At 37.0% G+C, this 72,089-nt stretch overlaps 1 long non-coding RNA gene across 1 annotated transcript; it reads left to right on the top strand.

The window, feature by feature from the left end:
- Positions 1 to 21,469: 21,469 nt before the first annotated feature.
- On the top strand, positions 21,470 to 54,630 carry LOC138066720 (uncharacterized). The gene is made up of 3 exons (XR_011140139.1): positions 21,470 to 21,589; positions 45,175 to 45,216; positions 54,558 to 54,630. It is a non-coding gene; the product is annotated as an uncharacterized lncRNA (long non-coding RNA).
- Positions 54,631 to 72,089: the final 17,459 nt, after the last annotated feature.

The following is a 72,089-nucleotide window of genomic DNA, read 5'->3' as shown; positions in this document are numbered from 1 at the left end:
AGTTCTTTTGGAGAGTTTTTCCAAGCGAGTGTCCTTCTAGACTTTTCTGCTCTGTGCATTATTTTGTAGACGTTGATCAAGGAGCCTTCTAATCTTCCAGTTAGTGACCCCCACTTCAAATCCTGCATCCAAAACGGAAAAAAAAAGTGTAAGTATGTATTTCAGAAGATATGAAAAAATGCAGGGCTTTGGCTTTCAAGAAATGGAACTAAATCTCCCAAGAATTTAAAGTCAACCTTTCAAAACTCTTATCTGGTTAGCTATTGCTCATTGACACTACAGCACACTGAAGTCACCTGCTTTCCAATCTCCTTTGGGATGAAAAAAGAAAAGTAGTCAGCTAATACTCCTTTACAGAAAGCAAGGGGATGTGGAAGAAGACCATATGGTTTGAAAGGATTAATGAAAATGTTATCATTCAACACAGATATCCTCAAGCAAGCTCCAGAGCAATAAATTATTAAATAAAAAAATATAGCACCTGCTGCAGCAAAGCTAATGGTGCAAATCTTTTAAAAAACAAGAGCTAGCCTGGGGCATAAACCATTAATATATTATGCATTTAGAATTTTTAGTTTTATTCTTTAGAAACCACAGAGTGGGCAACAAATGCTTTCATTAAAGCGTGGAATACTTTTACTGGTATAAGGGGTAGGCCTCATTGTGCTTCTGCAATGTTGCTAGTCCTCTGTTTATCTTTCTTCTGGCTGTGAGGCTCTAAATCAAGATAAAAAGTAACTCAACATGAAGGAAAAATAAAAAGAAAGTCATTTAATCACCCCGTTAGCTTAAAATGATTATTGATTCCTGGAGGTGATGTCTAATTCTGCCAGAAAATCCATTTCAGTAATGATTACTGCCCTCTGCTTTATCTATTATCCTGGAGGTTATTAAAAGTGGGAGTCTCCAGGGAAGTATATAGCTTTAGACCACTAATATCATATTTAATATGTTTTTAACAGAGCAGAGTTTCAGATTGTACCCTTTAACCTACAAGCGAATCAGGAGCAGACAGTTAGGAAAGCGCTTTTCACTGTAGGTCTAATTATTATATACACTCCACTGGTATCTAGTCACACATTGCAATACATGATAGACAAATATCAGCTGCGACAAGGGGGTATTGAAATCTTCATTGCTCTTTATTACCAAGTATACATAGCTCTAGAAATAACATACCCAGAAAACTTACAGTACCCCCTCGAAATAGTTCATTTGACCTGCCATTGCGCTTTCCCAAATAGTGTTCAAATCTTATGAAACATGCTCCATGCTTTCCTCCTGCTTCCTCTTTCAAAATCACAATGATGTGAACTAACTTCTGTGGGAATAAAGAATCACCTAGATACCAAAATATCTCTACTGCAATTATATACACAAAGATATCTCCAAAGTGGCCTAACTAGATTACATGAATAATTGAACTCATAATAGGTGTAACTCATGAAATTCAAAGACCTGTGGCATTCAGAAAATCAAACTAGAGCACCTCACTTGGTCATCCTTTCTCATATTAATTTTACCCTATACCTGAATCTCCCACTGTGAAAACATAAAATATTATAAAAATTCAAATATTAATATTAACGTTTTTGTATTCTTCTATGAACCACATGACAAGGTATCATTATGCATAGACCAGTTCACATTGAGTTCCCAAACTTTTTTGAACCGAAGGACGAGTACGAAACCCGACTATTTTTCATAGACTACAATGCACTTTTCTCATCAATTTTAAAAATGGAAATGTGGAAATTCCATGGATCATCTACAGATTTTTTCCATGCAGTTATCAATCACCATTGATCTGGAGATTACAAACTGGGACTCAGTCACGGACTATTGAAAATAAAATGAAATAAAAATAATTCTATTCTTTTTTTCTAGGCATATGCAAAATTTTAAAATAGTTAGAGAAAAACATTTGAAGAAGTAAGTTATTGAACCTGATTTCTGAAATTGATTATTCTGATATATTTTATAATATAAATATAACTTAAGAATAATAGTACCTAAAACTATATAATAAAAATCATGACTGCTTCCTTATTCTTACCATGGTTATCACTACATTTACATTATGTAAGCATCTTCACAATGAAAAGGATAAATCATTGCTTTATGATCTGCTGTGACTGAGAGATACTATAGATTTGCACTTCCCAGGAGCAATATTTAACTCACTCCTTTACTCCAAAGGGATAATAAGCTATGAAAGAGCTATCGTTTCAATGTTGCACAGCATTTGATATGATGCTGCGTCCAGAATCACTGAATGGAGCGAAGAGGTGAGGAATAGACCAAAGTACCTTTTAGACCCTGGTCTGCTGTTCCCCACCCTGTGTGGTGAATGCATAATGATTCTGAGATTACAATTTCTCTCCAACATTGCAACATAGTAGGGTTATTCTTTGAAAGAGACTTCCTCCCTTTTGCATATTTTTGTGTGTTGGTATGCATACACATATGCAGAGATGCATATTTATATGTGGAGGGGTGTATGTGCAAATATACATAAAATTAAAGATATTCTAGACCTCATTTTACTTCTACAAGCAATCTGTATACCTTAAGCTTCTTTCCTGTTTCCCATTGCCACGCTACTATAAAATCTGAGGTCATATTACGGTTGAGATCTTAATTAGGGGAACATAGATATTGTCTTACAAATGTATGGTAGTAGTCTTTGGTGTAAAAGGATCAAGAAGATCCGTAAGTTTTCAGAGAGGCTGTGACAATACATGTGTAGGCCCGGCCTGCTGTGGATATTTTAGGCTTTATAGAGCTTGGGACACAACTGCTTTTCATTCTTTGGTAAGCACTCCCTATAGTCTTGTCTGAATAATAAAAATAACTAGCCGTTATATATCTTCCATCGTTCTGTGAAGGCAAGTATCTTTATTTTATCTAGTTAAAATACCTGAAAGATTATGTGAACCTGCCTTTGATCCCCTGCCATTTCCTACAGGAAAGAGAAACTTGAATTAGTTAAATCCTGTATGAATGTAGGCAAACAATAAACAAATAAGTGCAAGTAGACCTTCCCCCAAGACCTCCTTCAGGTGAGGTGTCACACAGATAATTTCCCAAATTTCTTCTCGCATAATTAACCAGCCCAAATAGTTATGCAAGTGCAAATAATTGTACAAATTTCAAATGGTTTGTAAACAGGGTTATTGTATATGTGCAATTATACTGCTTCTAGGAACTTAGCAAATAATAAGTTAAATTAATATTTTTCAGAAAAAAATATTTTCTATTTTTTTTCCCCATTGATCTTCTTTTTTCTCTCTCTACTTCTATTATTATTTCAGGTAACTGATGAAAACTCAGAGAAGTTACTGGAAAGATTATCATTGATTTTAACAAACTTTTGTATCAGGCCAACAATTTATTAGACCCTAGCAAAGGCAAAGAAAGTCTGACAGTTGCATTCTGATATGCAGTATTCAAATTATTGGTAGGCCAGGGCACATGTTAATAACTATTAAAAACAGCATGGAATTTTATTTTAAAGTTTTTACTTCATTCCAATTGTTTTCCACATTACACACCGTTGATAGACTTGATCTATACTTTATAAATATAGTGTGTGAAATACTGGTACTATTGATGTCAACGGGTGTTCTATCATTAACTTTAATGGGAAAAAGGTTTCACACTACATTGTAAAATTAAAAAGGCATGTATGCTTTTTAACACACTGTGACTCACCATTTTCAATGGTTAAGTATTTCATTCTCGAATTACTGTTCACTTTGAAGTATCTGTGGCCCAGTAAATTGTTTACTTCAATTGTGTCTATGGATGCTTTGGTCTCTTTATGAAATTAGTGTAATTCTCTTTATATAGTTTTAATAATTCGCTATAATACACAGAGAGCATCAGCTATGCTACCTTCAGGATAACACTGTAATTCCCTGCTATATCGAAAGATAGCCGGTTTATTTATTTATTTTGAGCTTTTATAAATGAACTTGTATTGCTTACCATTGAGCAATGATTTAGCAGAAAACCTGCCTATAACAGAGACCTCTAGAAGAATAAATATTTCTATACTAATGGCTTTAATGTGTCTCCATTAGAGAAGTCAGCCAAATCACAATATATTTTTTGATGGAAGAAATATCAGCTATTTTCTCTTCAAAATATAGATATAAACATAATCACAATAAGAAAAAAACATTGAACAAAGCTGGGGTCTGATTCTGAGCTGGTGTGAATTTCCATGCTCCCTTAATATTAACTGGGCTTATATTCCTAGAAGCCCAGATGTCCTGTGTCTGTCTCAGTACAACTCTTTTAGAAAACCTGGGTGGTTTTTTTATTTTAGTGTTTTTGTTTGCTTGTTTGTTTATTGACTGCATATCATCATATTCGTTCTACTCAGTCTTCTGCCATATTTAAACTTTAACATGGTTTAGACAATTGATGATCAGATTGCAGACTCAGGTTTACTCGATCAAAAATTTGGACCCACACCATTTTTAGTTAACCAGTTCCTCCAGACAAACTTCTGTGTGTGTTTATCATATTAGTTTATTTATGTTTGTATTTATTCATTTATTATATTTTCATCACCTCTGAGAGTAAATAAATAAGATTTTAACCTTCACTGATAGTTTTGACAATATTCCTCCCTCCTTCCACCTCTACTAATATCTTTATTCCCCACAGGAATTATATTTGTTTGAATGCCATAACAAATGATGACAAAATTATATGGAGTATGTCATTTTCATTCCATGTCTCAGTGTGAAGATGGTGTATAAATACTGGTCGAATGTTGTAATTTAACTGTGCTTCAAACAACTGCACTGCAGACAAAAATAGGAAAAAAAAAGGTGATAACTAAGTACTGCTAGAAGCTACTAAAAAGTGGAAAGATTATGAAGAAATATGTTCCAATAGAACCCACAAACTGATTCCAGTCATATATTTAAAACAACTGCTTCCCGTAAAGTGTTGTATAATATCTAACGTAGTCAACAATGATTGTCAATGTTTTTTGCCTAAGATGAGGACTGAATTAAAACAAATAAAGAAGTAAACTATTGCATCTTCTTAGTCCAGCACCTAGGTTGAATTTTCATTACTTCATACTGAACTGATATTGTCAATCAGTTGTTTCCGTGTTTGTTTAAAAACTTGCCATGAGTGATCTTTATTCATTTAAAGCTCATTAATCAGAAGAAGCTAGTAAAATTTCAGCCCTCCGTCCACTTTTCTATAGACCTATGGAAGGAAAAGAGTGAATTTTTCTGTAAGATTTACTGTGCTTGTTATTTGTTAAAGTTAATGAATTATCATTTTTAAACACCACAATAACTGTATTTTATGTCAACTGTACTGAGACTTCTGCTGAGTTAAAGAGGAAAAAGGACTGTATTTTCATGTGGAAATCTTAAGAAACTTGGTGTGAAACTGGAGATGGTGTCTAATGAATGTCATATGAAGAAGATAGAGCAGATATACAAATCTGGAGGAAGAATTAGCACCAATAGTTTAATAAATTAACAAGACTTTATTATGTAATGCTAACTTTATTACACGTAAGACTACAGGTTCCTGTCTAACATGAAAGCATTACAGGAATGGGCTGGTTATTACGGCTTTCTTGTTCTCCTTCATCATTTCCTAATGTCCTTTAGTGTCTAGTCTCTCCTCTTCCAGCCCAATTTCCTTTTTACCACAGTATCGCAGTTGAAGATAGGTGGTGAGAGTTACTTATAGTTCCCTTCTTGCATTCAGTTTACTTTTAGGATGTCCATACATTATCAGCTACAAATATAGAATAAATTTGTTTTTCCATAGTTCCTGACTGCTGACAAAAGACCTAGCAAATGTTCATTGACTGGCTCTCGGAGGAGCAGATATGTCAGATAATAGCTCCTTTTCCTTCTTGTCACTTCCAAATATCACTAGACTAGAAAAACCCAGATACGATGGGAAACCTGATGCCTGTTGAATTATGAAAAAAACTGCCATTAAGCAGCATGGCAGTTTCTGGTAGATCAGCAAAGTTTGAAAAAAATTCCCATTATGCAGCTTATAACTACATACCTCTTCTTTTTCCTTCCCTCTCTCCTCCCCCTCCAAGCTTTGGATAGCGAACAATTCTGCTTGCTGGCAGGCACCGTGGCCTTTCTCAGAGTACAATTCACAATGTTTATAACTGTCATCTTTTCAGTATCTGTACTTTACATTTTTCCATCTCATAATCTTTCTCTTTTCCAGGTCCTCCTTACCCTGGAAAATCACCAGTGTTTATAACCTCTCTGGCTACTTTGACTGACTTTGTCATCAGAGGTTTTTGTAGCATCCTTAATGACATGTTAGGAAGAATCTTCAAAATATTCTGTCACAGTAAGTGTTATGTTGAAAATCTTCTCTTATCTTAACTTGTATGCTCAGAATATTGGCATATTAAGTGCTTGGCCACTGACTGATGCAATGGCCTCAATTTAGTAAACTCTTGAAATATATATATTATTTTCTCTGCAATATTTCTTTTTGCTAGGAAATGGTCATATTAATCAAAGAATGGGTGTATTTCTTTGGCTATGAATTGTTGGGAACTTCTGGGAACTTCTGTGCTAAATATTTATAGCTAAAACTTTTCTCCAAAACCTACAACATTCATATAAACTAAGCAAAAGTGATTGTCAAAAATTTTTTAAAATTTTGAGCAATATACTAAATTAGAGGTATGGTAAATTACAAGTATTCATATTCTCTTTGTATTGCATTTATTTTTATTGGTAGGATGGTGTGGGGAAGCCCCAAAGCACCCTACTATCTCAACATTAAGAAGTGTCCGAGGCACCCAGAAAGCTTAGCAGAAAGTCGTGTTGTCTGCCAGTTCAGATTGACTGTTAGGTGTTTTATAACCAGTTGCGCTGGTCTTGCAATAACTCCTTTGGAATAGATTTCTAGCAAAACCGCCTCCGTTATAGTTGAGAACTAGGTTTTGTGGAACTCAAAAATGCAGTAGAAAATGTGTGTGCATGCATGTGTGTGTGTGTGTGTGTGTATGTGTGTGTGTATGTGAAAGGGGGTCTGGAGTGGGGCTGCAGACCTCAGGGGCTCATATATCCAGGTGCTCGTATGTCCAGGTGCCAGCCACTGGGAAGACCAGGGACCCAGGGACAGCTGCTAGGTGGGCTGAGTGTCCGAGCTTAGCTGCTGGAGGCATCCATCTTGTACCTATGTATATATATGTCCCTCCTGATCAGCCAGGATGAGACTGTTCATGCTATTTGTGTTTATGAGAGTGCTGAGAGTGTCCAGGGTACTCTGTGGGGCTGTGTATGTGTGCATGCGTGCATGCACGCATGCGTGCGTGTGTGTGTGAGCGCTCGCGCGTGTGTGTTGTATATGTGTGTTTCTATGGGTGCCTATTGAGAATATATTCTCATCCTTGCTTCTGGTTGGACCTGGAGCATGGAGCTGTGGCAGCCTCACCCCTTCAGGCTACGGGGTTCACACCCTTACCTAACACTAAAAATTTATAATTTCTATTTGGGGGATCGGAAAGAATATTTGAATTGAAATAGAAAGCCAGATACTATGAAAGAAAGGCAGACCTCTAGATACAGTGTCTCCAAAGCGTCACAATCTACATATTCCTATCATCTGTATCATATAGTATACATATGTATAAAAGTATACACTTGATGTGCTGTGAAGTAATGGTTATAATACAAGGAAAATACCTTCAGTTAACAATAGGTTAGACTTACGTATCCTTTTGTAGAAGTATAGAGTTTTATCAAGAAAGTAGGTTAAAGAAAGTCCCAAGGACATCCCAAGGATCATGTCCCAAGGAAGCACTAAGTCACCTGTATGCTGTAAATATACATAATGTTCTTTTCAAAGAGCAGGAAACCTCAGCTATTATTTTTGCAGAAATTAGGAGGCAAACCAAATAAATTAACTAATTCTCTTCACTTATATTGATTTATATCTCCCATGGAGTTGCAGCTTAGGAATACAAGTATGGAATCTGGCACATGTTCTTCTTTCCTTTGGAATGAAGTGAAGGACTCACTGCAAACTGACCTGTACCAAGCTTTTCTAATTCATTGCTACCAAAAGCACTGGCTGTGCACATCAGATCAAACAGGAAAGTCTTTGATTTTTTTTTTTCTTTTAAGAAAATAAATTAGGATTTTTTTTGAAAGAAATTGTAAGTGTGTGAGTACTAATGACATTGAAAATCTCAATTATCTGGAAAGAAAAACTGGAAACTAGGAAATAAGTATCACTACTTTTTCCAACTCTTTTCACCAAGCTGAGAGATGGGAAAGTATATTCCTCTGCTTTGCAGGGATCAAACAACACTTATGGATAGCATCACAATCATGATCTTCACTTCAAACAATACAAGTACAGAAATACTTGAAGACCAGGAAAAGCAGAAAAACACATTGAATGTTGGAATACATCCTGGAAAATGTTGAATAGCAGTAGCCAAAAAATTCTCAGTTTTATTCAAGGAACCACTCCGTGCTTATCAACAAGAACGCAGAAGTCTATCACAGAGGTCAGATGAACGAACCACTAGCGGGACAAAGCAATCTGAAATCACTAAATTCTGCAGATAATTCATAAAGTGTAGCTGAATGGGTAGTACTGTAATAGTATGCCTTGGTCTCAGTGAGTTCTGTACTCCTACACATAAAAGACTTTTTAAGATGATCACAGCCCAGAAATTTCCTCAATCATCTTCTTTCCGGTCCTTAATCTCACTGAAACAGATGAAAATTTTCATTTCCTTCATGATAGTGTTCATGAAAATTTTTTTTTTGCCCATATTCTTTCTTTTAAGCATTTCTAATAAAAACCTTTAAAATAAGAGTTTGAATTGTTATTGCCCAAAATAAAATATTTGTAAGGACTTTTAAGACTTTATTCAAGCTGTGAAAAAAATCAACTTATTTATGAAGTTTCTGTTTACAGAAAAAAAAAGCTAAACATTTTCCATTGGGGAAAAAATCTGACAAGAGGAGGGTAAATTTGAGACCTGCTGCTTTGATTTTCAGACATTAGTATTCAGCCATAGCATGGGCAGAAATATAATCTGGATAGACCAAACACCTGAGAATTGATCATTTGTATGTGGTTTCTTTTTTGACTGTCAGTGATACAATCAACCTTCTGGCTGGAAGAGAAGGTCATATATACCCCCAGCATCAGTAGGAAGATCAGCTGATAGCAGAGCTAGTAATGACATTTTTGAATTTGAGATGTGAAGAGAGATACATTTTTTTTAATAAAAATGATATAAGCATGAATCAATCAAAAAAGAGTATGTTTGTGCTAACCCAGTGTGGAATAGCTCTGGAGTTAAGACACTGTTAGACGTTGAAAGTTCAGTAATACATCCAAACTGGTAAAGGGACTGGTGCAAGAATACTGATAGAAGAAGAGAGATTCAATCACTCTCACTTTAGTGATAAATTAGGCATTTGATCCAGATTAGTCATCTAGTATTTTCCAGTCAGTGGATAGAGATTGGGACTTTGAAAGGGCTTCTTGCTCCATCTTAAGTGGAATTCTATCACACGCCTGAGGTACCGTTATTGCCTGCTCATTGCAGTGGCTGACTATAGACGAACAGTTTAGATGACTAGTACAGATTAGATGTATAATTTTTTTTCAGCTTAAACATGGTGAAGCTGAGCCAAATCCTAATTATGCTCTATTTTTATTTTTAAAATCATAGCATCATTGTATAATTTAGGTTGGAAGAGCTCTTCGGAGATCACGGGGTCCAACCCCTTGTCTAAAGTAGGGTAAAATTACTTCAGGTCACTCAGGGCTGTGTCTGGTCAAGCTCGGAATATCTCCAAGGATGGAGACTGCATAACCTCTCTGGGCGCTTGCTGCAGTGTGTGACCACCCTTACTGTTACACCTTCTGATCTTTGCCTCTTATCTTATCTATGTGCACCTTGGAGAAGAGTCTGGCTCTGTCATCTCTATACCCATCCACTAGGCAGCTGAAGACAACATTTAGTTCTCCCTTCCACTTTTTTTTTTTTTCCTTTTGGCCGAAGAAACCCCGCCTCAGTCTCTTCTTCTACGTCGTGTGCTCCAGACCCTGACCATCTTGGTGGTCGTTTTTCGGACTCACTTAAGTATGTCCCTATTTCTACTGTATTGGAAGCCCCAGACTGGTCACAGTACTCCGGAACCTTTTGAAGATGGTAGACAACGGCTTCTCATCGATATTAGTCAGCTCCCTCATGCATCCCACCTGCTTCCTTGAACTTGTGAATGCACAGTTTTCTGAACTGTTCCCTAACTTGACCTTCCTTTAATGTAATGTTTTGTTCCTTCAGAGTATGCTATAAGGTTCAGAAGCCTGATCAGACTGAAGACAGACCTTACTAGCAAAAACTAGTAGATGCAAAGAAAGCATCGAGTATCTCAGCCTTTTCCATGTCCTTTGTTACTAGGCCATCTGCCTCACTGAGCAGAAGAACAATAGTTTCCTTAGCCTTCCTTTTACTGAACTTTGGCTTTTCTAACTCCATCTCTTTATACTCAGACAACGTTTTTATATTCCTTGCAAATAGCCCATCCTCTTTCCAGCTTCTGTGTACTTCGCTTTTGCATCTGACCTCAATCAGGACCGCCCTGTTCATCCTACATGTTGCACTCAAAGTCGTCTATTGGCAAAAGAGACCACTCATCATTTGTGTAGCTAAGATTTTGTTATTTATCTAATTTATCTATTGTTTATTTTATTGTTTATTGTTTATCTAATTAATATTTTAGCAGTCTAACAGAAATGCGAAATGCAAAAAAAAAAGAGAGAGAGAGAGTTTTTATTAGTCCTATTACAATGGACAATTGTAATTGGGATCATTACTAATAGTCATAGCTCAAATTAAGAAAATAATACAGAAAGGGCATTGATAACAGTTAAATTTGTTATACGTTACCTATCCATCATCTACTCCCCTCCTCCCCTTCTCGTAGTATCTATCTACAGTGGTGCTGTGCTCACCCTTCCAGTGTCTCTCTCTCTGGTTAATGAAGCCAGCCCAGCCGTTAAGCAGAATGAGGGTGTGTGCTGGGGGTGGGGGGAGAGGCAGGGAGGAGGTTTACAATGGCTTATCAGCATCTTCAGTGCTTGATACACAATTCATGGGACGGGAAGGCGGGGTTGTATTCCTACATCTTGGGCTCCACTCAGGGTTGTTTTTGTATTTATTCCCTTATTTGGATCTGCTGTCTTTTCGCTGGTTCCCACCTCAAGTTTCAAAGTTGTGCGATAGCCTCCTCCAGTCTCATTTATTAAGGACAGTTTATAGATATAGAAATATCTATATATATATTGATATCCTTACTTATTTAATGTAATACATTTTCAAGAGAACTCTCCCCAGTTCTTGTTAGAATTGATCATGAATATCATAACCAAGCATTGAGATTTTTTTCCCTTTCAAACTGTTCTTTAATGATAGCCCAATGGAGAATTCAAAAAAGTCAGAGTTATGCATATGTATGTATGTGCACACATATTCATAGTGCAGCTACTTGAATACAGATGTTTATAGGGTACTGGAAAACCAAGAAAATTTCTAAAGACCGACTGAAACATAACTATCTCACTTTAAGGTAAAAGTACTTTTCTCAACATGCTGGATTACTGTCATGCAAAGCTAAAGTAAAAGGAAAGAAAATAAGTGTCTTGGTGTGATTTCTATGTGATCATTTTCTATGATCTATATGATTATGCTTCTCATTTATATATATTTTGCATGAGAGGGTTAGAGGTATGTATTGACTGCACAGCAGACATTTCTAACCCATCAGATAACCTCAGTCATTTTGTTGCTCAGGAATGAATTTTATGACATTCCTTCAATTCAGCATACAGGAAAAGGGCAAATTTTCTTTCACTATTAAGGCTTTAAAGATGTGGAGAATCCTTTTTTCATTTTTATCAAAAAGTATTTAATAAGCCTGATGAAATAAAATTACCAAAATAAAATAAAAAAAAGATCAGTGGTATCATCAGTATAAGCCTGTTCCGCAAACTTCAAAAAGCCTTAACACTTTCTGTTAGATGAGGATTTAGCAGAGTTTTTCCTAGTGATCCAAAAGAAGTAACATAAGAGGACAATGAATGAAGCCTATTTTCCCTTTTTATTGTTATTTTATCCACATTAAAAATGTTCTACATATCTCTTTAGCATAATTACAACTTGCAACAGTTGCATATGGAGCAGCAGTATAAAACTATGTGATGAAATTCCACCAACGAATAATTAGAATACGAAGCATTTAAATTTAGTTTTTATCCCTGATTATTCATTAATGCTGACACTCTTTAAATACTTTCACTGAATGTGATGAAAAATGGTTAGGATAGGAAAATAAATGAGGTCACTTGAATTCAGGAAGTCAGTGATTCTGTTGGGAAGACTTTTTTGAAAATCTCATTCATAAAATCTCTCCTTCTTCAGGATGTACTATAGCATTACACTCACTCATTTGCGTTCCAGTATCCCTCCCCCAGGAAAATATCTCTTCTTTAACTTTCTTCCAATGATCTCCCATTCAACCTTTCCTCTCTTGTTACATCTTGGCCTCTAACTGCCATGTTATTCCTGTTTTCTACCATGTTCTTCCGACTTCTTCTGTCTCTGAGAGCTGCTGAACGGTCTCTCATGTAGCCTTGCATGACTGACAGAGGAAAGAAAATGACACCCCTCCATCCTCCCATGCTCATATCCCTCTCCCCAAAAACAAAACAAAAAAAATCCAAAAAAAAGATTACAGAAAACAGTTATATTCTGACAAAGTGGATGGAAGTATAGTTAATCAAAATAACTAAAAAAAACCCAAAATGAATATTGATATATAAAATTAATAATAGAATGATTCCTAAGTAGGAAATAAACACTATATGTATCAGATGAATTGTTCACTACAAATAGTTTATTTCATGATCAGTAGTTCCTGAATGATTCCAAACTATTTGGCACCTCATTCAGAAATGCAAAGTGCTTCCTTCTCCACACGCATTTTTTTTAAGAGAGCATGGTGCATGTGTGATGGTGAGCAGAGGCCAGAGTACCTGAAAAATAAAAAAAATAGGTAGACTTTTCAGTAAAAGACATGAAGCTTGTAGCTGAGGGAACACAATGCTAGCCAGGTATAAAATGACTTTTTGTGCTGGGAAAGAAATTTTCAGTGATGATTTGTGTAGCAAATAGCTGTAAAAGAAGTGATTGTTTGCATTTATTAACAGTGACTTTGAAAATGTCATGTTCACTTAAAAATAGTTTTCTGGCTAAGAGTGCAGCAGTAGCTCTAAGGCTCTTTCAACTCTTCTTGAAAGCATTGTTCTGATTTTAGCGGCCACACACTGCTAAATGACTGACTTCATCAGCAATGGAGGGCACTCTTAATTCAGTCTGTATATTAAAGTAAGAATAAATTACTTTTTGTTTTCCTACTGAGAAAAATAGATACTTTCTGGTTTGTGTACTGTATGCAGGAAAAAAAAAAAACCCTTCTATTTTTCTATTCTTTTTATATATAAAAAAATAATAATTTTATAGCAGCACTCAAATCATTCATTTCAAAAGACTTTTTTATGACTGGTCAGTTAGCATATTATTTTTAGTACATGTAAACAATTGCACTCTTTTCTTTATCTTTTTACAGGAAGAATGAAGTAAAAAATTATATTTTCAGAATTAATATTTCTATTCAACTAAATCGATTCCTACCTTTAAAAATCAATTTCTAAAACTAGCAGTATGAACTGAAACCCAAAAAGCAAGCTAGCCTTTTTTATGCCGTGAGTTTGTACTACACAGCAGAAGCGTCCCTGACTTCACCATTAAGACTGAATCTTTCCAGCTTGTCCATGTTTTGAATTGGTCAGGCCACAAGGCCTTTAGGGCTGTGCACTTTCTTCCAGAATGCTCCTTTTGGCACTTTCAACTGTCTACACCCAAGAACAACCTAAATGGAAAAGCCCCAGCTGCCAATACCTATCTGACAAGGCCACATAACACAGTCTCTGTTGTCATATTCTTTGCCCTCACTCGTGGCACCTTCTTTTAATTTAATTCTGTGGCAAAAATGGATCAGTAATAATCTTCACGCTACTCTTTCATGAGATGAAAGGATTTGTTGATGTAAGCAGATGAGCACATAAAAATCTTAGGCTGTAACAAAGCATCTCTGTTATTAAAATGCAAAAATCACATTTAAAAAAAGCACTAGATAATATCAAAACGTATTTATTAACCAGATTAGGACTACAACCTGAGCTTTGTCACTAAAAGTAATGACAATGAGAAATCAACATGCAACGGGGGCATCATGAAACTATTGATGTTCTTGAAACTATTGACAACTGTCTGGAAAAGTAGAATAGTTGCAGTTTAAATTTGTGAAAGATCATCAGTGCAGAAAATAATGGAAACTGGGCAGTCATAGAACATAGAAATCGATTTTCTTGGTAAGCTGGACCAATATTCCAAATATTTTCACACAGCTAAATGTAAGATTATAACAATAGCATATACAGACCTGCTGACAGAGGCAACTTTTATACGAGCAATTCAGCATGAGCTGCTGTTCAAATGCAGCAATAAAAGTGGTTTGTTCAGTTTTTGGAGGTACAAACCAAAGACTAAGAGTGAGAAATTGATTTCACCTCTTCACAACTCTGATGACGCTGATACTAAATGCTGAATGTAGTTCTGTTGTCTAAACTTGGAAACTGGAGCAAGAAAAGAAAGAACTGCAGAAATAGCTCAAGTGCTGGAAAAAAATCCTTTATACTAAGACATTCAAGAGTTCAATATATTTAGTTCTTCCAAAGAGAGATGAATTAGAGTGTGTAAGTGTCTTTATGGTGGGTGTGGATACTAGGTGTAGGAGGATTCTTTACATTAACACAGAAAACCACAAAAATAACAAATGGTGAGGAAACTGAAGAAAAAGAGAAATGATAGAAATCGACCATAGGGTTTTGCTTCTGTATTTTAAAATGACTGTTAGCTACATTTCAGTAGTGCCTAGGAATCTTTGTCATGGAACAGAACAAAAATATTTTAATTTTGCCTTAAGGAGCTTAAAATTATAGTATTAAACAAATGCCAGCAACTAAATATAGGCAACTTTGTAAAATGTAATGGCTGACAACATATTAAAGGCCATCTTAGATCGTATGAGATCCCTTCTGATTTAAAAACATGTGAACCTCACCTTATCATTTTGCAATGCCCAGAAAGTAGTTGACACACCACAAAGGAAGAAGTGTAAATAATAGTATGTGGGAATAGGGGGGCAGAGTTCTTGGGGGTTATCTCAAAAGAATCAGTTAAGTTCAGTGAATTCCTCCCAGCATGTGATCTATAAGCTAGTGGTTACATTTATGTTGGCTTTGTAGGGTTTTACTAAAAAGGAACCAAACCTAATGATCAATAGGTCACTGTCATCCCTTCCCTTCTTATTCTTTTCCTAAATCCTTTTTTAAAGCCACATCTCTTGCTGATTGGTTAGGCTATAGATCTCCCATAACACTTGTGAAGGTGCTAAGAGAATGCAAATATCTCTACAGTTAGTTATCTCCATATCTGACCTCTGACTATTGGTGAATGTTAAAAATACAAATGAACAGGGGAAATGAGCATTCTACTCCTGCATGCTCTTCCTTTCTTTACAAGTCAGCATTACTCAGATGGTTTTCATAAGCAATATTTTTACAGAATAAAATTGCAAAGTCTGCAGAGTTCAAAATAGAAATGATTTTTGCAAACTCACACACACACACATATATATTTATAAATGCACATTTGAAAAACAACATCAGGAACAATTTAGTCCTGGAAAATCAGAAGAAAACTCTAAGTAGTCAGAAAATATGACATTAGGAATTCTTAGGGGAACATTTTAGAGGACTGCCGCCAGCATTGGGTCAGGACCTAAGCTTGAAAATACACGTTTTGAAAGGCGAGGGTCTCACGCCAACGTCATAGCAGTTTGAATAGCTAAAGAGGTGAAGCTGATTTAAGCTGACTGCTGTGTAAAACGGTCTCAATAACCAACATAACCAACCTGAGAACCCCACACAGAGATCAAAACATTGCATTGTAAAATGTAGACTGCAGGTACTGTATAAAAAAAGACTGGTCCTTCTTCGAAAAACTTGCAACCTATGATTTCAGCAACATCTGTACAGTAAAAACGACTGTGTGACCTGAGGGTTTACAAGCAGAAAGGCTAGGTAAAAGAGTTGGGTCTGACTGACATATCAATGGTCCAAACGGCCTTAGTAATTGCACGTGGTTGCCAGACTAACCAAGCCTATGGTGAAAAATACGTTTACCTTAATCTTATAATGTGTTTCTGTGTTGACCATTGCTCTAGGTGACCCCATGGTACTATTTTTATAGTGACAACCATACTGATGCCTCAGACTTTCTGTTTGAGGTATGACTGATGTAATTTAATTAAGTGTCCTTCTATGCATACAGTTGAGATGGATCCAAATTCAAACAAATAACTCATAATAATCTATATTTCAATCTTATCATAATATGAGTTTCTGTTTTTAAAGATATGATCTAATATTGTCCACTGATTTTCAATATCTTCTTGTAAGATTTAGTCAGTCTGAACTAGCGCTACTACACTTTTGAATTTTTCCTTTTGTTATGTTTAACTGTAGATATCCTTATATTTCTGAATTCTCATCACTGAATATCTTTTTAGGTAAAGTAGTTTAACTTTATATAAACTTCATATAACAAATTAAAAAACACTTTTCGAATAGACTATAATGAAACATCAGAACTGATATGAAATATGACTTCAGCTGAAGGCTCAATTTGATTTGTATTATAAAATATATGACTGACATTTTTAGAGATATAAGTCTCGCCTTCACTTCATGCCATAAGAGCTATTCTGTACTGTTATCACCACCATATTCACTATTTTAAAGTTAGCTTAATCATAACTGTTTGAACTACAAGAACACCTCTTTAGAGTAAACTTGAGCTCAGCTTCAGTGTAGGATGGAGGGAGATGTCTGGAAAATGCCATATTATATGGTTACACCTATTTCTATTTGATTCTATTTTTTCCACTTGTATGTAAAGCTGAGATACCAAATTATCAAATGGCAAGAGATATCATCCTATTTTCAGGCTTAAATAAAGCAAAAGTATGAATCTGACGTAATGTTCAGTATTGTAAAATTTCTGCCTAATGAAAGATAAAGATCTCAGTTAAAATTTTTCTTATCCCAAAATGATCCTTCGTAATGGTTAAGAAGCATAATCAGACTGGACACTTTGCTCACCAGTGATTACAGTAAAAGCGAAATCACATCCTTATATCTGTTCTTCGGCTTACCTCCAAAGAATTTCATAGAACTCCTTTGAGCTGCAAGGACAGCTCACGTTGAATTGTTTCTGCATACTCATCTCTGGAAGAGGCTTAAGGTCTCCCAAGATTCAGCATTCTCTAATAATAAGTTGGATGAAGAGAGGACATAGCTGGAAAGAGTTAAGCTCTGGTGACTTTTTGCTGGTGCCAATGCCAGACGATTTTATTGAAAAGACATACTTAAGGTCTACTGGAAGCAATTCAGAACTTTGCCAAAGCCAGCTAAGAACTAACTGTCCCTCAGAGTCCGACAGGGAGACTGTTCCCTGCATACAGTCTTGTTTCTAACAGACTTAATGGTGTTCTGCTGCCATAAACTACCCATATAGTCTGTACATGCCAACATATGGCTAGGGCAGGTGTTCTCTTTACCACTGCTGAACACTATGGTATGCCAGGTTGGGGTGAAGGAAATACACTATTTCTACTTCCCAAGTACTAATCTGACAGAGGCAGAATGATTAATCATATTCTGTGGAAGTGATGTCAGGGATCATGATATTGACACTGAATACTTGTTCAGCAGCTCCTAAACTATTGTAACCAGATAGGAATGAACTACATATTGGAATACTATCAGTATCAGAAGTAAGAAATAAAAATGGAAAAGAACTTCATTGGCTGAAACACAAAAATTAGCATGCATTAATTCAGAAGTGGTGTCATCATCCCATTTGTAGTTGAGTGATGGCTCTTGAAAGCAGAATAGCTTTATATTGAGATGTTCTCAGTTTGTGAGGTCTTCTTCAGTGAAAATGACTGAGGCCCTTAAGTATTGTCTTATTAGCATAAGTCTTTTCCTTAAGGCATACCACATGAACTTGAAGGCAGCATTTCTGCTATGGAGAGCATGTGAACATAAACATTTCTGAAGGTTCTTTTAAATCATCTGGAATATTCCTGATATAACCTAGATAAAACTGGCAGACAGCTGAACATCTAGATAGATATCATATAACCCATGCCAAAACCCAACTTTCTTTAAAAGCAGTCATACTTGAAAGTAGGCCTTTGGATACCTTTAACTCTGAGCTAGGCAATATAGACTTAGAGGTGGATGAAAGTGAAATTTGAAACAAGCTGTGAAGTGTAAAGGCAGCTGGAGAGGTGCAGATTCATAGGTAAGAGATTCACTGGAGGAGTGGAAAGAGGCTATGAGATTTCAGATGCATTGGGTTAGAGAGGAAAAATGGTCTTTAGAAAAAAATAGAATCATAAGATTTTTGTTTTGCTTCTGTCAGCAGGCACATGAGCGATAATCATGAAAATTAGTTATTACATTCAATTAAAATTATTCTGATACTTTGCTATGCATGCATATTGTCAGAGGTAATGCAGTTATTATCTAAATGAACTCTATATGCAGTTGAGATGATGCTGGCGTGTGCAGGCAGTGCCTATGGAGGAGCTGGGAAGAACAGAGCTTCTTAGGGTGTATTTGCAATTACAAAAAGGTATGAAAAATAATGATAGATTAATCTAAAATTATTGCTTTTTACTTTTTTAATAAAGAGAGATAAAATAGTTTGAAACTTGTTTCTTTTGCAATATATTTGTATATTCAATACTAAAACTCACATAGGTTAACCAAACCATTGTTTCAAGTAATAAAAATAAAATTTATCTAAAAACTGTTAAGAAATTTTGATTTAACATTATTTGTAATCAAAATAGCTATGAGAAATTAGCAGAGAATTGTTTAAGTCACTATAAACTTGTCCTTGTCCTAATCTAGGCATTTCTCCACATTTTCTTTATATTTTAAACAGCTGATTTCTTCCCCTCACATGATTTATTCACTTATCAGCTTGACAGGTTCTAGGCATTTTTAGAGGACAAATGTGATTTTTCTCTGTTTCCAATGGAGAAGAAATCCCTAAATAATGTTTTCACTGATTTTTATTCTATGAATATGCAATAGTGACTATTAAGCATTGCAAAATATTTATACTTAAAGAAATATATTTAAAAAGTCACATTGCTGGTGTAAAATGGGTACTCATAGATAACATTAGGTAATTGCATATACAATTAAACAAAGAGCTATAAAATAAACTTCATGAACCTGCAGGACAGGAAAATTAAGACCTGGAGATGGCAATTTAGCTAATAATTCAAATAGCAAGGTTGGATAAGGGAGGAATTAGTAATGGTTGTCCACCCCCTATTCCTATGCTATTATCACAGCTGGGTGTTCTAGTCAGTGAATGGTGTGACATCTACATAAAAGCAGCCTTGCAGCCTTTTACCATTGGGTACTAAAAGAAAGAACACAGTGAAGGTACATCTCCTCTGGCCTCTTGACTCCCTGCAGGTAATTTGCTTTTTGCCCTCTGACAGAGTTCAATCCTTTAATAATACAGGCAAACATTTGGTGAACACCTCAAGTGGTGCAAAGATGGGAAGAATTGCTCTAAACTTAAAAGCCGCCCTGACACTAATGGCCAATTCAACAGTGCAGAAGGAGATGCCCTTCCTCCTTCTAATCACACCCAAGCTACTTGGCTTCATTGTTTTATTCATGCACTTGCCTTCAGATTTCCATCCTCTGTTATTTGATTGCGTTTGTGCACAGTGCCTGGCTCAGCAAATACAGTTAGCCTTGGAACAGGAAGAAAATCCTTTCACTATTTCCTGGGGTAGGATCTTGTCTCTGCCTAAATCAATCACAAAATGCCATTGACTTGAGTGTAGTCAGGAGTCTACCTTAGTGTGGGGTGCGTATGGGTACGTGTATGTTCAAACCACAGAGATAAAAGAGGTCCTACTTTGTAGTCAAAGAACTGCAGGTTTTTCCATAGAAACAAGGATTAGAGAATTCAGCCGAGAGCAGAACGGTGGAAGGAAAATGTACTCGAAGTTTTTAAATGACAGGTGTCTGCTACCAGCTGACACCCATTAGAGCATCGTTTCTGAGACACCCAACCTCATCATTCATTCTTTCCTTTTCATGATGCTCTTTCAGAGTACACTCCACAGCATATAACTACCATACTTCAGCTTCTAAGTGCTATTTTCTACCTCTTACGCCACATCATAGTATTTTCAACAACGGCTTTCAGCTGTTTTCTTCCTGAGGGGGCTGTGCAAGAGGGTACAGTATAATTTTCAATCTGTTTTCAGGGAACCTGTTTTTTAACTGTATGTGTATCTATATGTTTAGCATGTGCTTGTGTCCTTATACAATACAGCATTACAGATTTTCTGTGCCGTTGGGTTAAAACTGAGACCTATGTGACGGTATATCACCAAGCCCTATTATTATAGTTCTATCCTGAATCAGGCCCTCATAGAAGAGGAAAATCACGTTATTGGCACAGGTGCAGTTAAAAAAGAAAGAAAGAAGAAGAAAAAAAGGAGTGGAATCCAGAGGCATAGTTGTGTAAGGTGCTTACTACCAAAATTGGTGCTATCTTTTCTGATTTATTTATAAAAGTAAGGACTTAATTTTTCTGTAACTCTCCAAAAATTAATGAAAGAATGGATGAAAATTGCATGGCTTTTCTGGGCAACATGTTTCCAAAAGTTCCTAGAACTCTGTAAGTGCATTGCTTGTCAGTTCATGCTGTACTTAATTGTTTCGGGCTTGTAAAATGTGAAAAGTCTCTCTTGTCTCCTTTGAAATCTTTGCAGATTTTTAAGAAATAGAGTTTTTCAGACTGGTGGAGCAGCCTGAGCTGGTATTTTTTTGCTCTGAAGTAGCTGGCAGATGTCTGGAACAATGTCATATAATACCAGGCAGCTTGAGTATTCAGAGACACCTTATAAAACTGCTGTCCAATGCAGAAGACAAACGCTTCCCGATGTTTCTAAAATTAGGCAAAAGGATGGTTTCCTTTCAGGTGGAGGGTGGGGGTGGTGGAGGTGATGAAAAAAATGGCTCACCACTAGGTGGCAGTGCTGAAATAGGTGAAGATTTGGAATTCGGGGTTTTTGGTTTTCAGATTTTTTTTAAAGAATCTTTGCAAAAAGAACAACATCTTTTTTCTTTTTTTTTTCCCTCCACTAAAGTTATGTTTGTTTCAGCTTTCACAGATGAAAAGAGACACACATCTATGCAAATATTACCTTGGAGACATCCAGCTACGTATATATAGGGAAAAAAATTCTAGAGGAGAGACAGAATAATGGGAAAGCTTTTAAATTCGAAATTTGAGGTAAGTTTACTTGCATCCTTTTTATAATTATTTATTTAAGGCCTATTGCCATTCACCCTAAATCACAAATGAGTTAAAAAAGTTATTGGCACTGAATAAATCCTTTATATAAAACTACCTTCAGAGACATTACAATCTCAGAGGACAGAGGAAGGCGGAAGTAAAGGACAAAATGCCCCATTTTATAGATAAGAAATTAAATCAAAGTGCTCATTTGCTTGTTCTTTCACAACAGGTCTCAGATCTGAGTCTTGTTTCATTGCTAAATCTCAGCCCTGTATCTTCAATGTATCACTGTGGACTACCATTCATTATGAAACATTTCCAACCTTCTCTACCCTCTAAATGTAAAATATGTGTTGAAAACTGGAAAACATTCTACTTTATTAAAGATGACTTACTTAGTTTCATTAAAGCAGGAAGAAACTGGTATGTATCTTACATAGCATTAGGCTTCAATAAAATGTCCCTAATCCTAATGAAGTGTTAATACTATGTGGTTTGGTATTGCTCAGAGGAGACTGATTTCTGGATGTAACTAATCTGTCATTTAACATTGAAGTGAATCATGAGAATGATAATTACCGACTTTCAGAATAACACAAACTGGGAAATAAATTCCCACATCTTGTTCTCAGTAAAAAGAGATCCTGTGTTTGTGAATACTAGTTGCCTACTAGACCTGCGCTAGCAGATGCTTATTCGTGTATCCAAGCAGTACTCAATCACTTTTTTAAAAAGTTCAGAAAAGTTGTTGTGGTTTATTTGGAGATATCTCACACTTTGCTGAAGTCTCCAGGGAAGTGCTGACATTCCTGACTCTTTGTGAATGAGGCCTTTTTTTATTTTCTCTTCATTTGTTTAGCTCTTTACCTAATTGATTTTCTGTGCTAATACACTAAAGGTCTAAAGAAGGCAGAGCCTCAGGTGTGACAGATGAAATAAGGTGCTTTTAGTCATTGCTTTTATCTTCCATGTCTAATGTGTTGGTTACAGCTGTGCAGTTTAACAGCAAAATCAATACATCATTTGCTGCCGGTACCTGAAAGAATTTGAAAGTCTGTTGGTATTTTAACTATTAGGTTTCCCCTGAAAAGCCTTCCTTTCCCTGCCCCCATCCCGAAATCAGCTGTTACGGAAACACAGGATCTCTTTCTGTGTCCTGGAGTCTATGTGTGTATGTGAATTTATTCACCCTTTACCATACTGCCAGCTACCTAAGTTACCTCTCGGAACTTACATCTTACAGTTGATTTATTAACTTTATATTTTCCTCTAATATAAATGCCATTCAGGGCATATTTACTGTTAAGATATTGAGAACACAGTTCACAAGCATGGAAAATATGAAGGGCAAATACAGAAATCATTTGCACAACAATGACAATGAAAGAATAAAACTAATGGCAATGTATGCAGTCCTGGTTTGCTGGTGCAATCACAAAAGTAGGACTATCTCATTACTGCTTGTCCCCTTTTTTCACATAAGCACCTTTTGACCTTGAAAATAACATAAAATGCCAAGAAAATAGGGCTGGGCGAAAGAAAAGGCAAAGTGGTGGCTTTTAAATAGCCTGTTGAATCTCAAGTGGTTTAATTCCTTGTCATGTGGTCTACACTGTAATATTTTCTCCTCTTCTCCTGATTATGCATTAATTTTCATGAACTCGGTCCTTGTCACATTGTGCACTGTTATTTATGTCTCAGTGTTTTCCTCTGGCTAACTTTATTGTTTCTGTGATCTTTCACACCACCATGCTTATTGCCATTTGTTAGGGAAACACTCAAACACAAAAATTTCCCGTTAAATAACGTGATTACCTTATTATTGATTTATTTCATAATTTGCTGTAAGCATTCTCAATGATATACACTGAAAGATCGGTGCCAAACAAATTACAGGTTCTCTGCCCTGAAAGGATGATTAGAACAGCACAGTCCTGCAAAGAGCTCAGTAATTCCTTTGAAATGCTATGCACTTTTACTTGCTATGAATTTTGACCCTGACTGCTTTGATCACATTCTGCACCATGCCTGATCAAGCACAATGCTAACATTAGTCTGCTTATTGGAATAACACTATGATGCATTGATTTTAGTTCAATTTTTTAATTATTTATCTGAAAAAAATCTTCATCGGAGAAGGATTCGGCAGCTGAAAAGATAATAAGCTGCTATTATAATTATTATTAGTCTTGACCAAGTCCTTATGGAGAACATCAGTACCAACCTGAGTGCTTCCCCAGTAACCAAACAGGTGACACACATTTCCAAGGTTCAGAATAACATAAGTTTCCTATAATTTTTCTCTCTACGTGTATTTTCTATTCATGATCCGAATTGCCATAATCATGTATTAAAAGTAACCATTTAAATGGTATTTCCAACATAGCTGAATCCAGCAAAATCATTTCTCTTATTACTGTTCAGGTAAAATCAACAATATACTTGGCAATCTCCAACAATACATAATGAGAGGACACTTTACTGCAGAGACATTTTCAGCTTTTAAAGATGTAACAGAACTATTGTAAAAGAGCATTTTCTTATTCAATATGTGTTTAATTCATGAGACCGAAGTTTCATAGTAAATCAAATTGTTAGGACATTATTAGTGGTAACCCATTACTAGAATAGCCCTCAAATTTAGTGTGAGGGCAAATTTAGTCTGACTGTCTCTAATTATGGTTGATATTTACACCAATATTCATTGAGACAGGTCTTTATCTTCAGTGTAGCTGAGAGATCTCCTGATAGATTTTTAAGACCAAAGGAGATTATCATGATCAACTTGACTGTTTGAGCCATAAAACACAATTCACGTAATTTAACCAGCTGATCCCTGAGTCAAGATCACAACCTCTTGCTGAGTTAGAACATAACTCTTTAGAAAGGCACTCTGTCTCGATATAATGATTAGCACATTGGACAGTTACAACCTTCAGAAATTGTGCCAACTCTTAATTACCCTCAGAGTTAAAAACGTGCATGTGGATGGTATTGGCTTCCAGTAATTAGAGTTTATTACGCCTTTGTTTGCTACTTTAAACAGCACTCTTATCTAATTTCTGTGCCTCCTGAAAGTATTTAAGGGCAATGATCAAGTCATTTTTTCTTTTAGACAAAAAATAGACTCCAGGCCTTAAAACAATTTTACACAGGGTGAGAATCCTTTTCAAAATACTAATGTCTTTGTAACCTGTAGGCACCAGAATTGGGTGTAGTGTCAAATTGATAGTATCACCAATTAATAGCCTCATTCAAACTGACAATACCACCTTTCATTTTCCTCCTTAGTCCTCCAAGGATTTGACTTTCTTTCTTTTCCTACTTACCACACCAGCTTGGGAAATAATGTCTATTTTCATATTCACTGTGATACCCAAGGCCTGTCAAAAATCATGGTTTTCTAAGAGTCCATAACAAAGTCTATCACATATTAAATGTAATGAACATATTTTGATTGTTGATCAATGAGTTTGGATCGGTTATACTAATTTCAGCACTGAGATGCCAGGCATCCTTTAAAAATATCTTTTTAAAATGCAGTAACTTCATTAGAAGATTTCGAGTTTTGCCTTACTTTTAAACCTACCATGGAAGTTTTCAAAGCTAAGATGCCCTTAGGAAGGTCCAGCACACCCTTTCCAATTGGTGAGTAGGCATTGGAGAGATCAGAGTTCACTGTAGCCCATCGTTGAGTCAGGGCATTTCCTGATGCCTTAATAATGCTTTTCGGTAAAGTCCATTATGTCTTATTTTTCAGGCTTTGCTGCTCAGCTAAAGATCCTTGCCATACGGATGTTTGGGGTACTTTTGCACCGTAATGGTCTTTTCCTCTCAGAGTCTATTATTTCACTGTTAGTGACCCTTCACTGTTTTAAAGGAGGAAAGTTGCTGACAATGATAACAGAAAATAGAAATTTGGTGCCTCGAAGCCACACACAAAGGGGGGGAAAAAATAATCTTTCACTTCAGAGACTACCTTTGGATTATACAAAAACTGATGTTATCTGTACTGGGGTACCTTTTAAATAAGGTGCACCATGTGAGATTCTGATAATGTGAAGTAATATATGCATAAATATTCTTCAGACAATGCAGTCTTGTTCATTTTAGATATAGACTGCTCTGCTATAAAGTTGAGCCTCAGCTACTTGCATTGCAATTGTCGTTTCATCTGATACATGCCCAAATAATATTTTTTAAATATTAATATGAAGAACTTTATAGCATGTTTAAACCTGCTTGTCAGGGTGTTACGGGGCAGGGGGGTCCCAGTGCTGGTGCTGGGGAGGGGGGACATTCATCCCCCCACCCCAAGGGCGCAGGGTCTGAGGGACAGCCAGAGTCACCCCAGCCCCGTGTGGGGGGCCAGTGTCGGGCACCACTGTGGGGCCGGGGCTGGGGCCAGGCCTTGGAGGAACAGATAGACGAGGTCAGTAGAGAGAAGAGTTGCTCCAGTGCAGTGTTGCTGGGGAAAGTGAATGCTACGGACACAGGGACACCGTGACCTCGATGGAGGTGGGGAGGGAGCCAAGCACCAAGAGTGCCCTGGAAGCAGATTATATGAAGGTGCCGTATCAGCAGATGACAAGCTCCCCCTGCGCAGCTTGCAGGGGCTTTTGCTCTCAGGGCTTGAACTCCTTAATGCAGACTCTGTTCATTCGTGTCTCATGCCTGTAAATACAAACTAAGCAAACGTGTGGGCTGCAGCATTCGTTCACTGGTTTACAGTGAGTGTTGAGAGGGAAGAGTTGACAGGCAGACATTTTGGCTATAATTCGTTAGAAAAATGTACATTTTGAAGAAAAACAACATTTACAAAATAAAAGTGGTCCTGAATGTGCAAGCGTTGTCCCTTTTTCACCTGTCCTGGTGAAAATTCTGCTGGTGTAAGACAAAAGAACATTTTGGGTGATTGTCACCATCAATGAAAAGAAGTGAAGAAAGGATAAAAAGATCCTTAAATTTGATCAACATAACCATTGAAAAACGGCAAGTATCATCTTGGGGTTTGATTCAGAGAAAATAATATTCCTCTTTTTGTTTCTGTATGAGGCACATTAGGCAAGAACATTATTACATGAGCTCCTTGGCTTCAAGCCATTCTTGAGATAATACACTGTTGATCTTCTGAAATGTGTTTAAAAAAGGGGAAAAGTAGAGAAACTTAGGAATTTACATGTTGATACATACTCCTCCCCACTTACTCCTCTCTCTTCCCCTCCCCACTCCCAAAATTTCCCTGTTAATCGGCTTCACAGAGAAAAAGCCTATTTCCCCTTAAAACGCTGAAAACATCCTCTAGGATGAAGAAAGTTTATGTTCTTGGAAATTTGTAATGCCATTTCTTATGAAGAAGGCATGGAAAAGGACACCCTCCTTTTTTTTTTTTTCTTTTTTTTTACTCCAGATGAAAAATAGAAACATTTTTCCTGAAACCTTGTTTCATGGTCATACATTTTGTTACTGTTATTTAAATTTATTTGGGGTTTGCCATCGTCCTTTTATTTTTATCTGATAAATATCTCTTGGACAGAGAAAGCCATTGCAACCAGCTGGAGCTATGTGACTCCTTCTGCCAAGGCTGGCAGCACTCCCTGACATACCATACGATTTAGTTACTCTGGGCCAGATGCTTCTTTTTGCTGCAAAATATGGAGGTGGTGTGAAGGGGTGGGGAAAAGGAGAAGTACAGAGCTTAGTCTCCCAAATGGGAAAGAAGAGCAGATCTTCTGAAACATGCCCTGATCCATAAAGCTCCAAAACCTGTGCATACACACACGCACGCACACACACACACATACTCAGAGAAGCGATCAGTCCTCAGAGCTGATTTGTAATATGATTAGCAGTCCCGGGATTCATCAGGCAGTGGTACTCTCTGCGCATGATTTTATTACAGCTCGCTAGAACGCTACTGTGCTCTTTGCATGTTTCATTCCATTTTCTGCTCTCGGGGTTATTTTTTATTATTATTATTAATTCAATAGCATTTAATCTAAGATGCGCTAATGGTGACGAAAGCCAAGACTGGCATCCTCACTTTTTTTCTGAGCAAGCTCAACAGCGTGCTATGGAGGCCTACTTGCTTTCCTTGTGGGATATAAATATTGCATTCCTGTTTTGCTATGGCCCAGCTACAGAAGAAAAGGTGGAGAGAGAGAGATACAGATGGCTTAGCCTACGCTGTAGTTCTAAGGGTGCTCTTCTGGGATACGGAAATTTTATGCTTATCTTTGGTTTTAAACCAGGGGAGGGAAAAGTGTAAGGAGAATATCTAAGCCATGGATACTGCAATATGTAGCTCATAGTCATTCATACCGTTTTTTTGTGCCTGGCCCTCAGTGACAGCAAGACAAAGAGGGAATTTGTTTTAAGTACTTTTCCCTTTGTTTATAAATGAAATAATGAGGTGCAGTGGGCAGGGAGAAGAAGAAGTAAAAAAATCTCGCTTCGATATACAGCGTTCCAGAAAGAAATCACAGTGGAATTTATTCACTAAGGCCCCAAATCAGAAATCTTCTCTGGCAACAACTTTTCCCCAATTTTCCTCCAAAATATAAAGTAGGTGGTTTATGCTGACACGCCTAAAATGCGAGTATGCCAAGCCTTACTTCTTGAAGATCCGCTTTCAAGTTTCCAATAATTTAAAATTAATTTAATCTATTTATCCATACTATTCCCTCTTTTTCCCAAAGTACAGGCATTGCTTTTTTATTCACCTTGAGCATTTTTAATTCTGAATATATAAATAAAATTTTTGGCCTAGAGATGTTTACTCCTGAGACATCTCCCTGTGATCTAATTTGTCTTCCTTTGAAAACATGCTCCATTCCAGACCCCATGGAGAAAAATTCTTCTATACTCTTCACAGCAGCTCACAGAAGTCAGAGGAGACAAAAAAGGAGAGAGAAACAAAATGGGTAGTGTATACGTGTTTTTGGCAAGAAAATGTCCAAAATTCAATAACTTTATTAAAATGCCGAGTCTTTGACAATGTTCAGCTACATTCTTTTCAAGAACAAGTTGTTCAGAAACTTTGTTCAAGATGTGGTTGCTACTGCTACTCGTTTTATTCCATTAAAAACTGTACCTTCCGTGTGTGCTTTTATTACTTTTTCAAACTGTATAGAACAAGGAAAATTCATGTCCTTGTACTTCAGTCTCAACAACAATCCCAAGCTATGAGCTTCCTGTACAAGCCGACTCAGATCAAAGCTAAGACTCGCTACACATCCTTTAGTTGATGTAAGTGTTTATGACAGTTATTTTGTTTCTACAATTGAGCAAATGACAGAATCATCTCTTTACTTTTTTCCCTGTCACCTCTCCAGACTGAGATTTCATGAGAATATTTCATTCAGTCTTGTCTCTGATCTGTCTGTCTCTCACTTGTTTTCACTGTGTGTGAACCTTCATGTGCTCAATCTTCATTAGTACAAATAATCAGGAGAAGGACATGTTAATCTCCAGTTTGTCAGAAGCAATTTTAAAATTGTCTCTTTAATTGTAATACTGCTTAATGCTGCTTTGGTTAATTAGATGTATTAATAGAGGAAAGGAAAAATTTTGGAGAGGTCTGGTAATGTAACTGTGTGCAAACTAGGAAGTATAGACATTCACTGACGTGTTTCAGACACAGTTACCTATTTTATGAAAATAAAAAAAAGTTTTATGAAAAAGATATATACTTTCTTTGATGTTGAAATGCTTATTTTATATACAGATAATATTATAGAGAGAGAACCAATTGAATCATTTTCCTTTTTGAATTAGGGTATTCTCATTTTCCCCATTTTATGCTGTATGTGTATGTACTGAATGTTTCCTATGGCTAGTTAAGCCATAGGAAGCCCTGGGTTTCACGAGAATAATGTTAGTGTTGTTTTTACTTTAAAAAAGTTTCAGTGAAACTGCGTGTAAAAATGTGAATAGCAGAGGTATCATTTCAGCACGAGGCAAGCTCCTTGCAGTCCAAAGCTCTATCAGTAGACCAGGATCAGACACTTAAAAAAAAGGAAAATGAGATGAAGAGAAGCAACATTCCTCAATAATAACAAAAAACCCTCTGAGGTTCCCTGCTCTGCAAAGTTACACTTCAGCCAGCCCTTAATACTCCCTTAAGGGAAAATTCACTTTCTGATGTCCAAGTCTCTCTTAGTCAACTGACGTGTCTCCTGTGTCTATGCTCCAGTAACAAAAGCCAAAACCCGCTGAAATGAATCTTTCAAGAAAAGAAAGACTGATCATCAGAAGCATGTCAGAAATTTAAAAAGAGGTAAAATCGTAGCCATTGATTTTAGTGGGGCCAGGATCTTACTCTTCTTTTTAATAACATTATTCATGCTTATTTATTTTCCACCAGCAAAGAACTAAATTTCGGTTTGCAATCTCCTCTTAGCTGTGCAACAGAATGCAGAGTAAGGTTTGTCATAACATATTAGGGGTTCTTTGACTTTTACAATAATATAATATAGGTTAAATACTCCTAGTAGATGTGAGAACAAAGAGTAATTGTGTTTGTGCAACAATATTTTATAGTGATTTTTCATTTATTACTTTGCTTTATTGATAAATCAATATTAAGCTTATTATATTTATATGAGAAAATGAAAGAAAAGGAAATAGAATATATTGATATTTACAAGTATGGAATTAATACAAAGTTCAAAGTTTATCAAGAAGTGATAATCTGATTGAATGAACTGCAAATAAAATACTTATCAGAATCTTTTATTGTGTATCCTGCAGTAAATATTTTACCATTAGTAATCCTTATTAATTGGTGTATCCTCTTACATAGTTTTATACATACTCTGAAGTCAGAAATCAATTCATATGATATTTTGCCCTCATCCACTGTGCCCAAACAAGGAACTCTCACAGCCAGACTTCTCTTAATCCCTCACCAGCCTGAGGGACAAAGGGATGAAGGATTTTTTTCCTTTCTTAATTAGAACATCCAAAAAAATATAGAGTAGATTAGAGAAAGGGTTGCTACTGTCTGTTGCAAAACAGACAATTGGGAGTATGTGCTTTATAGTGAAGAAGGTGTCTCAGATTCTCTTATTTGTGGCAGAAAAATATAGATACAGTTTTACACAGCAAAACTTGTCTACGGATTTAATTGTTTAGCAGGTCAACCCAGACTTGTTCAACAAGTCAGCCCTGGACAGTAGTACAGAATCACAGAGCCACAGAATCACTGAGGTGGGAAGAGACCTCTGGAGATCATCTGGTTCCAATCCTATGCTCAAGCAGGGTCAGCTAGAGAAAGTTGGCCAGGATCATGTGCAGCTGGGTTTCGATTAACTCCAAGGATGGAGCCTCCACAACCCTTCTGAAAAAACAGTTCCAGTGTTCAACCAGTGTTCATAGTGAAGAATTGTTTTCTTATTTTCAAGTGGAATTTGCAGTTTTTCAATCTCTGCCTATTGCTTCTTGTCCTATCCGTGTGCATCACTGAGAAAAGTCCGGCTCCATCTCTCTCCCGCCATCAGGTACTTATACACGTTGATAACACCCCCCTGAACTTTTTCTTCTCCAGGCTGAACAGTCCCGGCTCTCAGCCTCTCCTCATATGAGAGGTGCTCCAGTCCCTTCATCTTCTTAGCAGCCCTTTGCTGGACTCGCTCCAGTATGTCCATATCTCTTGTACTGGGGAGCCCAGACCTGGACGGAGCACTCCATATGTGGCTCACCAGTGCTGAGTAAAGGGAAAGGATCACCTCCCTCGACCTGCTGGCACCGCCCTTCCTAATGCAGCCCAGGACATTGTTGGCTTTCTCTGCTGCAAGGGTGCATGTTCATGTTCATGTTCAGCTTGTTGTCCAACAGGTTCTTTTCCGCTAAGTTACTTTGCAGGCAGTCAGCCCCCAGCCTGTCCTGCTGCATGAGGTTGTTCCTCCCCAGGCGCAGAACTTTACACTTCCTTTTGTTGAACTTCATGAGATTCCTATTGGCCCATATCTCCACGCTTTCTGAATGGCATGACCCAGAGGTGTCTCTGAATAGCAATACCACCATCTGGTTTATCAACCACTCCTCCCAGGTCTGTATGATCTCTTCTTCAAGATAGGAGGGATATTTCCTTTCTTCTAGTTTTCAAGAATCTACCCTGATCTCCATGACCTTTCAAGGATATTCGAGAGTAGCCTCACAACGTCACTGGCCAGCTTCTTCAACACTTGTGTGTGTATTCAGTCGTGTCCCATGGACTTGTGTATATCCAGTTTGTTTAAATGTTCCCTAACCTGATCCTCTTCCACCAACAGTAAGTTTTCCTTGCTGTGGACTTCCCACTGGTCTCAGGGACCTGTGATACATAAAAGCAAACTTTAGCAATTAACATTGGGGTGAAAAAGTCATTGAGTACTTTGACCTTTTCCATGACCTTTGCCACCAGGTCAACCTTTCCATTCAGCAGTGGGGCCACGTTTTTCTTAGTCTACTTTTTGCTGCTGATATACCTGTAGAAGCCTTTCCTGTTATCTTCCACGTCCCTTGCCAGATTCAACTTCAGACGGGCTCTGGCTTTCCTAACCCTGCCCTTGCATGCTCAGACTGTGTTTTCATATTCCTTCTGGCTCACCTGTCCCTGATTTCCTGTCTTGTATGATTCTTTTTTATGCTTTTTTGGTTAGGAGCACTTTATTCATCCATGTAGGCCTTTTCCTGCCTTTGCTTGCTTGCCTGCACTTTGAGGTGAACTGTTCTTGAGCATTCGTGAGGCATCACTGAGAAAAGTCTGGCTTGAAAATCACCTAGCTCTCCTCAACCGCTTTTATCCTCAGGACTGTCTCCCCTGGGATTCTTCCAAGTAGATCACTGAACAGGCAGAAGTCTGCTCTCCTGAAGTCCACAGTTGTGATCCTGCTCTTTGCCTTGTTCCCCCCACCTCAGGGTCCTGAACTCCACCATCTCATGGTCAGTGGAGCCAAGGCTACCCCTGACTTTCACATCTCCTATCGGTTTTTCCTTTTTTGTAAGTATAAGGTCCAGCATAGCACCTTTCCTTGTCGGCTCCTCAAACATCTGTGTTAGGAAGTAGTCGCCAATGCACTCCAGAAGTATCCTGGATTGCTTGTGCCCTGCTGTGCTGTCCCTCCAGCAGATATTCACATGGTTAAAGTCCCTCTTGTTGATCAGGGGCTATAAACACACAGGCTCAGCTGTGAATTTAGAGAATTCCTCTGTCAGAAATGAAAAAATACACTTGATGTGAATGTATCTATTTCACAGAGAATCTGAATAGCATATTCTAAATGCCAGCATCTCATCATATGATAATTATACTTGTAATAAAACTTATCATTTCACATTTGTTTCTTTCCCACTTGGCTTTATTTCTCAATGAGAAACTTGCATTGTGAGGCTCCCCTTTTTTCTGGGTCTGCTTTCAACAATTTCTAGAGTCAATCTGTGACATTTTTCAAAATGTACTCTGAAAATTAATCGTAGAGAAAGATTCCTGTGCCTTCAGAAAGTGTTAGTAAGTGTGTGGGTGGTGTAATGTGGGAGATACATCAGTTGCTTTACATAGCAATGATGTATGCACAGCAAGAATAAAAGGAGGGAATGTAATCAATGCTGCTGCCCACACTGTTCTGGATTTTGGATGGATTGCAATTAGTTTGACCTCCACACTTTAAACTGTAATGTCTGGAGAATTCTGGAAGGCGTAACTTGCCATTATTAACATAATTAGCTGAATATCAGAAGAGCAGTAGTAACATTAAGGTAACACACTTCCTCTTATACCCTCTGCTATATTTACACCCCAGGAAACCAATACACGATGTTACATCATCTTGATATTTTTGGTAATATGTATATAGATACCCACACTTAAAAAATCTTTAGAGAAAGCAGATATTTTGTTTTTACCTCTGGGTTTCATCATTCTGAAGTCTGGGAAAAATAACTACAAAATCTGTGTTAAACTGAGGTTGTACTTTCAACAACAACAACAACCAAAATCAATAAAAAGCGATAAAAATTCTTACCCAAATAGGCAGCACCTATTGTGAGTAATAACTTCACTTCTGTATAGCTCACGGGGGTTGCAAAGGGAATGTGAAAAGTTCATTATTATCAACCAGAAAAAAAAGTGAGTGCTAAGAAGAAAGAGTCATATTTCCTACTGGGATTTCTCTCAGACTACATGATTTGCATGAAGGGCGCCACATCAAACACATTGGGTGCCCTTTTTCAAATATTAATGTGAAGCTTGTTTCAAGTTCTCTCTTGACTTTGTGCCACCTTGTATCAAAGGAAGTTAAAAGTAGGACTTGGGAGGAAAAAAATACTTTTCCAACTGTTTCAGCACTTAGCAAAAATCTTTCTGTATTTGATCAGTTCTGCTTCAAACTTTTATTATTTTGACAAATAGGCACATTTTTATAGCTGTGCATTTTTATGACAATCTGTTTTATCTTTATTTCCACTTATTTCAAGATTTACCATCCTTGCAGTGATGGGTGCCATGAGTGACCCATTCAGAGCATTTATACTCTGCGTAATTAAATGATCTGCCCTGCTTTTTTCTCCCACATGCCATAATTTATATTAAATATGTATGTATTGGAATGAGATTACATGAAATTAAGCAACAGAAAATAGAGCCCTTCAGACTGAACGCACTTAGTTTGGCCTGTCTAATCTTACCTAATATAGACTTTGAACTTTTAAACACCTATGTCTAAGCTAATCAATTGTGTTCCTTTCATAGTCAATGGAGAAAAAAAGGCAGATCCTCAGAATGATTCAGCTAAGTTAGTTGTTTGAGAGAGAGGAGATCAATTCTGTTCCAGCAGTAGCTTTTTCTTTCAGCTGACTATAAAAGGAGCCTAAAATACTTAGCTTATATTTAGAAGACTAACATTTAGACATAAACGGTTAGATAATTCCCACCCTGAATTACTCAACAGCCATAACCATCACCAACCAAAAAAAACTCTCAAAGTAGAGATGATTTCAGTTTATTCCCCTTCTCCTCAGAAATAAAGAAGGCAAGAGAAAAGTGGTATGATTTTTTATCCAGCAATTCCAACTTCAATAAATTTCTCGTAAAAACACAGAGGATGCACAGCACATTATATAACATGCGAGCTGTTATTAGGGATGGAAAATGAATTTATGGAAGTTTGCAGAACAGTAGCATTCCCAGAGGTTGATCTTTTGTATAATTCACAGACTGCAGGGCAAAAATATTAAATTACAATATATAGAAGTAAAATGTAAGTTGTAAATGAAAATGTAGTTGTAATCTAGCCTGCAAACTAATGTTCTCTGCAAACCCTGGGAAGAAATTTTCACTGAACTCTCACAGAATCATCAGAATCATCAGTCAGAACCATCAGCCAAAGGTGTAGCTGAAATAATCACTAAGAAAACATAGAGCTTCCCTGGTATGAAAGGGACGTGATGGAACTGAGGCTCCTAAAGCATATCCAGAAAAAAAAAAAAAAAAGTGCTGTAGACGGTAAAAGAAAGCAGATGATTGTTTGTTTGGTAAGACACAGATCTTCTCAGCCCTTTCCCTTGTTATTTTTCATAAAGAAAAAATTAGAAAGAGATTTAAGCAAACCGCTGTCAACAAATGTGAAAATTCTATGAAAAAATAGGGTAAAATTTAGACCTAATGGATTCTTTATATGCTTCTCACTCCACTGAAATGTCCTCAGGCTGAAGTCAATGAGACTATATTTTTATAAGTCACGGAAAAAGTAAAGTTTTACAGTAATTTCAGGCTGATGCTTTTTATGTAATAAACCCCAAGTAATTAACATTTTTCTCACCATTTCTATCTTTGACAGTAAGAAAAATAAAATATTAATGAGCTAATCTTTAAAAACATTATCTAGTCCTCACACCAATGAGAGCACAGTCTTATCATTGAGAACGGATGGTGTGGATAATGTTCTTCCCTTTTGTATAGAGATAAGACTTTTTAATTTTAGTGTAGTTTCTCTTTTTGTCCTCATTCCCTGAGGATGATTTTTTTCTCACTTGCAGGTTGACTGCCTTTAGCTTGAGTCTTTTTTTTCAATTTTTCTTTTTTTTTTTTCTTGATTCAGATACTACTAGTTAAGATATATGGGCTTTGTGTACATTTTAAAGCATTGGGGACAACATTTTCATAAAAGAGAGGTTCTGAATTTTAATATTATATTATAATATGATACAGTACATGTTGGCACTAGATTCTAATTTAAACTGTTAATAATACTTAGGAAACTAAATCTTGCTGTTGCATTCTTCTGAGTCCATCTCTGCACTTTTGACAGTCCTACAGAAATTGAATTAGTCCAAATTTTTGTTGCACAATATGAGAGCAGAATCTATGAAATTAGTGCTAGAAAGATTTAATAGATTTAGATTAGATTGTCTAGCTGATAATAAAATTAATCACTATGAGTACTCTAAAATGGTAAAAACGGTCACAAGACTTTTTACCACTTACTGAGGCACTGATCTGATAATCTGTATCTGGATCTGTGCATCCACCACAATCATAAATAACAAATGTATATAATATTGGGAAAGGTTGGCACTGGCAAATTTTGTTGAATATTTTCCAAGTAGTGTGTTTGAGCTTTTTGATTCTTGTTTTCCACCATTATCAGTAAAATGAAATTAAAGGAAAGAAAACCATCATTACACATGCATCCTATTCATTAAGCTATGGCTGCTGTTTTTGCTCCATTATAAGAATTATAAGAAATATAGAAGTTTATGGGATAATTATGTAAGCTAGATAAACTAAGAGGTATATTCTCTTCTAACACAATTTCTATTCATATTACTTGCTGTTGAACATGTACATGAAGAAAATAATCCTTCCAGGACAAAAAACTGAATACCTTATGAATTCTCTTCTGTGTTCAACTTTTCCTTGGTTCAGATCAATATTTTTGTCTGAAGTTGCTCCATCCCATATAAATGTTACAGTTTTGTAGGTAGATTTTAAGCAAACTTGCACCCTGTTTCTGGAAGTTTTATGACACACAAATCCTTTGAATTCTGTATAGTTAGTTTGTATTAAGCATTTCACTCAAAATAATCTTCATCTTTTGCTGTTATTACTGACACAATTACTCTCATATTTAGAACCCTAATTTTGTTGGACTGTCACACTCATTTTTCTTCTTTTAATTTCCTAAAAATAAAAAGGCAAAAGACACCAATGACACAAGTTAAGTGTTGCTGGTCATTCCACTTACAGCAACTTCAGACTGTAGGTACTGGACAAAGGTACTGTCCAGTCGCTTAAAGAAGTGAAAAAGAATGGTGCCAAAGATACTGCTTCATAATAATTGACGTTGCTTCTAGGGACTTCATAATATCACTGCTTTTTCAGGATTGAAATCCTAGCTTAATCCATTTATCAGGATATTAGGAAAAGCAGCTACCCTCTTTTACTTCTTACTGTACTGATGTTTCCTGCTGTAGTCCATTTACCCAAAAAAGAGTAGCTAGGGTCAGCTGTGTTCCAGAGTTGAAACAAAAGCAGTTTGCTTTTCCAAGCTTCCACCTATCTGATAGGGAAATGTGGGAGTCAATGCTTATCTGAAGCTAGCAGAATGTTTAAAAGACTTTTATTATATATGTATGTGTGTGTATATATATATGTTCTGCTTATAATCTTGATTTAGTAACAGCTTGAAACAAAGATAAACACAAGGAATAGGATCCTTGTAGTTGCAAACTGCAGTTTTTTCCATTTTAAGCTGGATGTTTACCCAGATTAATCAGTTATTTTGTTGTTTTTGTTGCACTGAACATCAGCATTCTCAACTAGTATAAAGTAAGTTAATAGGTGAAACGTCTGGGGAAGGACTTTCCAGAAAAAGGCAGTTTCATAAAGTAGTATTCAGTGTAAGTAGCAGTAAACAGCTATCACATTCCTTCAGCTCACCTGGACTGTGTGCTCTAGTTATTCTGAGATTTTGTTACTGATGATACCCTTCTGTAAAAAGTCCTGATATGCATCTTAGGGTCTTGAGTTTTTGTAAAACGCAGTGCACCACCAAATCGCTGTTACCAATCCTTATGATTCTTGTACCTGTACCTATGTCACCTGCTGGATGACTGCATCAGGAAAAAAAAAACATTAGCCCTCCGCTATCCCTTCAAGTTAGACCCAATTTCTCAAAGCTGACAGGAAGGCGTGAAGCAAGCCAGTGTTTCCCTACCCACTGGGGCAAGAGGTACACCTCAGTATTTTTGTTTGGCTACAAAGTTAGAGATTTCTGTGCAGGAACATTCTGCTTTACTTGCTGTCATTCCAGTACTGTTTCAGATAATTCTATTTCCTGAGTTACAATGCAACTTTTGCTTCTCTTCCTGAGACTAAAACCAACATCTTGTCATTTTGCATATATATTAAAAACTTTATCTGGTTTTCAAATACTGCCTTTTCTGCTTCTGCTTTTTCCTGAGCAGAACTAGCTTTGTGCCATTTCAACCCTTATGAAAACAGGAAAGGGAAAGAACAACAAATAATTTGCTCTCTGAAGTCAGAAAGCAGCAATTTATAAAGATTTAGCTGACAGTTTACTTTTCCTATTAAAAAAAAAAACCCACCAACTATTCTCTAAATTTAAAAGGAGTGGTAGCTGAGGTGATGAAAACTCAAATTGTCCTTAAAAAAAATAAATTCCTATTCAAGATCTTGAAAGCTATTTAGAACAATACTATGACTACAAAAATGTGAATTGTCATTTTAAGAAAGGGCAAGGACCACCAATTTAAGCTCATAGAATACAATTTGACAACTGTCTTTCCATCTGCACTGTCAGTATAAATTATATCATAAACTTCCTTTTCCAAACTGAATTAGAGCTATTTAAGTATCTAATGAATATTCAGGCCTTTCTAGGTAATAGGAGAAAGCTCTTATCCTTTACTTTGCGTTGTTAGGTAATGGTTCTATATGGTTCTATATGGGCTTTGTGCCTATAGGATTCTGACTAGCTGCATAAACATGATAAGGAAATTATATACTGGTTGTGCAATATGGTATTTATGTTATATTAAAACTTTCATTCTAAAAACAATGTGATTCACTTTCAATACTTTTATCAAGAACAATGATTCAAGAGAAAGCTTTATGTGGTATCAGAAAAGATGGGTCAAATGTATAGCAAATAAGGAAGTTTCAAACTCATAGAACACAGAATTTTGATAATTTTTTTTGTTTTAATCCTGCCAGAACCTCTGTCTCCAGAAGCTGGGATTCCTCAATCAACGTTAACAGGATTGTGAGAATAAGGGATTTTCTAGCTTAATGATTAAACCAAAATATATTTTTTTCCTTTCAGTGAAACAAAATAACAGAAACTATTTCATTTAAGGCCAAGTAGAATATTTTGTTAAACTAAATAGTTCATTTGACTGAAAATGTTCTGGTGTATTTTCAGGCATTTTTCATCTTGAAAATATTAATTAAGCTAAACTTCATAATTAAAGAATTTTTAGAAGTGAATGAAGAAAAAATATGGTTTGAAATTGATAGAATAAGTTATAGTGGGCCTTCCTCAAAATGAGCCTACACTTTCTTGGAGACAAAAAGAGAGTTGATAAACCAAGGCATTTATTTCTTCTCCATATTTGAATATTTACGCTCATTTTGAAACGACTTCCTTTGGTGAAATGAACGTTACTCTGGAAATGGAAGAGAAAAAAAATACAAAGTCTATTCATTGCCTCAGTTACATACATCTGCTAGGAAAGAGTAGGATGGATTAGATTTTAATACTACATTTAGATGCATTAACTTCTCCTAGCTTCTATGATGACAACGCTGCCCTTTTGGGAGAAACACATCGTCTGGTCCTTCCTCTTTTGGAGAAAGACAAAAGACATGCTATATAAGAGTAGTTCATTGTTTAAACCCATATTCTTTTTTTTTTTTTTGTACACATGAATAGTGATCAAAGTAAAGTATATGATTTAACCCACCATCTGTATCATAAGGAAATCATACGTGAAATAATCTTCTGTCTTAACTCTTCTAATGCAACAAACCTTTGATGTGCTTGCGGGTTGTAATTTCCCACCCTTTTGCCTCAGATAACACTTTTTAAAATAAAGATTGTATTTCTAGCCTGATTAGAAATATAGTGAAAATCCAGTTTGCAGGCAGAAAAGTAATAGACCTGGCATATCAGTGCATATATCCAAGCCTCCAGATACTGTTTTCTAGTAATCTAAGTTGGAGCTTATCCCTTGGTATATGGAGTCATGATTTCTTCACACTGAGGGCTAATACAAAATGCATTAACTGCAAGTGGGGAGCTCTAAAATTCCTGAAAGTCAATGGTTTAATACACGAATTTCCAACTCAGCTGATAGTATATAAAGTGTTAGCAGTAAACATTGGGCCACAAGGGGATTAGCAGGTCATATTGTAGACTCAGTGCAAGATCTCAGTCAAGCTTAGGTTTGATGCTTGCAATGTTGTTGGTTCACTCCCTATCCAGGAAGGGAGAAGCACAATTAGTTATTCCTCACTGGCGTCTCTTTCTTGACCAGTATTTGGCAACAACGGTTCATACATGAACGGAAGAGAATTTTAAAGATTCCAAAAGCCAATTAAAAGTATTTTATTGGAGCTGAGCCAATACAAAAATTTTATTTTTGCTATGAGCTCCCTCAAGGGAAGTGAGAAGGTTATAAAAGAGAGCTCTTTGCTGACGTTTTCTGCAAAGCAAAGCTCCTACCACCGGGCGCTTATCCTCCTTCTGCCAGCTGCGGCTTGACTAATCCCAGGGAGCTGATTGCTCCTCACCTCTTTCATTCTGTGAGGCTTCTCCTCCATGGCAGGGCTCTGCAGGAGACGCTCAGTCTGGTGTGGTCAACTGGCTTTTGGATCATACCCAGCTCTAAAAACACTTATTCGTAAGTGCACCAGCACACTCTGCTGTTTTCTACTCACATTGTTCCCTCTTTTGACGGGTGACTTCTCCACAGCTTGTTCAGTCTCAGATTTGGAAATACCTGATTGAAAGTGAGTGAGAATTTTGTGGATGTCCCAGACCATTCTGTCTCTCCTGGCTTGCCGTTCTGCCTCCCCCCATGGCACCTTGCCCCACGCTTACAACCACATTGCAGTAAGACACTTCCTTAGTCTTAAATGTGTTGTGATAGATATGAACTCTGAAGGCCTGATGCCTTTGAAGTTGGGTACCACCACTTACAAAATTGTTGGAAACAGTGACACTACCAGTTGACAGGGAATAACACATATATTCCACCCGCTAAAGGTAACCTTAGGAAAAGGAATACAAGAAATATGCTTTGAGATTACTATAATATTTGGTAATGTGGTGCATTCTACCATATAACACTAAAAGAAACATAACATTTCTGTATACAGATAAAAAAAAATTAAATTCATAAAATGTCCTATGTAAAGGAAGGTGTATTACAAAGGTAATTTACAGGAATTGTGCTAAAAGAATTAGAATAATGACAAATTAAATTATACCATAATTCTTTACACCTTAAAGAGGATTGTGGGTCCATGATGAAAGGCCAAGGTATTTCAACTGTACGATGTTTGTTTAGAACTTTTAAGCAGGTAATTCTTTTCTGAAAAGTGGATCGTTCTATAGATATGTTACTCAGTTGAGCTGTTCTTTTCCTAAGGTAGGATTTTTTAAATTAAATATTATTGGATCATAAACTTTTTCCTAGAATAGCAAGATGTAATAAATCCATAATTGCATTAACTGCAGGAAAGTTAATAGACATTTTAATTAAGGAACAACCTTAACAGAATTAGAATTCACTACCCTATAAAGGCTGAATCGTGCAATGTTTCATTATTATTTCTGAGAATGTACAGGTGCTAAATTAACTGCAGGAGAGCTCATCTTTTGTTCCTTGCATAAAATAAAAACATATTGTAAATTAAAATTGAAAAATTAATTTATGAGACTATCACCATAAAGTTCAGGCAAAGCCTAAATTGGCTAGTAGAGCGGGTCAGGAGCTGTCTGCTAAATTGCTTTTTAATTTCAAAATGTTGATCATTGGAAAGGAAGATCTCTGGGAAACAGATCTATTTCATTAAACTCCGATCAGACAAAGACTCTCAGGACAGGTTTTCTGATCATAGCTGGAACACAATGGGCTGGAACATTTCAGTGGTCAGACCACCTAACCTGTAAGATAGCTATTTTTTATTGGGCAAGCTAAAGAAGTGAATCTGAATTTCCTACATCTACAGAGCGTGTCAATGGCGAGCAAAGCATGTACAACAGTCAGCCAGCAGTGTTTCCAGAGTAGCAGCAGGATAAATGCAGTGGTGTGTGCAGACTAGAAAGACATGGATTAGAATCAGTGCTTGACTTCTCTGGCTCAGATCCTTTCAGGAACCAAGGCAGTATACCTAACTTGTACTGAACCATGTCGATACCACCTCTCAGTTTCACAATATCTTGGAAGGCTGTACATAATACCCTCCCTTAAATTGTAGGGGAGGAGTATGAGAATCTTTTCACGTCTTTTTTTTTTTTTGATATATAATATATTAAACTCCTTTGACTTCTCTATATATGGCCTTGATTCATCTCCATGAAAAAAAAAATTAAAAAGTGATAAATCACAAAGTTTTCACAGGAAAGCCAGGGAGAAGATAATGATCACTATTCTGGTACTTACCACGCTTGTATACATGTAAAAATGTCATGAAATTAGCCTAAATATTGTATATTGTTTTGATACTTGAACGTTATTTTTTTAATTCAGTGTAGAGCATTTTTCATGGTAAAGATCACTGAAAGAGATTACTGGACACTGAATGAATGCAAAATTTGTCAGATGCAATCTATTGATGGAATTGCAAGTGCAGACTATTATTTCCAGTGGTTAGAGGAACATGTAAGTGATCTCTGCCTTTAACTTTACTAGCAGCAATGCTTTTTATTCAATCTCCTTTTGGACAGAAACAGCGTAAAAAGTCAGATAGCATTCCTCAACTCAGTAATATTATGCCAAAAACTATTTGCTCCATTTCTGTGATAAGTGCACTATTCCTTGGGTAAATTTCTGCCTCTGAATTCTAACGCTTTATAGATCAGTTTCTATCAGCTAAATGCTGTTTCCACAAATAGAATTTTACATGAAAATAAAAGTTCTCTTACATAACACTAAAGACTGGCCGTTTTTAACAAACTGCTCATGCGGTTGTCCACTTTCTTATTAAGGGCTTTATATACAGGCACAAAAGTTCAGATTCATCTCATCAGACATAAACATCTGCTTTGTAGATGTCTATATCTGAGCTTTTCGTCAAGACTCCCTTCACAGTAAATTGATTAAAACTGGCATTTTAGGTGCAATCTATGTCGTCCCAATGTTTAGACATCTAAAATACGTTAGAGATGAATCCTGATATAAATACCCCTCTTTCTTTCCACTGGCTACAAAAAGAGCCTAAGGTGACAAGGTCTGATTTGTAGACAGCAGCACGTAGATATCTGAGAACAGATGAAATGAAAGGCCTTTTAATAAATAGATTTATACAATCTTTATTCTCATACGCTATCTTGGTATAAGGTACGGACAACGTAAGACAAATACACAGGTACATACCGTGTAGGGAACAAGACTAGTGACATAGTGTTAATGATCATATTGATGATGAAATATTTCACTGGCTCTTGGAAGCTGCTATGATTGCTTTCTTTAAAATGGCACACATAGAGGTTCCTTTTTCGAATTCAGTCCCTTTTCTTTGCTTAAGACAGCAACGATAAGATACTGCAATAATAATATTAATGCTGCTACACAGGAATTGTTTCTTTATTGTCATTGTTACACAATCATTATGTTAATATTTGTATCAGATGCCTCACTATAAAAATGGTATAGAGTTATCATTTATAATTTCCAAGAGCCACATTTGGATATGAATTTTAAAGAATGTATTTTGATTCCAATACATTTTGAAAAATGAACTCTCCATCTGTTCCTTCCCACTCTTACCTTATGGTGGATATTTAGTTTAAAAACAGCAAAGTCAATACAGCCCATTACAAAAGGGACTTCAGAGTAGGCAAACATTTCTATTCTATATTGGGTATGCTCTGTATATAAAAGTGATTTGAACAACTTGCACTGTACTTCAAGGTTATTAGTTTGCATAAAACATGCCTTATATCAGAAAGAAGGTACAATACAGTTGCTGCTGTACTACAGCAGTATGAACAAAGAGAATAATTATCAAAATAGGACATCCTGAATAATCTTCACATTTTATACTCTAAGTACATGAAAAGATAATTTGAAAATAATGTCTTCATTTTACACGCATTGAACTCCTTTGTAAACCCCTCTCCCTCACATACTGATTTCAATGGAGCAGGCCAGCAGCCAAGAACATTTTATTTATGCCTTTCATCATTTTGTGGAAAATAATTTCAATACACAAAATGGAAGGGGAAGAGAACAGAATTTGCCATATGTTATGCTATATAAAGTACAAGCAAATGCTGACACATCACGGAACAAGCTCTTAATTTCCCAGGCTGTTCCCTGCACCCCACTTCATACACAAATGAAATCTGTGCCCTTGAGCTGACTGAGAGTTCAGATGGGCCCTGACTCCTTGTCAGGGGATCAGGATCCTAGGGCATGCTATGGTAGTCTCCAGTAGATAATAATGTGCATATAACAATCAAGGGTAGACCTTAGAGTACAGTTTTATTTTTATAACATCATAAGTAAAATAACAGAAGGTGAATAGTGACTAATACTTTCATCCAAGTTATTCCTTGATCAAAGATTTTATTTTGTTTTATTCATTATTAGCCATTTATATGTTGCCTATTTGTATCGATTGTAAGTTCTTCGATGCTGAAGGTAATCATATCTTTTCCCAAAACCACAGCTAGAGATGTCAACACTCTAGCGTTGAACAAAGGAAGCTGGAATTGAGGTCCTGTGTGAGAGGTGGAACTCCACTGATTCCACTGCAGTTCTTCCCATTTTCACACCAAGGAGAAATACGATAATAAATATCACAGTTTCTGTGTGGGAGAAGGCACTCACTCAAGGTATAATTCAGGAGCCTTTTCTTCTCTTGTACCTCCGGCTGGCGGAGGCTGACTGGAGAAGAGCCTGTTCTTCTCTCTGGGCCCTACGTAAACCCTTCCTTGCTTCTGCTATCTGTCGGCAGCACCTTGCTGGTGCTGGAGCCACATCTACCTGTTTTGACCAAGGGAATCATAGGAGAAATTCGTTTTTGCGACGCAAACTTTTTAGTGCCTCATTGTGGATATGAGTCTGTTTCCTTTCAGCTGTATCAGAAGAGTATCTACTCACTGACAAAAATGATAACCTAAGTTGAGATGCATTTTCAGGAAATGGTTCAAAACACTAATATTACTGCTCTCTCTGTTTTACAGGACACATTGCTTCATGGGAATCCATTTATCATGTTTTGAATATGCAAAGTTGAATTCATTACTTCAGTTACAGATAAAATACTTAGCTAAACTATTTTTGGAAAACATATTTATTTCAAGGTTTTACATTTTTTATTCTTTTTTTTCCTTTTATTTTACCAGTTTACTTAATTCTGAGAATATGCATTACAGAGGTATAAAAAGGTAAGGACTCATTATTTCTGCTGGCTATTTTTTTTTTGAGCAGTAATCTAGTTACTCTTCCTTAAAAACTATTATTAATCTTCTTCTTCTTCTTCTTCTTCTTCTTCTTCTTCTTCTTCTTCTTCTTCTTCTTCTTCTTTATAGACAGCGGTAGGATAGAAAATGCTAACATTATCTTCAAAATTCAGGAGCTGTTTTTGAAGATGATTATCTGATAATGATCATATAGGAAATATAATAATATAACATAACATGAAAATCAAAACACAAAACTTGGGAAAGAATTTCAACAAATGAGTTCTTCAGATTTTGTGATTGTTTGATGTTAATCTATTTGGTTAACTAGCAATTTCTTGTTCTTTAAGGCCTCACACACAAAATAATTTTTATTCTTTGAGGTGTCCTCTCAGGATCGCATAAAAACCACAAAAATAAAGTTTAAGATACTGAAATATTGTTACTGAAAATGGTAACAATAATGATGAATTAAAAGACAGGTAGAACAAATTGTGCCATGCCTCTCATTCTTTTGTACTACCTATTTTTCTAAAGTAGGGGGGCAGCGCACACAACCAACCATTTCATTCTTCTGACATTTCTTCCTTGAACTAAGCATAAACCGAAGCTAACAAAAAGGTTATAGTATTTTTTCATAATGCTTTATTCAGTGTTTGACATTCCATTGGAGAGTCATCTGATGGGCCTCTAACACAGACACTTAATGTAATTTTAACCTTAACTTCATTGTAGTGATAGGCTACCTGCTCTCCTTTCTGACCTTAAAGATTCACTGCTCCAGGCTCCTGTCAATTAACACTTTCCAGGGGCTTCCAGGCAGTCTGATGTGTCTAATGTACTGGAGAAGAGCTGAGCAGAGTGTTATTAAATAGTTGTTGTGCAGCAGCTATATAGGCAGGGCTGAGATGAATAAGTCCATTTGTTTTTGATTCCCTCCGATTTAAGCAATTTAACTGCCTGCCCATTTAAGCCGCTCAAGCAAGTTTAACAGTTTCATCTCCCATCTCAGACTCAGGGTTATCCAAAATCAGTCTCAATTTGATATATATATTTGAAGCAATTAAAGTGAATAGACTATTTGATGTGAATAAAGACAACAGGGCCAGACAATGCTGCTCATACACTTTTTCTTTTTTCTTTTTTCTTTTTGTTATTTCTCTTTCTTTCTGTCTCTCTTTTTCCTTCTTTCTTTCCATCCTTCCATCTTTCCGTCTTTCTTTCTCTCTTCCTCTCTTTCTCTTTCTCTTTCTCTTTCTCTTTCTCTTTCTCTTCCCTTTTCCCTTTTCCCTTTTCCCTTTTGTCCAAACTCAACCTGGAGAATTATGTGGAATAGGATATGTAATTTGAAACTGGGTGCAATTGCTGTATGGTGACTAATTTGGATTAACCGTGACATCTTTTTATTGACAACACAAGTCACAACTGCAAACAACAGGCATGAAACAGGACAGATAGACCTTCTACTGAACTGCTCAAAATACCACATTAGATCGGTAGTCTTGGTAGTCACCATTTGAACAGATCAAGAATAAATATCAAAGGGATTAATCTACTACCATTTACTCTCCTTATTCTGTGTATGAGGACTTTTATTCTGCTGAATTCTATCACCGTTTAGGCACCCAAAATTGTACTTTGGATATTTTAAATTATTTTTAATTTAACGAGAAGAAAATCCTGTACATTATATAAGTTTAGGTTTTATCATAGTATTAGTTTATCCACATTTTTTTTTTATTCTTTATGGCATGTCTACTTTAAAACTCTTGAACAAAAAAAAGAAATCATTTTTTCCTAAGATTAAGCTGTTAGCTTTAAATTTAATGCCTCTGGAATCTTGCTGAAATTTAGAGCAGTAAAATATTGTTTAAAGCAATATTAATTATTAGATTTGATGGTTTTCTGAGGTCATAGAAAATAGAGTTCTCAGGTTAATTGAAAGTAAATACATATTGATGTGAATGAGAGCTTAGAAACTCTAGTTTCACAAAGAAGATTAAAACAAAACACCTTAATTTTTAATAGCTGTGTATGATCTTTTTCAGATCCCTAACTTTTTGGACAGAGCAAAGAAACATGGAAATATTATTTATCATAAATGATTGCCTCCACATTATAAATCCATGTGTATGGATAAGATTTTTGGCTATGACACATTAGGGAACTTGGGATCCTAACTCCCACTGAAGTCAAATACAAAATTAGGTTCCTAGCTATATCTCTGAGTCCAAACTGTTAACTTTTTTATGGTAGATTTATTGACTGTATTTCAAACCTTAACTTTTTTAACACTTTTCTTCAGGTGAAAAAAGAAAATAATTAGAGGAAAAATCTCGGCAATCATATACGATTACTGCTGCCTGAAGCTATGCATAGGCAATGAAAATATTGCAGACTTTAATAAGTAGTACCAAGCTGAAACACGATATTGGGAGAAAAATAGGAAGATAACAAGAGCTTGTGTACTTATAGGGTTTGAAATATTCATTATTGTCAGAGATGGTCCTGAGCTGTAAATCTGACCTGATATTCGGGTCCAGGCTTTGAACACTCTGAAGTCTGAGAATACTTGAATTCAGCATTACAGCTTATGTTCAGTTCTTAGAGTTCGAAAGGTTTTGTATTTTTTGAATAATCAGACTAAAATTTATGTTTCTAACTGTTTCTGGGACCAAGGCTTATCCATTAATCCCCTCCCCCCGCAAAAAGCCCTAAAACACCTTGCCCTTTACTACTAGTACTTTCTTTCTACAATTATAACTATGCATAGCAGTGACTTACTTGTTCAGCTTTTTTCTATTTGACAACTTTACTTTAAGGACTCCTTATTCTTAAAGGAGGAGGCAACCTTTGAAGATGATAAGAACCATGCAATGTGCTCAGTTCAAGTCGCAAAAATAGTACTGAATTCAATCTTCTTTCAAGTTTGATCTGCCTCTGAGAATCAGGAATAGTACAATAGAAATTAATATGTGTGTGAACTACCTACAAAAAAGACTTGCTGCAAAGGGTTCTGTCTCATCCTTCCCTTCCTCTCTTTAGCTCCTAGTGAACTTTTTTCAGGTTGTTGAATGTGATATATTAAGAATTTAAACTTGGATCGGTGGAATAGGCATACGAAGCAAGTCATCTGAAGGGGGAAAAAAAAGGACATCTCTTTTACCCTTTTACTCTTTTAACCCAAGATAGTGTCCTTACAAAGCAGTGAGTGCTGACCTACATGAGAATTTCAATCAGATTTTGAAAAAAAGTTCTTTATTTCTGATCTAACTTTTAAAAAATGAAGAAAAAAAAAAGAAATACTGTGATAGCTATGTAGAGAACTTGATTAATATCACACCATGAAAATGTAAACAGAGTAGAATACCTTATGTGTCTGCTTGATTCAGGGAGGCAATAGCCTTGTAGTTTGCTTATTTTTTATTTCTTCCATTTTCTGTCTTGTATTTATTTTACATTGCAGGGCATTTATTTTTCAGGAGGAACTTTTCCTCTTGTATCATTTCTCCCTTGTGGCATCATACTGTGAATGTTATGTTTATTCATGAACAGTGAAACGTATTTCCTAGGCTCTAAGGAACATATTGTTTTAGATCTAGTTTCTAGCTATGCTTAAGTCCATTCCTGTTAATAATAATTTGCTTGAATTGACTTAAGCTTGCAAATAAAGGTGATTATGTGCTCAAGTGCTTTACTTTTAATAGACAGGAGAGTTTTATTAATTATTTTCTTCAGTTATTAAAATGGTATTGTTTTATGTGCTATGCAGAGGATATTGAGGCTATTGAGGCTAGTGTATTAGCATCATCTTATTAGTAGATATTCCTTACGACATGATTAGATGCAGCTACATCAAAGACACACAGGGAAATCTTATAGGTAAGATACAGGTGGAATATTATTAAGTTAGATAAAAGGACCAAACTATAAACCCACTTTACTGTTTGAATACTACTCATTATTCAGCTAAGAAGATCCACCAACAAATCTCATGGAGATACCATACCAAATGATGTTTTTGATCTGTCTCTTCTGTTTAGGATGTGTGGAAGTACATTTATTTCAGATATGAAGAGTGAAAATATTGCTGCATAGGATTGATAAAAGTTTTAATTCTGGATTTGGCAGTGAATGGCAATAGAGGATTTAAAGAAATCTGGAAGTGGGTTTTCCCATAAAAATCAAATAATCTTTGGATTTGTGGTTGTACTCCCTCCACAAATTGGACACTATCAAATGTTATCGAAAATATAGTCAACCAGGAACCCCCTAAAACTGCCCAAAAGAGTTATAATGGAAGCTGACATTTTAGAGGTAGCTAACAGTCACTGTCTTCACATAGTTCCTTGATATAGTCATATATTCTGGCATCCTGTTGTGGCCGATTAGGGTTATAGAGCAGCTATAATTTCAAAACTACAGACAGTTCAATGGGGAGTAGAAGTGTAGGTTTAGAACCAGGGCTTTTATCTCTGGATTTGCCAAAACAAAAGCAGGATAAATTTGCATCATCTTCAGTGTAATTGGCTTTTAATCAAAAGTGATTTTAACATAAATATTGGGATTTTTGTTTCTGAAGCAGCGTGATTGTTTGCCTTTCCCCTTGAAGCAGGATGTAAGCGCAGATGCCATTCAGCTGGAACACTGACAGCCAGCCAAACTTCAAGGGCCATGACCCCACTGAAACAATTATTTCAATTATTTATGCTGAGGCAAAATGTGCAAATAGCTTCCAGTGGGTCTAGATATACAAAAGGTAGAAAAGAAGCAACCTTGCAACAAATATATAATCTCTTCATTACAAGCTTAAGATAAAAACCGACAGAATGAACCAAACTTTCATTCAAATGAATGTCCGACAAGTTCCACCAGCAGTTGGAAGAACACAGCTTGTTAACTATAACCAAACTTAAAAGGGAGCGTTCAGCCCAGTGATGAGTAACACTGTTTCCCCAGATCAGGTCTGTGAGGGAAATTTAAAAGCTAAATTGTCTCGTGGACTATGTAGCCACTAATATAAGTAAGATGAGTGAGGCTCTTCTTGCTTCTAAGCTGATATCACAAGCAGCTGATATTTTGCTGATAGCACAAGCAAAATTATGTTCCTACTAACTTGCTCTCCAGACCTGATTGCTGGAGAGAGACTGTGCTGTGCAAACACAGCTGAAATAGCATGCATGCTATTTTAAACCAGAAAAAGCTTAGACAGAGTGTTATCTGAGTGTGGCATCCACATTGTATTTCATTAACAGGTGTGAGGTCACTGTATTTACCCTCTGAAGTGATCACAGGCAAGACGCTTGCAGAATAGAAGTGTATCTGGATAATCAGAAACTCAGAAACTGAGCATGTTCTAATAAGCCTTCTGAGATGTAGGTAGTGTTAATCCAGTTCCAGCACCAGATTGTCTCAGATCATCGACAGAGATGAACAAAAACTAATATTTTGAGCTAAAATGCCTACCTCAAACTTGTGTCAAAGGAGGAAGAATCAAAATTGTCTCACAATACAGTAAAATACAATGTAGACAAATGCAAAGTGAAACATATAAGGAAAAGCCACATGAGCAACACATGCACCACGAAAACCTCTACATCAGTTATCAGTTAGGGAGGTACTGAGGCCTTATTTTGGATATGGTTTTAATAGCTCAGTGCTGAAGGACAAAGACAATATTAAGAACTACTAGGAAAGGAACTGAGAACAATTGAAAAACCATGTAAAACCCCATTAGATCACTTTATTAATCCATGCTGCACTCCTGGGTCGTACAATTACAAAAGTAATTGTGAAGAATTTAAGAAAGATAGAGAAACACATAAAATATTATCAGAGATGTAGAACAGCTTCCTTACAAGGAGAGATTCTTTACTGTAATACTCCCAAGCTTGGAAGAAAGACAACTAAGGAAGGAGGGAGGGAGAGATGGAGAAAAGAATGGATAATGCTGATGAATTACAATTATTATTTACAATTTTTAATAGCAGAAAACCTAAGAAGCACAGAAAAAAATTATCATATGGAACTTTTAAAACAAACAAAGAGAAGCACATTTCACACAGCACATAATTAAAGTGTGAAGTAAATTGCCAAAGGATGTTTGGGATAGCAAACTATAAACCATATCTTTTTGAAAATCAAATATGCAAATTCACAGAAAAAAAGTCGATTAAGATCTACTAAGCAGAATGTTAAGGGTAAAATATCCAGCTCAGGAAGTCCATAAACTGTTGATTTGTCACTAGCTAGGAAGCTTATAGTGGGATCAGAGAACAGGAGTATACAATGAGGGAAGCATCATTGTACTCCTCCTGTCTTTGTGCCCTGCGTCTAAGAATGAACTACTCATCTTGTCTAAAACATTGCACAACATGGACCAAAGATTCCACTTAGGAGTTAGTTCATATAGCTGAAATAATAGTTTTACTGTGGAGTACATGATTTGCAAATTGCAAGAGATGTGCAAACTTACATGACATCATCAATAAAAAATTTAAAATAACTTTGTGTTATGGAGAAATGGCACCAATTGTAACTGAAAATGGATGTACATATTCTAATAACCTTAGGATAAAAGCAGAATAAAATTCTCCTGAATAAAAAAGAAAGGGATATTTATATGCACATTTAAAGAGAGTACTAAACTTCAGCCAAAAGTTAATGCATATATGTGAAGTTATTTTAAAGAATAAAGATTTTTAGTTTAAACAATAATTTTCTCATAAAATACTCATAATATTTATTACAAAGCACATCAGTGGATTCACTTATTCAGTGACGATAATTAGCTGCTGCAGTAGTCTTGCTGAGAAAAAATATTTAGCTGCAAAGTCAAAATTTATTTAAAAAAATGTATATAAAGAAAGAAATTAAGGTTGATGGTTGCTAAACAATCATTTCTTCATGCTGAATGAAAACAAATTTGTTTGTTTATTATGTGGGCTGTATGAGATGTGTGATGTCTTTAGTATTTATTTTCTTACTTTCAGAATGGTTGAGTAGGTAAATTATGTGCTTTTAAGCAAATTGTCACTTGACAATTTTTTTTTTCTAACCCTTTCTCAGTGCTGAGATTTGTAGAGGGAATTAAACAGACCTGGATGAAGCAAAATGCTTAAACTATCTGTACATGTATGCAAATATGTGTGCATTATTATACACATTGTATGCGTGTGTGTGTGTGTGTGTGTGTGTGTATGTGTGTACACATACACCTATGTATTTTATGACATTCTCTGGATTTTTTCCCAAAGTTAGGCATAGGCTTAAGTACTTTGCTATACTAGGCCATCAGTGCATATAATCATTAATCAAAATTTGTACAGAATCATTTATGAAATTTTGTCTCACTAATGGTTATATAAATAAGTCTACTGTTTTGGAAGACTATAAAATATCTTAAGGAGTTAAGACTCAATATTGAGTTTAATTTTTTTTTTTAATATAAATGCATTGAGCCAAATACTAATACCTATAATTCTAGTATAACCCATGGTACCTTGAGCCTACTGTCCTAGGAGCAGAACATGGCCTAGGCTTTTTAGGAAAACAATGTATGGAAAATTTTAGAAAATCCCAATGCAAATACGTTTAGGATTGTAAAGTTTACTTGTGCATAAGTGTTAATCAAATTGCGTAAGAAATGTATCAGCCTCTTTTGTATGTGACATTGTGTGTGAACTCCTGTAAAAAGGGATTTTTAGTTGTAGTTTCCAGTATGTGGTCCTGAAAATTTACTGTACAATCTATAATTATAAACACTTCTTCCCTAATGAACCTTAGTTGTTTGGCAACTTGGAAAAAGTCAGCTTGCAAAAATCAATCTAAATGTTCTATCTTGCTAAATCTTTTTAATGAATACTGTAAACTGAAACATAGTTCAAATAGGACACAAATCTCAAAGTTAATTAGTATTTTAGTGCAGTAGTTCATCATCAAGACATAACATTTAAAGAGTTTTGGTGATAGATTTGCCCCAGTTATAGGTCAGAAATACATCTTGACATAGATTGTATAATTAAACTTCCATTTACTGCTATACTTTTGCCTCTGCCATGAAAGGGAAATATAGTACACTTGGGATGATTCTGTAAGAGGAATCTATGAATGGTCTTGTCATTATCCAAAAAAGAGGTGGAACATTGTCTTGAACAAACTACAAGTCACACAGGAAAAGTTAGGTAGTGAATGATGCTCAGAGGTGGATTCTGCATTATGGGATTACTGTATGGTTTGCTTCCTTGCCGGGCAAGGCCACTGTCTCCTAGTTTAGTGTTTCCCTGGTAACAGAAAGATAGAGACATTTACAGGTTGTGAACCTTGTTCAGTTTCAAAATAACTCTTTCCCGTAGGCAATAGTTTCAGTATCAGCTTTAGCCAGTTTATCTTTTAGGAGAGAGATGCTGCACACTTGGAAGGTTTTTTTTTTTTTTTTTTTTTTTTGCATCTGAGAAAATGCCTGTATGAACCATTTACACCTATGCTGTTTTTCTCTCTACTTCATTTTAAGAACATAGATACAAATTTTCCCTTCCATTCCTTAAAAAATGTGCGTCCTTCACACAAGACAGGTCTCCTAGGCTACTAGTCACACTGCTCTGCCCTCTCTTCTGAGAACGGGACCAAATGGAGTGGGTATGTAGAGTTTCTAAGACAGGAGTACAGAAGATGCCATCAGCTGTTTCTAATCTGCATGATTTCAATGTCTTAGATCAGAAATCAAAGAGGTTAATCTCTGTATGCTCATTTTCCTTTCATGCATGAGCATTTATACAAAGGAGAACAGCAGCAGTAGCTTATGGTGCTCTAACCACTGTAACAGCTAATGGGCTTTGAAGGGAGCGTAATGGGCCGAACGTGGCTCTGCTCACCTGCTGCCTGTCCCCACTGCCCTTGGCAGCGCTACAGGTCTGAGCAGCATCTCTGCTGCAACTGAGCAACGTGCTGTTGCTTCCTCTGCCCTCTGCGTGCCTCTCCGACGCTGCTTTGTGGGATTTGCATAAGGCCCTTCGTGAATTCTTCTCAAACATATTTTAAGTGCGGCAGAATTCTTCACAACCTGTCAGGAACGCACAACAAAGATGCACTAATACCTAAAAGCTTTAGTAGAATACAAAGGACTTGCCTTTGGGATGCCTGATTTACTTTTCCTTTAAAGGAAAATGTTATACGGTATATCATTCCGGCTGGCATCACGCTGGATGTCTGTCAGAAGCTACCTTTTTTAACTGTCAACCCATCAAATTAATTGCTTTTTTCTGAATGTGGGTTGGGTGATGACACACTTTTTTTTTTTTTTTTTTTCATTTTACCTACCGATAAAGAAGCTAGATGTTTGGAAGCAAAAATATGGACATTTTTGAGAAGGACAAAATGGACGTTACAAGAACTGCAAAAGTAATCATGTTTATAACCTTATGAGGTAAGTAAAACGATATCGATATGGCAATACAAGCGCAGGCAACTTGCCAGTATACCACTCAGACTTGAGTATAGCTCTTTTAAAACTTTGTCAAGTCTTTTGGCACTGAGAAACTGCTGACAAATTAATATGTCTATGTGCTGTATACAGCATCTATTTTGGACTATAGTGCAGCACTAAACTTATTTTCCAAAATGCATTCACTTTATCAGATTTTTTTTTTCCACTCAGAGGTTTCCTTATCTATTTTAAGCTATGACAAAAGGTTTTTTCTTTCAACTATTTTTTATGCATTTCAAATTATCAATTTATTATTCAATCCTGTGGGGGCTTTGGACAGTATAATATTTGAATATAATTTTGCTCTATTACATATAATTTTATTAAAAATGCAAAACTGTTTGGGCCACTGGAAACTTCAGGACTGTGCTCGTTACAGACATATAAGAGGGGTGTTGTATAAATGATTGTATTTTGCTTTATTTCCTAATCTAAAAAATAAAATAAACAAACAAAAAAGCCTTTATACTTTTGGGCCAGTAGAACTAGGTGTATATGCACACATAAATACAAACATTTTGCATATATATATATATTTGTGTGTTTGCATTTCATTTAAAGTGAAAGTTTTTCCAAACAAAGCATCTTATTTCTACTCTACTAGGATGGAATCTTCACAGAAATAAAATAAAAGAAATGAAGATTACCTTTTGGCGTAGGTAACGGCATGAGCTGATGACCGCTTACAGAAGAAGATACCGATTTTGTGAATCCCTCCCCAAAATCAGGTGAAAGGGTAGAACTAACACAAATAAGCAACAATTATTGCTTTAACGTAAACTACATTTTCTTAGTGAATAAATGATTTAGCAAAAATAAAACACTTACTTCATTCAAGACCAAAGATAGTGTTCTTCCGCTGCATAGGCTCCTTTCCGCCTGCCATCCCTGACATGTCAAAACACTAGTAGAACACCAGAATCGGAGCTGGCTTAAGGTGTTCAATGTTTTTACATTGTGAAGTTAGTTTTGGATGATCTAGTCAGAGCTACATTTTAGGTAGCTTTCATACCAAAATACATCAAAGTTGGCTAAGATTCAGTACAGTAACCGTACTTCATCATTCCTTCTAATACTTTACAACCATCAGTAGTTTTTCTAGTTATGGCACTGATCCTGGGATTCTTAAAAAACCAACAGATGAGCATGTTAATAGAAGGAGGCAATAGTCACTCTGTCCTGCATCATACTTTTTAGGATTAGTAAAGTATTACTAGTAGATAGTTGCACTCAAATTCTGACAGCTGGGGTACCTACAGCTATCCAAAACCTGACTGTTACCTTTATCATTCTTCCCAGCCACCATGAAAGCTTGGAGAGAGAATTATTTTTACTTTCATGGAGCTATTCACCTGTTTGGAAATGCCTGATTGACAGAACAAAAAGATCAATCTTTTTCCCTCCTTTTCTCCCAGTCCCATGAATATTCCTTTTAAATCAGAAAACCTTACCATCTCTATTTTCCTGATATGTATCCCCAAATCTGTCAAACTCTAGCAGATCGAAAATGTACATCCGTATCCCATTAACACATTTCTTACAATGCACTTTAGTGACATTTCATGGTCAAAGAAATGATAATATGAAGTAAAACACAGTAAAGGTGGCGCTGAGGAAGGCAAATAATGCATATTTAGCACCCTTTGTCAATGCATATTTACTTCCAAAAGCAACTTGTGTTAACACTGTAGTCTTAAAATGAAGATGCCATCCATTCAGGGAAAGATACTTTTACAAGAGTGACATGAGAAGAAAAAGAACAAGCTGGGAACATCATGTTCTCTGATAAATTGATAGGTGCAGAAGCCCAAATAAAGATATCAAGGAAGATCTAAAGTGTGTGTTCAAACACAGTCTTATTATATCAAATAGGAAAGCAAAAAAGAAAAAATTGTTTCTGGAAAACCTTGTAGTAACTAACACAAACAAAACAGATGCAGAAAATTGATAAGAAAATAAAACTGGCTTGATTAGATCAATTCTATTAAAAGCTCTGAAAGATAATAAATGACTCAAAAGAGGTAATCTGCAGTTCAGGTTTCCCTAGTAATCCACTGGAGGTCTTTTTCAAAATCTTTTGACATGCTAATTAAAAGGAGACAGTTATGCAGCATTGAATATTTACCTTTGCAGAATGAATCAACCCATCTTCAAGTTTCTATATCCATATTTTCTTCTTAGCAGTGTCACAGTGACCTTTCCGGATACCATTAATAAACTCCTCCTTCATCGTGATAGCTTCAGAGTAATATGCTATTTGGCTACACTATTTCGGGGAAGATTTTTTTACATTTAAGTAAAAATGTGAGGAAAAGGCTTTATAGCAAAATTTTAGTTACAGTAAGCCTCAGAAAATGGTGTAGCTTGCTACCTTACAGATGAGAAAAATGAAAACAAATTTAATAAAATCCTAAACAGAACTTGAAAAAGACAGACTCTATGATGACAATATATTTCATTTAAGATGTATTTGCTTCAGCTCTTGAATATTTCCTGATTTAACTGGAATAGCATTAGTTACTTCGCGACATTTTTTAAAAGTTAGTTAGAAAAAATGAGTAAAAAAAAAATTCTAAGTCAAAGCTGACCTTAATTCTCCACACACCTGTTTAAAGGTTATAAAAATTTTAGTTATTTTCATCCTATCTCGATAATTTTATGATTTTTCTGAGATCCATCTCAAAAAGATCTGTCAAATTCTTTTTTTTTTTATTCTGCTGATGGCAATGCTGGGTACGTTTCTGACCGATATTTTTTCCATATGTCATAACAGAAAAGACGTATTAGTTTATATGATTTTCCTTCAAATTCTAGACATTGTCTACCTAAGTTACACTTTTTATTAGATACTTGAAAGTTTGTTTCAGTCATCTTTGACCAAAACCATTTCTAAAGTGGAGGTTTGTTGAAGACCAAGGTTCAAATCACTACTCTGTGACTGATTTGCTAACAACCTTCCTTTCTGCACTTCCCTTTATGCCTCAAGTTAATTATACTTACTTTGGAAAAGCTCTTTTAAGTATATGAATGGTAAGACACTGTGATGATTTAAACTAAAGTTTATTTTTCAAAGCTGGGGTGAATTTTTCAAAACTATGCTGTTCTGAATCTGTAGAATCTGTGCCCAAGCACTGAATTTAAGGCCAGTAAAACGTACACAGAATAGTCTATTCCTAAAACAAGAAGAGACAAAAAAATAGTCCCCAGAAGAGATCACATATAACAACCATTAGTTTGCCTGAAAGAAACCTCATGGACACACCTACAACATTTCTAGTCCTTCAACAGAATGGTTTTTATGCAACATAGCTTACCACAACATTTTTGAGAGAATAGATTAGAGAGAGTCTACTTTCTTTCAGTCGTCTGTTAGCTAGAGTTAAGTGGTAGCTAAATGACATTGTTTCATGGAATTTTGGGGAATGTTGGCTTTTGTCCCATGTCCTCTCAGATATAGTACTATCAGTGCAATATTCCTGGAATTAATGCAGGACTCTGGAAAGGGTAAACTAATCTATCTAGTGCTTGCACTGTAACTGATTCTTTCCTGAGTGTATGGGTGTTCCTACACTAGGATTTTATTTTGGCCGAGAAGTGAGCTTTTGAAGCTGATCTGCTACTAATGCTTCAGTTAGAGCATACAAATTGGATTCCTTTTGGGCAACTCTTAACTGCGATGTATGTATCCAGAACACACCTAATATGCTCCAACAACTAATGGACATTTAATTCATTGACTCAAATTGAAACTAGTCTGAAGCACCCCTATCCCCCAAAACTTATGTAGTGAGGATACCACGTCTTCATTACCAAACCTTGTGCTCCACAGATCTGTGTCTACTGGGACACACTGCTTGCTAATACAGACATAGGCTGCTTAACACTGAGAACTGCCACTTTTGCCTCGTATGAAGAATACATTCTACTCCTTTCCTTATGGTAAACATTCTTTTACACCAGCTGAAAAGCAATTAAATGATGCATTTATCATAAAATAGAAATGAGGACTGAACCTTAAATTTAGTGACACTGTGTTGATATGTATATTTTTATTAGAAGTTATGCTAGTTGCATTCTTACTGTGTTTTTATTGATTCATGGTGGGAGAGAGACTTCCTCTTTTTGAGCATATAAATTAGCCTATATAAAGAAAAGTCTTTTCTGCATGAGGCCGTAATATAATTTTAAGTAATTTAGCAATGCACTCATCCTTGTTAATTTAAGTCAAATTGATCTATTCTACTGTAACATTTCTATGAAGATTTCTGTATATTTTGTATCAACTTCTGAAATTTCTGAAATGACATCATTTGTCCTTCAGTTCCATCTATCTGTATGTCTTAGGTGCTTTCAGTGTTAGATTCAAATTTGAATTTTGCAGTCTTCAGGGCCTATTTTCTCATAATTGACTTACATTTCTATTCCCAGTTTTTAGTGACTGGCATTTTGTTGGTATTTTAAGATATTTTTAACACATTCTTGTTATATACATGAAAAACTGGAACACTCTTATCAGAGTGAGACATCACAAGCTGATACATAGCTCTGTCATCATAGCGATCATCAGCATTCCCCACATTTCTTCACTAGGCAAGGGAAAATAAATAAAAACTGAAGATTATTCTCGTAAAAACTGGAGCCTGTCCTCTAGATATAGTCTTATACTCCTTCCTAAGACTAAGTAAATCAATTTTGTCATTCCCTCATTACCCTTTTTCCTTGGACGATGTCTAAAAGCCTTTCCAAAGAGGCTTTACCTCACAGTGTGTCTAGCTGAGAGAAGGTACACTGAATGTTAAGATACAGGGGCTTTATTCATGAGCCTAGAAGTTACCACATCACACATCCCAAGCTTCCATCAGGTCTCATGTCCCACTGTTAAAAAATCACATTCGTGTGCCAAGTCAGTAAACTATCTTTGTTTGAACAGAGCTTCTCAGAGTAAGGGTCTTTTCAGCATAAAAGTTGAGTGAGGGTCTTCACAGCCTACAACATAAAAAAAACTCTACGAGTATTGTAGTCTAAAAGTTAAGAGTTTAGTGGAAATGGCAGCTAGTCATTTTGACTATTTATATACTTAATGGAGAGAACTAAAATTTCTGAGAGGGCAAATCCTTTCGTCTACTTTAAAATGGGACAAATTACTTCTGTAAATGTCTCTCTCTCTTTCCATAAACAGAACTTAGACACTGAAGATGGAATTCAGCTAATGTTTATTAGACACTAAAAAGTTGGTTGATTAGATTCTAAATAATTACTGCAGATTCACTGTAGGGAAGGAAAAAAAATTCAAAGAGCGAATGAGCCTAAGGCATTGTGTCTGAGAGGTGAAATGGTTTGTGCTCTGCAAACGGCAACTTTTTCTCTAGTTACTAAAAAGAAAGACTAGGTTTGACTACCTTAAACAAATGACTTACACATCACAGAATCACAGAATGGTTGAGGTTGGAAGGGACCTCTGGAGATCATCTAGTCCAACCTCCCTGCTCAAGCAGGGACCTCTAGAGCACATTGCACAGGATCGCGTCCAGGCGGGTTTTCAATATCTCCAGGGAAGGAGACTCCACAGCCTCTCTGGGCAACCCGTTCCAGCGCTCTGTCACCCTCACAGCAAAGAACTTTTTTCTCATGTTCAGATGGAACTTCCTGTGCTTCAGTTTGTGCCCGTTGCCTCTTGTCCTGTCACTGGGCACCACAGAGAAGAGGCTGGCCTCATCCTCTCGACACTCCCCCTTCAGATACTTGTACACGTTGATGAGATCCCCTCTCAACCTTCTCTTCTCCAGGCTGAACAGGCCCAGCTCCCTCAGACTTTCCTCATAGGAGAGATGTTCCAGTCCCCTCATCATCTTTGTAGCCCTCCGCTGGACTCCCTCCAGGAGTGCCACGTCCCTCTTGTACTGGGAAGCCCACAACTGGACACAGTACTCCAGGTGAGGCTTCACCAGGGCTGAGGAGAGGGGCAGGATCACCTCCCTCCACCTGCTGCCAACACTCTGCCTAATGCAAAACAGGAGACCATTGGCCTTCTTGGCCACAAGGGCACACTGCTGGCTCATGGTCAACTGGTTGTCCCCCAGCACTCCCAGGTCCTTCTTGGCAGAGCTGCTTTCCAGCGGGTCAGCCCCCAGCTGGGACTGGTGCCTGGGGTTATTCCTCCCCAGGGGCAGGACCCTGCACTTGCCTGTGTTGAACTGCAGGAGGCTCCTCTCTGCCCAGCTCTCCAGCCTGTCCAGGTCCCTCTGAATGGCGGCACAGTCTTCTGGTGAGTCAGCCACTCCCCCCAGTTTCGTATCGTCAACAAACTTGCTGAGGGTGCACTCTGTGCCTTCATCCAGGTCATGGATGAATATATTGAACAAGACTGGACTCAGGACTGACCCCTGGGGGACACCACTAGCCACAGGCCTCCAACTAGACTCTGTGCCACCGACCACAACCCTCCGAGCTCGGCCATCCAGCCAGTTCTCAATCCACCTCACCGTCCACTCATCTAGCCCACACTTCCTGAGCTTACCTAGGAGGATGTGATGGGAGACAGTGTCCAAAGCCTTGCTGAAGTGCAGGCAGACAACATCCACTGCTCTCCCCTCATCTACCCAGCCAGTCATCAGATTGGTCCAGCATGATTTCCCTTTGGTGAATCCATGCTGACTACTCCTGATCACCTTCTTGTCCTCCAGATGCTTAGTGAGGACCTCCAGGAGGAGCTGTTCCATCACCTTTCCAGGGATGGAGGTGAGGCTGGCCTGTAGTTTCCTGGCTCTTCCTCTTTGCGCTTTTTGAAGACTGGCATGACATTGGCTTTCTTCCAGTCCTCAGGCACCTCTCCTGATCTCCAGGACCTTTCCAAGATGATGGAGAGTGGCCTAGCGATAACATCCGCCAGCTCCCTCAGCACTCGTGGGTGCGTCCCATCAGGGCCCATGGATTTATGGATGTCAGGTTTGGACAAATGATCTCCAACCCGATCCTCATTGATTAAGGCAGGATTTTCCTTCCTCCAGATTTCCTCTCTTGTCTCCAAGGTCTGGAATTCCTCAGGACTGGCCTTAGCAGTGAAGACTGAAACAAAGAAGGCATTGAGCAACTCTGCCTTCTCTGTATCCTTTGTCACCAGGGCACCTGCCCCATTCAGCAGCGGGCCCACATTTTCCCTGGTCTTCCTTTTGGTACTGATGTATTTGAAGAAGGCCTTCTTGTTGTCCTTGACTTCCCTTGCCAGATTTAATTCCAACTGGGCCTTAGCCTTCCTTGTCGCATCCCTGCACGCTCTGACAACGTCCCTGTATTCCTCCCAAGTGGCCTGTCCCCTTCTCCACATTCTGTGTACTTCCTTCTTCTGTTGGAGTTTTGCCAGGAGTTCCTTGCTCATCCAGGCAGGTCTCCTGCCCGCTTTGCTCGACTTCTTACTCAGAGGGATGCACTGATCTTGAGCCTGGAGGAAGTGATGCTTGAATATTAACCAGCTTTCTTGGACCCCTCTCCCTTCTAGGGCCCTACCCCATGAGATTCCCCTAAGTAGGTCCCTGAAGAGGCCAAAGTTAGCTCTCCTGAAGTCCAGCGTTGCAATCCTACTCATTGCCCTGCTCCCTCCTTGGAGGATCCTGAACTCCACCACCTCATGGTCACTGCAGCCAAGGCTGCCCCCAACCTTCACATCTCCAACTAGACCTTCTTTGTTTGTTAGTACAAGGTCTAGCAATGCACCTCTCCTCATTGGCATCTCCACCACCTGCATCAAGGAATTATCGCCAATGCTCTGCAGAAACCTCTTTGACTGTTTGTGCCTAGCTGTGCTGTCTTCCGAACAGATGTCAGGGTGGTTGAAGTCCCCCAGGAGAACCAGGGCCTGTGATCGTGAGGCTACTTCCAGCTGTAGAAGGCCTTGTTGACCTCCTCTTCCTGATCAGGTGACCAATAGTAAAACCGCACAACCGTGTCACTCATATTAGCCCACCCTTTAATCCTTACCCATAAGCTCTCAACTTTCTCTTCATCCACCCCAAGGCGGAGCTCCACATATTCTAGTTGTTCCCTCACATAAAGAGCAACTCCACCACCTCGCCTTCCTGGCCTGTCTTTCCTAAAAAGCACATAGCCATGTATGTGAAATGAGTACCCTGACAGGTAAATGCCTTGTTTAATTCTAACAGAACTTAAGGTGGTTGTTAAGTGGTCATGGAATAGGGATGAGTAAGCTCCTACCATATTTACTTATGGGTCTAGCCAATGTATGGTACTATATGTACATTAGATAAGCTTACATACAGAGGCATAATGTCCAGTGAAGCTTCTTTTCCATATGCTTTTCTCTCTAAATTAGGTATCTGCAGATATTATAGCTGATTTAAAAATCATCTTGCTCTTTTTCAGTTTCAGGCATAGACAATGTCTCAGTGATTTTCTGTGACAGTGAATTTCCCTGGCTGACCACACATTGTCTTTAGAAAAATACATATTTCTTATAACTGTGTTCCATTCTACTGACTTTTAATTACACTGAATGACTCCCTGTGTTATGGGATCATTATGTATTATGCCACTGCTATTCTGCCACAGGATAACGAGGAAGAACTTTTTAGTTCCGAATTTTCAATGCCTCAGCTAAGTCCTTCTAACTCAGTTCAGTTCCACAGTACATGTTAGATTTTGAAACTTCTCACCAAATGTTAGGTCTTACCAGACATCTTTATGGCCCATCTCCAGATTTTCTTTTTGTTCAGTACAAGATATATTCTGATTTGAGGCATGTAAAATCGAAAACTCTAAATCTAGCATTTAGGGTGATACTTCTACGTAGTTCCTAACATAACACAGTATCTTTAAAGGCAGGCATTGTATGCAAAGATGCTATCTGTATGTTTTCTATAGGTTTCTTATCAAGCACAGATACAGTTGCAACTTCTTGAGATTAAAATGATACATTTTTGACTTTGCAAGATACATTGAACATTAAAATTGGAGTCATATTTTTTGTTATGTTTTCCTGCTAATAAGTTCTGTGATATCTAGTTGGAAATTTTAAATTAATTTCTCCATAATTGTATTTGATATGAATTGTTAAGAGATTTGTTTTGTTTTCTGTGTTTATTCTGCCCCCCCCCCCAAGGAACACTTTGTAGCGACCAATGGAAAAAATTGCACATTAAAAAAAGACAGAAACTAAAGCATTCGAACACGAAAGCTAAAATCTAAAGCTTATGATAAGCTTTTTTAAGGTACCCTATTGTTTTGGTATTCTTCAGAGAACTGAAAGAAAAGTTGACCACACCTTGTTGATCATGTTGCACTCTTCTTTATTATACTATATCTATGTTCTAGGGCTTTCCATTGGGCCTGCCAGCTAGTAGAAAGGATTACCCCTGCTATATGACACAGTTTGACTTATTTCATTTTCCTTTCTCTACAACAATTCTGCTCATAAATTTTGTTCATAAATCAAAATCCTACATGATCAGCCTCTGAAGTGGTCTTAGTCGTTGTCGTGGTATAGTTTTCCTAGGGTATTAAAATTTTTTTGAATGACTATATGGCACATTTTGCCCATGTGTTCAACCCATTAGTGCTTAGTATTTATTTTGCTTTTTTTCTTCCCTTAACTTTCTCAGCTAAAGTGAAACACATTCTACTTTCCGTGGTTGTCTGGATAAGATACTGTAATTGCAGAGATTTAGAATATCAATAAAACCCTCAGTTTCTATAGTTCTTTCCATGTGGCATAACATAATTTGTGTTTTTTGGTCTGTTAGTATAGGTCTCAAGTTTCTTATAGAGTGCTGTGTTTTGTGACCTATAATATATAAGATCTGTAAAACAGACATTATTTTCAAGCTCTGGACTAACTGCCTAAACATCTGTTTCCCCAAAGTTTAGACGACTGTATTCAATTAACCAGACAGGCCCCTTTAGTCTTTTACTTCTTTATATCTGAGTATTGTCATCCTCTCATTCAAGTCAATGTGATCTTATAAAGCAATTTCAGCAGATTAAGGCCCACAGGCTTGGATCAAATGTTAACATAAAGTCTGTAGTGCTAAATCCCGTGAGACTATGACCACAGAATCACTCATAGGAGATGCCTGGCACTCAGAGACAGTGCTCAGCATCTTAATGAAGTACATAAGCGCTCATCACACAAAAGCCAATATTTACACCTAGTTTTCACAAGAGGAATTGATTCTGTTGGGGATGAATCTGCAAGTAAAAGTGTTTCTGTTAGAACTCATGCCAAATAAAGATTCTCTTTTTTTTTTCTTATTGTTTACATACGTACTCAATTGGCAGCCTTCATCAGGAAAGTGTGTTTTCACATTAAGTAATTGTATGGGCAAAGAAGTAAATAGGCTTCCCAGAGTAGCCTGGCATCTGATTTACTGTCCTGTGGGAATTTTTTTCCAGTCTGTTAACAGGATGTTATCATTGCTTATAAAGAATTGTAGAAACATGAGATCCAGTTTCTGCAATTTTATCTGCTCCATCCCAATCTTGACTTTTCATTGACCATCATTATAGAGCAGATTATGCATCAGAGGCAATTAAAAACCTCAAAAACCTAGAGACATGAAGATAACTGTGAATGCAAATTGCCATTGAGATACAATAAACCACTGCTGGTTTGCTTCTGGGTTAAAAAAAAAAGAAAGAAAAAAGAAAAAGAAAAAAAAAAGCTCTTCAAAATGTATAAAGTTACTTTTGTGCAGCCAATAAGAAACTTATTCCAACCTTATCTCAAAATAACTAAAAATTGAGATCTCTTTCTATTACAGAAATACTCCGGCTCTGAAAGTCTGTATCAGTCATTTTTTAATTCCATCTGTAGGTTGGTCACCATCACCTTTCATCAGTTACTTAAAGGTGTTATGAACATTATCATATTGAGTGGGACTGTAAGTGTAGAAAATAGAGTAGATGATGGATAAATTTAATAAGAAACAACAGTAGGTGGGACCAACATTTAAATTTTCTCTCCCCGTCTTAATCACATGACCTCTTCATTTCTTCCAGTTGTGGTCCCAAAGGGGGAGATCTTGAGCAGATCAGATGCTGTGTCGTTGCCTTGTTAACATCTACTCCTTAATCTGTCTTTCAACGTTTGTGGAAGATCATGCACAGCCAAGCCAAATTAAAAGGCAACATTAGATTTTAAGACTTAATAGACAATAACAAACAAATGATGAAATGGAAAACAATAAAAATCCTTTAAGAATTCGTATGAAGTTTTTCACAAAGTATACAGTGGGTCAAACTGCTTTCCAGACATGTCTGCAGCTCCCATGCTACTGAATTTTTTTTTTAGATATTTTCTAAACTTATGGCCCTGTTCACGATCTCAAGTATTAAGCCTTCTTTAAATACTATTAAACTTATTATAGGGAGTTATGATTCTGGTTCTTACCACTCAGGAGCTAAAGGTACAGATCTGCAAGGATATCTACCTGTGGTAAGGTCTTTCAGTTTTGATTCTTCTGAAAGGATCCCCTTCCTTATACTGATGGTGGTTCTAGATCATATTGCAGAATCGGAAGATTTTTCTCAGTCAGGAGAAACAAACTAGCTCTTCCTGCCATGCATGGGCAAAGCTGCCATAGACAAAAGATAGCTTAAATTGTGAATGCTACAGGCAGCAGATAGCTGTATGCATGGGTGCACGTGTGTGGGTGAATGTCCAAAAGTGTAGTTTTAAATCTCAAGCACAAGCCTGCTGCTTGCTAGCTGCAACCCACATGGGCTGGATGTAAGTGTTGATAACACCTGGACTAGGCAAAAGTGGTACACCCTTAATCCTCCAGTTAATAGATACTTGAGACAGAACCAGCAATTAGGCGGCTGACCACACACCATGCTTCTGCATATAGACTAATTAAATTGGGAAAAGTGGGGATTTAGGTCTTGTAAAGGAGGATTCTTGAGAATTAGTGGTCTCAGAAAGAAGGAGGAGGCCCAGAATGATGGTGAAGATCCTAGCTAGAAGAAAGATCCTGGAAATGTGGAATGATCCCGGAGATAAAAGAGGTACATGGAGATGGATGTGAGGGGTACCCAGGGACCTCGGACACCACCTAAAGCTGATTTTGGTAGCTCTGAGCAGCTGCACAGCAGGCATTGATGTGAATTCCTACCTGACCTTCTCAGACCAGCAGTGACCTCCCTGCCAGTCACAGAGAATTTGGGACCTAGGAAGCATAACACTGAGAGGGGAGCAAGTGAGTGAATGTGCCAGATAATCAAATAGGGTAAGAGCTCTCATTTTGTTGGTTCCTAAATAAACTTCAGTATCCCGATCCACTATGGATTGTCTTTTAGTTTCACCTGTGAAAAAAGCACAAAAATATTTACCTGAAAAATGTGTTGAGATAATGCATGTGAAAAAGGCTTTGGCTCAGATCCATTGAAGTCTTACATAAACAGAATGATTGCCATCCTTTTATGTGTGTTCTATCAGGCTTTTTTCTTTCCTTTATTTAATTTTTTTTTTTAATAAAAGAACATCTGAGCCCAGCAGCAACCTCTCTCTGCCTGTTTCTAACCCTGAGCACTACAGTATGCTATTACTTTGCTTAGCACCTTCAGAACGCAAAATCAAAGATGTGCATTTTTAATCAAATACCTCCACTAAAGATCTAGCACTTAATTGAGTTTCTCCTAGCACACACGAGCACTGAGCACCATTTGTGATGTCCTAGGATACTCTCTGGACTTTCAGCTTCTGCTCCAGGAGGATCTAAGTTTTGTGTCATATTTGCCACTCTGTGGATGTCTTAGACACTTTAGGACATTTCTGTCAGGGCCTAGAGAGCACTCCTCCCTGGAGTTTAGCTCTCTATATTCAAGGCCTGACACGGCAAAGCAGTTGGAGAAGCCATGGCTTCCCTGGAGCTTTAGAGAAAAGGCTGGAAAAGGCCTCGGCAGGTGGGACTGGCCCTGGTGGTGAGAGCTGGCCCTATTGCCATGGGAAGCCCCAGCCACCACCAGCTCCAGGAGCCTGTAGCCCGAACTGCTGGACTCAAATAGTACTAGGTACTGAGCAATTTAATTACAACTCTTGTCAAAATAGCTGTTCAGGTAGTAAATCACTAAGGGCATAATTCACATGATGAATATCTAATGTCATTCAAGATGGCACTGAGTGTCTGAGACATTTACCTGTGGCTGCCAGCTGTGACACATGAGCTATGGGAGTCCCATACCCTTCTGCAATGGCTGCTGGATGCAAAACAGGGCATTTTAAGCCATTTCAAGTGGCTCTACATGATCTGAACGTGGACATCTGCACCAAGACTTAGATAAGCGTTGATTATAACAGTGGTAGCTTACACAAGTGCAAAAGAAGACGCCTACATCTAGATGTGTGAACTTAAGTGATTTATTCTGAAATTTGAATTTTTCTGCCCACTTCAAAAGAACTTATTTTCTTTTCTTGAGGGTTTTTGACCACTATTTAAAAAAAAAAAAAGGAGTAGGAACTACAAGGGACACAATGTGGGAGCTTGTTTCTGATAACATCCTGAAGTAATATACATGTATCATCTCCATCCTCTCCCTTAGGATGTCTGATCTCTGAGAATATTAGGGTAAAAATTGTTTAATACATAAAAAAGTTCTGACTCTCTGTAAGGCTTATGCATTGTGTTAGGACAATTTTCATCCATATGTGTTCCTTATTCTGGGAACATGAGATAGCTACAGTTACACGCCGGGTTCCTGTGTGATCCCTGCCCAGTAAAGTATCTGGATTCATAGAGCAGCAGCGGATGTGGATACAATTATTTGGTTTCCAAAAGGAACACTCTTGAAAATAGAATGGTTATGCTCATTTTGTAAAAAGGAACAGCTCAATCATTTTTAATCTGAGTTATATTTAAAAATATTTGTTCTTCAGGGAAAAAAAAGAATTTCTGAACCTTACTCTAAAACTTACTCAACTGAGTCATGCCAATGCAGTCATGACAAACGAGTGAAAAATCCATCAGTTCCAGCCCCCTCAGAATTCTCCATGTAAGAAGAGCTTGTCAGGCCACAGAACAATTTTAGAGCAAATACAGTTTTTTGCTTGATAATAAATCCTGTAAAATTTCAGGAGCCTTTAAAAATATAAGCCATAACTGTAGCTTCAATTTTGCAATATTTAAGAGGTAAAATAAGAACACAGTCAGTAAATATGTCATTTTAAGCTCCTCTTAATACTACATGACATAAAAATATGTAGTCCATAACACCATAGAGTGTTCACCTGTGTCCTGGATGAAGGGACAGAGTGCACCCTCAGCAAGTTTGCTGATGATACGAAACTGGGGGGAGTGGCTGACTCACCAGAAGACTGTGCTGCCATTCAGAGGGACCTGGACAGGCTGGAGAGCTGGGCAGAGAGGAACCTCCTGCAGTTCAACACAGGCAAGTGCAGGGTCCTGCCCCTGGGGAGGAATAACCCCAGGCACCAGTCCCAGCTGGGGGCTGACCCGCTGGAAAGCAGCTCTGCCAAGAAGGACCTGGGAGTGCTGGGGGACAACCAGTTGACCATGAGCCAGCAGTGTGCCCTTGTGGCCAAGAAGGCCAATGGTCTCCTGTTTTGCATTAGGCAGAGTGTTGGCAGCAGGTGGAGGGAGGTGATCCTGCCCCTCTCCTCAGCCCTGGTGAAGCCTCACCTGGAGTACTGTGTCCAGTTGTGGGCTTCCCAGTACAAGAGGGACGTGGCACTCCTGGAGAGAGTCCAGCGGAGGGCTACAAAGATGATGAGGGGACTGGAACATCTCTCCTATGAGGAAAGTCTGAGGGAGCTGGGCCTGTTCAGCCTGGAGAAGAGAAGGTTGAGAGGGGATCTCATCAACGTGTACAAGTATCTGAAGGGGGAGTGTCGAGAGGATGAGGCCAGCCTCTTCTCTGTGGTGCCCAGTGACAGGACAAGAGGCAACGGGCACAAACTGAAGCACAGGAAGTTCCATCTGAACATGAGAAAAAAGTTCTTTGCTGTGAGGGTGACAGAGCGCTGGAACGGGTTGCCCAGAGAGGCTGTGGAGTCTCCTTCCCTGGAGATATTGAAAACCCGCCTGGACGCGATCCTGTGCAATGTGCTCTAGAGGTCCCTGCTTGAGCAGGGAGGTTGGACTAGATGATCTCCAGAGGTCCCTTCCAACCTCAACCATTCTGTGATTCTGTGATTCTGTAACAGACTTGCTGATGCTCAGATGGCTTACTGTTTGGTGTTCATATATAAATTAATAATATAAAATAAAAAAGGTATGAATTAGTTCATACCTTTATTAGGTACTTGAAAGGCACATAAAGTTGCTTTGAAAGTGAGTGAGGTCAGTCCTCTGGTGGAAGCCAGTTTTGGAAAATAATAGACCTAAAGCATGAAGACATTATATCGTAGTGTCAGTTCCAGATTGGAGAAAGCCATAAAGAGACTTTTGGTTTTGCCTTTTCTTTATAAACTTCCATTTATGTAGAAATTTAAACTAAGAATATATCATCATATCACAAACTAAAAACCGGTTTACTTTGATTTTTATAATTCATCATCATTATTATTATTATGACATTTTCATCTTTAAATGAAATATTAACATCAAGGAATGCTAGAAGTCTTCTAAATTAAGTAATGAGCTAATGTCACTGACTTGACTAGCCAACTATTGACCTAACTCTCACTAGCAGATTTACAAAACCCGACAAGTGTCTGCATGCAGAGAAAAAAAAAAAGAATGGGATGCCTTAAATTCAAATATCAAAGGGATTATAATTATATCTAGTCAGATCTTTCTGACACACATAAATATAAATATATTGCCTATATATACCAATTAATTTATTTTGGCTGTGCTTGTGCTCTTTTGAGTTTCATTCTCCATGAAACTTTCAGACTTTCCCAGACTACTGGGATTTGTACAAACACAAACTTTAAGCATCCACTCTAAGTCCTTATGGAAGTTTTACACACCATAGGACATTGATAGAGTGTAGGAAGAAGAATCCGAATCCCTTACCAAAGTTTTAGGGTGGAGACATTAAAACAGCCAGCTAGTTCATAGCAGTTACTGTACATGTTAGATAACAGGAAAGTGACAGGACAATTTTAAAATTTAAACTCTACAAATAGCTAATAAATCTTTCAGACACATAATTTGTCTAAGAAAGAAGCCTGAAGCAAGGTCTGGGTGGCCTATGAAAGGAAAATTTAAAAACCTACTTGTCTACTGTCCTAATCTAATCCTACTTGTCCTAAATAGCTACGGCCTTCCGAGAGATTTGTACTCTGATTAAGCAAAGCACTTAACTATCGATTTAATTTTAACTGAATTCAATGAAATTTGAGCATGTGCTCCACGAAATCATGTTTTCTGGGTACTCCTTCCTCCATATCTCTCTTTGACTATCCATCCAGCTGAGAAAGAGGTAAAAAATCCATATAATTGTTTTCATCTTTTCAGATCAGATTAAATTTGGATTTGCAGCAATCAAGCACCCTGAGTAAACTTTGCATTCAATATATAGAGATACATTTGTAGAAAGATATGAACAGCCATGAAATTTCAATTGAGTCTTGTACAAATTTAAATATTCATTTTCTTTTAAACCATGTAAGAAGAAGTTATAACTTTTATATATTAATCAAATGGCAGACTAATTTGTCTTTGAATTGAGAAATACAGTCTAATTCTCTCTCAGATTCAAGGTTTTCGTACCCTGATCCTTTGTCTCACTGGATAAAGCTTCATCAAAAGTTACCCTGTAAATTATTATTATAAAAACATCTTTACTTTTTTTTGGTGGTAATATTTACGGTTCAGATAAATGACAGTGTTTCTACTATATAAAGGTACAATTAGAATAATACTCCAGTTTAAATGAAATTATAGTCTATACAGTTAAGACCAGCACATTAGAAAAGAGAAAGGACAGAACATAAGAGTGACTCCTGCCAAGAACTTCAGTGCTAATGAAATTACATTACTTCCTAAGGGAACTTTTATTTGTTGTTGTTTTTTTTTTTTTTTTGCCAGGATTACATCAAAAAAAGAATTGCTAAATGGATAAGCAAAGAAAAGATGGAGTGAGAAGTTGAAGACTGAGTGAGAAATAGGATAGTGGGCAAACTATCTAGTCAGGTTAGGAATAGGATATTCAGAATGAAGCATGAAGTCTCTTGCTTTCATTACAGTGTTTGGTCCCTGCCTGAACAAATAATTCTGAATTATCTGCTCTGCCTAAATTTTCTTTCCCTAAAGCCACAGTGCTCTAAGAAGGAAGGAAAACTGCCTGATTTCTAGGTTCTGGGAGAAGAGAAGAAAAAAAAAACAAAACCAAACTCTTCAGGTTTCTGACCTTGGGCAGAAAAAAAATGGATTGGGCTAGACCCTGTCACAGGGAAAAA

This window comes from Struthio camelus, chromosome 3 (assembly GCF_040807025.1).
Source record: "Struthio camelus isolate bStrCam1 chromosome 3, bStrCam1.hap1, whole genome shotgun sequence".
Lineage (NCBI taxonomy): Eukaryota > Metazoa > Chordata > Aves > Struthioniformes > Struthionidae > Struthio > Struthio camelus.
This window is presented reverse-complemented; position numbering and strand designations above follow the sequence as displayed.